The following is a 69,150-nucleotide window of genomic DNA, read 5'->3' as shown; positions in this document are numbered from 1 at the left end:
CCAACACTTTGTGGTGTGTACTGCACTGCAGAAATGCCCATTTCAGTCACTCTGTCTCGCATCCACACCTTCCAGTTTGTGCCATTTCAGCCTCAGCCTATCCAAGCATGTAGTTACCTGTGTGGGAAAAAATCCACTCCCTGCCAGAGTTCTGGTCGAGTGCATTGTTCCCAGCTCGTCTGTAATCTCAAACTCGGTCCTTATCCCATGGACAAAGATGAGTGACTGGGCTGTGTAACAGTCGTCCAGAGCCAAGGAGGAAAAAACTCTAAACAGTCCACTTTGTTTTTCAGATAAAGCTCCAGATGTCCTTGATCCGTGTTGTTACAGTTTATCTGGAGAGGAGCACATTTTCAAATGCTTTGAATGCTTTTTCCCCCTCATTCTATTAGTGTTGCTTGTTTAGTCCACCAATCACTCTTAAATAATGTCCCCATCAGAGTGTGGCCTTGTGTTTTTTGTGATTCTGCAGGAAATCACAAAGCTTGTGTTGACTTCTCCATCCCTGGATGCTTAAAGCTTGGTTAAAAAGACCTTGTTGCTTTTGCAGGTTTACTAGAGGTTTAGATGTCTATTCCTGGTCTGCATCAGTCATATTCTCGTATTTCTCTGCATGTTTAGTCTTGTAATGGTGAATCAAACTGTAATCTTTTAACTCAGCAGTCTGCTCTCAACAAAATAAGAACCAGTTACCTTCGACTTCATTAAATCAATACTTGGGCATCCATGTGTCGTTAAAAACTCGACATTCTTTATGAGCCTTTAATTTTTTTTTATGTGAGTTGAACTCTTTCAGGGATAGCAAACTCACATATCTCATAAACGTCCAATGTGCTTGCATACACAAACATATGTAAATTCTTTTTTATTTTGCCTTCAAAATAAAAGCACCAAGGCTGTGTTATAATTTCCCACAAAACTGTAAAAAAACAGTAAGGCATTCTCTGATGGAGAGTTGATCAAAGACTGTTTAATGTTTTAAATGGCACAAACTACATGATTATATAATTATTTAAAATTTGAATCCTAATTTCCCTTTGTTGGCACACGTGGCTGCTGGTCCATACGATGCCCAGATCTGATCTGGGAGCAGATCTCTACACTTGGCACTCATCTGAATCCCTCTGGGGATTTATTTGAACAGTTCTCTTGAAGAATTATATAAATTAACTTTAATTTCAAAGTAACCTGGATCTTTTTAAAAAAAAAAAAGCTTCTATAAAATCATTATTCAAACCTGATTTGAAAGAAACTGCTAAAAGTTTTTGGACTTTGACCCTGAAATGCATACTTCTCCCACCATCTTTGCTGTTACACAGTTCTCCTATAGTTTCAGATTCTTTAAGTAAAGCATTAAAGTGCTTTGATTGGTCAGTAAGACGAAAAGAGTTACATATTGACATCAGTGTAAAATGTATCGATTATAACTGCGAGGTTAAAGTTCTGGATCTTTGTCTCTGGTTACCGTAGCGATGGGGCTTTTTGGACTGGGGGCTGGTTGGTTCCTGCTCCATACTTTTTTTTTTTTTTTAGATGTTTCTCACGTGACATCATGCATATAATGCTTGTGAGTGGTCCAACATGTTGGACTGGATACAAGCACTGATTTTTTTTTTAGTCCTTTATTTATTCAGGTAAAAATCTCATTGAGATTTAAAATCTCATTTCCAAGAGAGACCTGGCAGCATAGCAAAGGAAAAATGTGAATTCCTGGACTGGTTGGCGAGTGATTCCTGGGCTTTGAGTAGTCAGTAAGATTAGAAAATACTTTATAAATACAGGTATATATGAAAGAAAGGCATAATGGGTCACCTTTAACAAGGGATTCAAATTGATGGTGAACTGCTAACTCGTCCTGATTGTTAAAGATTGGCGAGAGATGTTCATTATTGCTGTACTAATGATGCTGTTTACTCTGCATATGTTCTCTGAGCAGAAGATGCTTCGGGTCAAGGATGAGGAGATGAGTCGCAGCGGGGCCAGGGGGCGGAGCCTGTCGAGAAAAGGGCCAGGGCATCACACTGAGGAGGAGGAAGATGACGAGGAGGAGGGTTTCAGTGAGAGCGAGCTGGAGCTGTACGAGCAATACAAAGCTGCCGGATACAGAGACCTGGTCAGTGTGTGCAGGTGTTTCCAACCAATCAGCTGCCAGACAGGCACTTCCTGTGTGCGTGACACATCTTCGTGTTGCAGGTGTGGCACAGTGAAGAGGATGATGCTCAGTCCGACTCTCTGAGGAAGAAGGCGGTGAAGGTGAAACATGTGAAGAGACACGAGAAGAAACCGGAGAAGAAGGTGAGGGCGGTTAGATCACCTGACCACAGATGTCACTGATGATGTCACTAACATAGCTGTCCACCTGCAGAAGTCCGTGTCTGTTCCGAAAGAGGAGGTGAAGCCTCGACGGCACAAAGTGAAGCAGCGTCACAGAGAGCGTGTGCGGCACAGTGAGCGAGCAGGAGAGGGAGGAGTCAAAGAAGTAAGCGGAGGTTTGAGGCAGTGTCTGGGTCCAGGATGCATCGAGCCGGCGAGGGCCAACTCCAAATACTGCTCTGAGGAGTGCGGCATGAAGCTCGCCGCCAAGTGAGTCTGAGATCATCTAAATGTTCATGTGAACACAACACGGGCTGACACGGCGACCCCGCCAGAGAATTTTAGAACTGCTGAATTTAGAAAGTTTGTATCAAGATTCCTTTTAGACACAAGTTATAACGGCGAAGTCACTTACCGTATCTAATTGGACCGTTGAGTCCATTAACCCTTTTTACACGTGAAAAAAGAAGTGCATACTGTTTGTTCCAAACACAATGTGGCAGGTTATTTCTGAAATACAAAACTCCTTTGGTCATCTTTCCAGAGGTGAAACACGTTCATTGCTGTCATTGATTGTTTTTTTTTCTGTTCAGTCACGTTGCTGTGCAGCAGCTCTGAGAAGGTGAGAGGACTTGCCTAATGTGAATTTGACTGGCTTCCCATTCTTCTCACACAATTCCAAACAGCATCCAGCTCAGCTGCTTAGCATAGATCGGACTATTTAAGAGCATGTTTTGCTCACCGCTTTGGTTTTGGTGGTGATATCATCACATATACCGCTGCAGTAAACGATAGGTGTTGCCACTCAGAGAAAACCTCTGCATCATCACTGATGACGAGGAGAAGTTGAACCAAAAGGGAAGAAACTGCCAAGATTCTTTTCTCCAAGGTTTTCTCCAGAGTCTCATGAAGCTGTTGCAGCATCTCCTCGCTGTATAATCTGATACTCTGTGCTTCTGCACTGAGGTAAAAAAGATTGGCGGTAAAAACCACCAAAATTGTGCATGACCGCCCGAGATGATAGCAAAATATGATTTGTGCCAGCACTTCTAGTGCCATGAATTAGGTGCCGTGTACACCCTATTACTGTGTACTCTGGGGTTTCACCCAGGACCTCAAACTTATCCAGAAAGCAAACATCAAATTCTCTGTTAACTTGGTGTACATTGGTTTCTCAAAAACAGTACATGTTTCTGAAATCTGTTGGTTCTTTGACGCCTCGTCTCTGTCTCTCAGTCGCATCTATGAGATCCTGCCTCAGAGGATCCAGCAGTGGCAGCAGAGTCCCTGCATTGCCGAGGAGATTGGACGCAGACAGCTGGAGCGGATCAGGAAAGAGCAGCAGGCGGCGAGGATGCGTCTCACGCTGATGGAGAAACGCTTCCATGAGCTAGAAGGCATCATCGCCAACGCCAAACTTCAGCAAGTCCAACAGCACGAGGAGGTCTGTGGCAACCGCAGCCACCCAGTGCACTCCGCTGTTAGTGTGATCAGCTGTTAGTTGGTCTCATCTGCGTCTCTCTGTTTGTCTCTGCAGGTGACTGAGGGTGACGGTGACGACACAGACTTTCAGATCTTCTGTGTTTCCTGCAGTCACCCCGTCAATCCAAAGGTGGCTCTGCGTCATATGGAGCGATGCTACGCTAAGGTTAGCTTAAAGAAACAGGAAGTGTGTCCACCTGGGGTCTGAATTGGTTATGAATTACAACTGCCTTAATGAGGTGATCAAACAGGAAGGTACTAACAGCAATGTGGCAACAAAGGCCACAATAAGCCAGTGAAATGACCTTTAGCAAATTCACCCAATGCTGCTGTTCAAATCTTCTGTTTAAAAGAGCTACTCTTCTGGAGTTTAATAATAAATGAGGATAATAAGTTCTCCCTAAAAGATTATTGATGTAACCTAGCACCCCTGAGGTCCTCCTGATTTAACAACATTGGTCTGAGTCTGCACATTAAGTCAGAATATTAGCAGGCATATGGTGGTTATGGCACAACAGCTAGTTTTACATCCCCTAACATGACAGTCAGCTGTTCTGAGGTAAAATGTGGGTAATGTAGTCATCAACTTGATTTAAAAGGAAGACTGTTTAATCTGATCTTTCTGTTTCTTTGTCCGACAGTATGAGAGTCAAACATCGTTTGGTTCCATGTATCCAACACGCATAGAGGGGTAAGACCGTGCATCTGTCCGTCCCTCCTGTCTTTACCCGTCTCTCTGTTTGTGTCTCATCTCTCTCTCTGTGTCTCTCAGAGCCACCAGGTTATTCTGCGATGTCTACAATCCTCAAAGTAAGACGTACTGTAAGCGGCTGCAGGTTTTATGTCCCGAACACTCCAGAGATCCAAAGGTTTGTTTATGTCTACAAAAAACAACTTATGACTCGATCAAGGCTTTAATTCGCTGCTTTTTTCCTCGCTTGCTTAAACTCAATGGAGAACTTTTTATTTTTATTTTAGCAAATGTCTGTCGGGCTCTAAAATATTATGTTGGTGTGCTCTTACAAAACTTATCAGCTGTGGATATTTAAAAAATGTTTCTGTTCACGTTAACTTACTGTCTCAAGTCTTTAAAGGACTTAACATCAGAATTTGGATGATACATAAGTTTTAATGTGGCATGTGGTCCTGAGTCTGGACTCAGAGTCCGGAGAAGAGTACAAAGTCAGGACTAGCTGGTCCTGGACTCTGGTCCTGACTTTGGGCTCAGAGACTCAGAGTCAGGCAGTCAGGCCTGACTGTTTCCAGACTCTGGAGTCTTTGGTCCTGACTCTGGACTAGCTGGTGCTGACTAGGCTAGTTAGTCCTGACTCTGGTCCTGGCTCTGGACTCAAAGTCAGGCAGACATTTTCCTGACTCTTTGTTATTGACTCCCTGTTGCAGGTCCCAGCAGACGAGGTGTGCGGATGTCCTCTGGTCAAAGACGTGTTTGAGCCCACCGGCGAGTTCTGTCGGGTGTCTAAGAGGAAGTGCAACAAGCATTACTGCTGGGAGAAACTTCGCCGCGCCGAAGTCGACCTGGAGAGAGTCCGAGTGGTATCTCTATTCATACAAACTTAATTTAGTGCCTCGTCATTAACATTAAGACACACCTGGATGTTTCTAACTCTCTCTTTGTCTCTGTCAGTGGTATAAACTGGACGAGCTGTTCGAGCAGGAGAGGAATCTGAGGACCGCCATGACCAACCGAGCCGGTTTATTGGCTCTGATGTTGCACCAGACCATCCAGCATGACCCAATCACCACCGACCTGCGCTCTGCCAAGGACAGGTAGACAGGTGACGTCAGGCAGACGTTTTCCTGGATGAGTTTAATGCTCGTTTGCAATTTTATTGTGGAAATTTGTGGGAAGGTGAGTCAGAGCAACGTTTCATTCACCAGTGAACAAAAAACAAGAGAGATTTGATTCTGACTCCAGCCTCATTCAAACTCAGACCTCATCTGATTTTAGGAAGTCAAACCGTTTTTATATTTCATATTCACACTACTAATGTAGGAAACCTGAGCTCTTACAATCCATGGATGAACACTCAAATAAACCTTCTGCTTAGGTAACACTCCAATATCTGCTGGATCTCAGCTTAGCTTTGTGGGCAGTTGTATCCTCACTATTAGTTTTAATAAGTTGGGGATGACTGGACACACAAATATGATCACATTTGATCCTGAATGAGCCATGATGTCTAAAGAGGTGCTCATGTGTCCTCCTACTGGAAAGCTGCTCTCGTTCAGTTTAACCTACAAGTATTACACTACCCACATCCGACCAATCTGAAATGTGACTGTGCTTTGGAAATGTCTTAAGGTTGATGATGAAACACTACATGTTCACTAAAGATGCACACATTTTATAAATCTCTAAGTCATCTTGTTACAAGTCATTCCTCCTTGTTTCTTTTTACAATGTGAGCCTGTTGCAGTTTAAATAAAAATTGTGTAAATATCAGTTTAAACTTTCCCCCATGGGATCATCAAAAATAAGTAAGCATAGAAGAAAAAAAAATGCTAGCCATAAAAAGATGGATTCTGTGACTTGATTGACTCTTACTTCAGTCTAAGTGAATAAACAGCCAATGGGGTAAGCATAGGGAAATTACTTTTAAGCACAAAGAGCTGAAGTCAAGTGAAATTAATTAATTAAATAAATAAAATGAAATGTCCTGATAAAGAACTCTTGTTTGTATATTGATGAAAGTCAAACTTTTCTGTGTGACATTAATTTCCCTCTGAGAGGAAACCCTTCATTTCGATCTCAGTGTCTCCTTTTTTATATCTGTTTTTATCCTCAGTGTTATCAGTATGTTGTTATTTGTTAAAAATGTTTCAATAAAGTTTGATATCTCATTATTTGTGCTGATTCTGAGCTTTTCTGTTCTTCGAGTGAATGCCAGTGCTGCACCAATTTACTTTAAACTGCACCACAACAATAAACTGGCTACCCAACATGTTTTTTTTAATAGACCAGTAAAATTTCATACATGCAACATAAAGCAGAGAATTCATGAGAAAGATATGAAATCTAGAATTGATTGTAATTAAATTCAGTTTTATTTTATGTTATTAGGCAGAAGAAGAAAAAACTATACATCATTGTCATTTTTAGTGTGAATAAACAGCCATAGTATAATATTAGGAAAGACATAATAGTATTATTATTAAAATTAAACAGCAAAAAGGAAATTTTTTTTTGTAAAACAACAGAACAAAAACCCAACCATAATAATACAACCTACATTTTGAAGACGCTATTTGTCTTAAGCACATATGAATCTATAGAGATTAAGAGAAAAGCTCGCGACATCGATCTCTAACGGTTTTTAGTTTTAAATTATTAAAAAAGTCCCGGCGCGCGCCACACCCCTGGCTACGCTGCTCGGTGACGTCAAACGCCTCCGACGGTAGCGGTGTACGGTTGGCGCTCAGTGGCTCGGAAACAAACAGTACACTTCCTGGTCGTCCCGGTTCCGGAGGCTGCAGCGGGTCTTCAGACGGATTTTGACCTGGTTTCAGGGTGTGGATGTTTTCGGCTGACTGTGAGTCCCAGTTTATCCGCTCAGTCTGGGTGTTTCATACTAAGAACAAGCTAGCAGGAGGCTAACAGTCTCTGCTGCTTCACTATTTACACCGAGAGAGGATGACCCCGGTCCCGGTCCCGGTCCTGGCCACGATCATGATCTTAGAAAAAGCATTTATGCATCAACGTGAAACTGAGCTGAAGGTGTGACAGATATATTAAAATATATTAAATAATTAAAATAATTAAATAATAATTAAATAATTCTAAAGAAATATGAAAAACAAGAAACATAGTTCAGTTCAACTATATATGCATCCATAACTTACAGTAGTAGTCATTTTTTTAAGGTCAACAATAATAACAGAGAGAAACCAATGAATGAATTGATCAGGACTTGGCGACAGTAGGAAGAAGAAAAGCTACTCTGAAATCAGAAGATACCACTGCGCAGGCTGAAGGGATGAGAAGAGCTTAGAGAGACAAAAACCTGCATAAACAGAAGCAGACTGGTATCTTTTTCAAAGAATGTCTAGGAAGACATTCTTTGAAAATAACACAATCACTCCTGGAGAAGGAGATGATGCTTGAGGAATGGAGAAGAAGTGTACTGGTACAGATTTTCTAGAGCAAGGGTGATGTGCAGAGCTGAGTAACTACAGATAGATAAAGTTGATGAGTGTGAGAATAAAGATATGGGAAAGAGCTGTTGAAGTTAGGTTAAGGAGCAGCAGTATGGATCATGCTGAGAAAGAGCTTGGCAGATGTGATGTTTGCTTTGAGAGTGTTGATAGAGAAGTATAGAGAAAATCAGAAGGAGCTTCACTGTGTCTTCGTGGATCTAGAGAAAGTTTATTACATGGTACCCAGAGAGGAAGTCAGGAGTAGTGGGGAAGCATGTGAGGGTGGCGTGACAGTGATGGGTTCAAGGTGAGAGTGGGATTACATCAGGGATCAGCTCTGAGCCCCTTCTTGTTTGCAATTATGGTGAAAACAGTTTTAAGTAATCAGAAAAGTGGCCGGCTTATAAAGCTGGTCTCCTGAGTTCCCAGATGTTTACAGAGTGTAGTTTAAAAAAAAAAAAAAAAGGTGACGAAACTCTTCAGTCTCAAATTCAAAGTGAGCAGAGAGATTTAAGTAAACAAAAAGTCTTCTCAGTTTCAGCATACTTGGTTCTGTGCTATTTGAGGTTAATTAAAGGATTTAATTAGTTTGGATTCTCATTCACACATTACACAGTCGTGACTCCTCTGTAACGAGGCTTGTTCTGGCTCGCAGGTGTGAAGGTTCTTCTTCATGTGTCTTTGTTATTTTTGATTCAGGTCGATCTGCGTGGATCAGTGATGCAGTCGGGGTCAGATCCTCCAGGACATGGACCGAAGCCAGTTAGAAGATCTCCTCGTCTGTCCCCTCAGGTCAGTCATCCGACACAGTGATACACCTGGTTTTAACCTTCACCTCCTTTTAAACCTTTTTGCCGCTCAGCCATAAAAGGCTGACGGGGTGTTGTCATCACCCTGCCAGGTGGACGCACAATGTGGATACTCAAGTTTGTGAATGCGATAACTCGAGAATGAAGGAGCTTCAAATTGATGCCATGTGTATATCTACAAAAAATCTCAGACAAGTTTGAATCTTTGTGACCTCGACCACATGGTCAAGGTCAGAGGTCAAGTTTACTCAAAATCCTATGGACGCGATAACTTGAAAACAAGGTGACATACAGTAGGATTTTGTAATTGATGCCGTAGGTGCATCTACTAGGAGGCTGAGAGGTAGCATTGGTTGCTACCATTATTCATTTTCAATATTAGATTAGTCATTTACTCTGCAGTCACTCTTTGCGGATTCCTAGTTAGCAAAAAGTGATCAACATGCTGTATGCCGCATGTCTGAGAGCGGCCAGCCTGGGTTCAAATCCAACCTGCCCTTTGCAGCACGTCTCCCCCTCTCTTTTTCCCTCTGCTTTCCTGTTAGTCTTCACTGTATCTGCCCAATAAAGCCAGAAAAAGGTAGAAAAATATATATTAAAACAAAAAAAAGTAATCTACAACAAAGTAAACAAACTTTATAGTTTGATCAGTATGGCCTTTAGTATGTAGATCGGGGGTCGTATTAAAAGTGTGAAGGTTTGTTAGTTGCAGCTTTAACTTGACTGGGTTATTTTAGTGACTTAAATGAGTGAGTTTGGATCTATTCATGTCTAACACCTATACTGTTTTCTCTGTCTGTGGCAGATATTATAAAATGTTCTCATGTCAGTGACTGATTTTCAGTCATTTTAATGCAGAAAGGATTTTAAAAAATGTATGAACAAAATTGCATTTATTGAGACAATCCTCATCTGTCACTCCTCATAAAACACATTTTATTTGTTTCAATAATGCTAAAATGAAGAGAAAGAATAATATTGTAACAGTTACAGTCAGTAGATTAGACAGGCGACCCTCCTTTCTCCATACGGAGCTAGAAATGAGTAGTATAGTTCCTCTTTAGGATTAAAGTGATAAGCTCGATTTAACTCGTTTTTGTCAGTGTTACTATTTATAATGTGTTAAAGTTTACAGGTTGGCTTTAGCTGAGTTCGAATTATTGACGAGTAAAAGTGGGCGAGGCAATCATTCATTTATCTGAGGTGAACTTTTATCTCAGATTGTCGTGCCTCTCCTTCGATTCTGCACTCAGTTTCATGTGAACACCTGAGTGTTTGGATCTGTTGTCAGTCTGCTTTCGTAACACCAGACAGAAACAGCCGACCCTTTTATTTTCTTCTTCTTCAGCTTTTCCTCTTTTAGTTATTTGAACTCTTCTTCTTCTGTTTCTTTGCGTCACGTTGGAGCGCTTGTGATTTAACCCTACAGCGTATCAATTTGCTTCAGTCGCAGCAGAGAGGTGGGCTTCAGCTGCTCCTGTTTATGTTTGCAGGTCGGCAGCAGTGAGGGAACACAGGAGAGCAAAGGAGGAAACAGCCTGCAGGAGCTGAAGAGGAGAGGAAGGATGGAGAGGACCAGAGAGGAGCAAGAAGAGGAGCTGAGTGGCAAATTGAAGACACTGGTGAGATTTGCACTCTGTTTAATATTTGAAAAGGTTAGCATGCACCTTGGATCTGCAGTGTTTGGAACAGAGGTGAGATGTCTGTGCTGGATCCTCAGGCCATCTCTGACCTTTCCACCAGTGTCAGTTACACCTGTGAAGGTGTTTTAAGGTTTTAAACCAAACCCTAAAGATGGACATAATAAAGTAGAGATAAGTAATGAAATAATATAAGCCTCCAGAAGCTCTTATGAGGAGACACAACGGTGTTCCCAGCCCAGCTGAGAGACTTCATGTCATGTCCTGGGTCTGCTCTGGTTCCATCAGAAACTGTGAGAGACAAAGTGTTTGTTTGGTGTGACCTGCTGTGAGACTGTCAGGTGGTAATAGGTGGGGGTGAATAGGACTGTCTCTGCAAGTCATAAGCTAGATGTATACCTGACACGGGCACTTTTGCATCCTGGAACAGCACATTATCATATTTTATCAAAAATGAAGTTTTATTTGTTTATTTTTTCTGTGTGTGTGTGTGTGTGTGTGTGTGTGTGTGTGTGTGTGTGTGTAGGATCTGTCCAGCAGATCGGCAGCCAGTGGAACGGGTCTCGTTTACTCTGAGATCTTCACCCACCATAAGAATGAGTGGGACCCGAGGTACCCAACACCTCAGACGGGGGCTGTGCAGTTAAATCAGATTTTAATTACAGTTACATTTTTGAATGACATTGATCAGTAAAAGACAATAATTGAGTTTAAATGATTATTGTTTTATATTTTGTTTCGGTTCCTTTCAAAATTCAGTCCACACCAGGCTTCAGCATGTTCAGTTCAATTTTTGTTGTTTTTGATTTGTTTTGTTTTTTTTCCAGTGAAATATTCGTTCATGTTTACAGATACATTGTTGAAACTGAAGCTGTCAATAAGTGACTTAAGTTTAATAAGTAATAATTGTGATTTCTGCTGTAGTCTGACCTCATCAGAAAGTTAATCAGCATCTTTGCTCATAACTGATTACCTGAGCTTCCTCTTCTTTGCCCTGTGTCCCAGTTTCACTGACTTGTGTCTCTGTTTGGCAGCCTCAGGAACTCATGTTTTCTAAACAGCGAGTTGATTAATGGAGTGAATAATGCAGAGACTAATCCATGATGAATATTTAAGAGCTGGATGTTTTTTCAGATTCACAGACTGTCTCCATCATTCAGCAGCTCAGCGATTTCCTTCAGGGCAAAATTTATCATTTAAATTAAATATGAGCCTGTTTGTTAGTTTCATTTTTTTTGCTTCCTGCTTCTCATCTAAAGACTGTAATTAACTTTTGATTCATGCAAAGCAGGCTCCTGTTCTGCTTATTTGCAATTTTTTAATCAAATTTGCATCATAGAAGAAGGAGATCAGCTGTTACAGCTCCTCTGTTGTAGTTCATATGTAGCTAACGCTACAGGGGAGTCTGTCTGTATGATGTTATTCTTGGACCTGGGAGGTCCAAGAATAACATCTTTGCATTTCTAGGAGTTTTGGCTTTTGTGTACATCATTTTTCTTATTTATTCTTCTATTTCTGTAGTTTTATTAATATATCAGATATAATATATATAATTATTAATATCATTCACTTTTCTTTTTGCGCTACTGTAACAGGTGAATTTCCCCAGTGTGGGATTAATAAAGTCTTTGTTGATCTATCTTTGAAATACTTTGTTTTCAGTCATCTAGAGAGTCCGGACAGAGTGACAGCCGTCATGAAGGAGCTGGAGAGACAAGATCTGCTGCCTCTCTGTATCAGAGTTGAGGTTAGGCTGAAGAAGAGCTCTTCAGAGATGAATATTAATAAAAGTCTTACCCTTACATCCTCATCGAGTTTTTAGATAACTAATCCTGATGTGTGTTTTTGTGTTTTAGCCCAGAGAAGCTACAGAGGAAGAGCTGCTGCTGGCTCACATGTGAGTCTGCTGATCGCTGTTAAAGCGTCTTCGGTTTATGTTTTAATGTTTTCACGCTGTAAAATCTGCCATGTGTTTGTGCTGCTGCAGGAAACACTATGTGGACCTGATAAAGTCGACTCAGACGATGACTCTGGCTGAACTCCAAACTCTGTCCAACAAATATGATTCCATTTATCTCCATCCAGTAAGAACACGCACACACATCTTGTTAATTCTTAATAAGCTCATTTTGTTCTTTATGATCGATAACTGGACAGGATGATGTTGTTAGCTGTATTTTGCACTAAATATCTTTTGTGTTTCAGGATTCCTTCAAGGTGTCTGTGACAGCTGTGGGTGCAGTGCTTCAGCTGGTCGATCGGGTCATGACCTCTGAACTCAAGAATGGATTTGCCATCATCAGGTAAGAGAAGCAAATCGTTCACGCTCAAGGCAGCGCCGTGTTTTCCTTTGAACACCTGAACACAGCACTGAAATAACAGATCGATATCGTGTCTCTCACTTCTTTCAGACCTCCAGGTCATCACGCTCAGGCCAACGAGTGCAACGGTTACTCTATCTTCAACAACGTGGCGATCGCAGCTCGATACGCTCAGACCAGGCACGCCATCAGCAGGTGTGTAGCACACACTCGTCTTCCTTCATTGTGTGTACGTGTGATAATCTGGGGAGCTAGTATGTAGCTTTGTGTCTTAACATCTCAGGTCTTTTGGAGTTTTGGTGTAGCAAAGACTTTCTTTAAAAGTGCAGATCAATTATAAAAAGCTAAACCATCATCAGATGGTGGAGCTCCTCTTTCCGAGGTCCCCGTAGGTCATTGAAAGTCTGAAATCAAACAAAATAAGGACTTAAAAGGTCTTGTTGTTCCTATGGGTTTGATGCAGATGTTAAATTTTCTTACATCATGTTTAAGAGTTGTAGGAAAACAAGCTAAATAATGAAATTCATGTTGTAAATCAGTGATTAAATTTGTTTCACTGATGACGTTGGCCCTTATTGTCATGCAGATTAATTTATTTCAGGATGTGATTACATATTGTTGTCTTTGGTCTATTATTACCCGGTTTTCAGGACCATAAAGTAGATCTGTGGCCTGTTTGAGGAAGCTGGAATACATCCATTGTATATGGGCAAATGTGTTAACACAGGTACAGACAATTGTATTTAGTATTTAGTTTTACTGGAAAATTGTTTACGTCAATAATTAATGAGCGTTGACTTCTTATTTAACTGCAGTGGTCTGATGAATAAGCTGACTTTAGGGCGAGTTACACAATAATTGATCATATATTTGTTTTACATAATGTAATTAATTTATATCTGCACTATTAGAAATGACCATATTGAGTTTTATTGATTACAAAAAAGCTTTTGATTTGGTTGAAAGAAGCCTATTATAGCAAAACCTAATTGCTGCAGTTATAAATCGAAGAATTTTTTACAGTTGTGCATAATTTATACCAAAATGCTGAATCACGGTTGATGGCTCAAAATCTGTATTCTAAATTGTTTGATTGTAATATAGGGGATTGACAGGGTGAACATTTGCGCTTTGCAGTCTTTTTAAATTATTTTGAGTATACAAAGATATTATAATGGACTGTCATTTCTGTTGAGGTCTGTTTAAGACTTTTTGTCCTTCTGGAATATTGTCAGAATCAGAAACAGAGCTAAAATAGGAATTTTTCCAAGAGGTGAAGGAAGAAAGTTACGTGACTTCTAATTTGGAAATTCTGTATTATGAAGAGTGAACGATTATGTTTATCGTGGTCTAACACTTTAAAAAAGTCCAAGTGAAGGATTTACTTACCTGGATGATTGATTGTGCATCAAAACACTTGACAAAAGCTATTAAAAAACAAGAGCGGCAGGCTTGGAAAGCTCTCTGTAGTTTGTTAACTAAAGCTAGAGATCTAGGATTATCTGTTGAAACTCAGTTACAGTTGTTTGAACAGTTGGTCTCACCTGTATTGCTCTGTGGGTCAGAGGTGTGGGGTGTTACATGTTAAATTTTTAAAGCAGCTTTTTAAGTTGAATAAAAATGCAGCAAATTGTGTTTTATATGGAGATTTGGGTGGATTTAAATTGATAAAGATTGAATGTAGGATGTTTGGCTTCTGGTGTAGATTATTGATTGGAAATAGGAATAAATTATAATTTCTCGTGTTTAGTTTTTTGAAAGATCTATATGAGAAAGGCCTTTCTCAAGTCGCGGTGGATATTGAAGTTAAAGCAAATATTTGATTATAGAGGATTTTCTTATTTATGGGAACATAAAATATTGAATGACAGGTATAAAAAAGCAGTAACTGAAATGAGGATATCTGATATTGTGAGACAAAATTGAAATTGAGAAATGTTTAACAATAGACTTGAGTGAGTGAGAATTCCAACTGGAAAATTAGTTTTGTTGTTTAGATTATTCTGTTTGGTGCTATTTAGTAAGGTTTAGATGTGGTGTTAGTCGTACCAGCTCAGAGATTAGTATAATTATTTATTTGAATGTCGTCGTTTTTAGTTGCAAAGACAAAAACATCCACCTGTGTATTTTAGGTTGAGCCCAAATGACTATAAGATGGCAAAGTTGTTTATTACTAAGGATATTGTTATTATTCTGCGTAAACTTACAAAATTTGGTAAAGAAATCGTATCTGTATTTGGACATGGGTGATTTGTTGATGGATATTTTATTTATGTATTTTTATTTTTTATTATAATGATTATGTGTATTAAAAAACACTCTGCATTGTTGGTTTGTTTGTATAATTTCTCTTTACCCCAGGAGGGGGTTTAATGAGAATGAAATAAACCTAGCTTCAAGCTTTACTCTGAAAATCCCAGCGTTCACATTTTGTTTCTGTGTGTGTGTGTGTGTGTGTGTGTGTGTGTGTGTGTGTGTGTGTGTGTGTGTGTGTGTGTGTGTGTGTCAGGGTGTTGATAGTGGACTGGGATGTTCACCACGGGCAGGGCATCCAGTACCGGTTCCAGGAGGATCCCAGGTAAACTGCTCCTTCTCCTCTGATCCAGGGTCAGATCTTATTAACGTGTGAATCTGCTGACAGGCAGACAGAGCAGGCAGCGATGTGAACAAAAGCAGCTTTTAAAGATCCATCTGAAGGTTTAGTTTTACCCTTCATCTTTCCAGCCTGTAAGGTTGCGCTTCTTCTTTACTGTTGGTTGCCTAATAAAAAAAGTCTATGAAGTCAGGGATTTAAAAAGTCTAGGATTTATAAAAGAGGATCATTAGTCTGCATAGCTTTATAAAAACAGTGCACACTCATGGACTCAAAGAAGTGCAGCATATCTGCATGTTTTTGCTCAGCTGTGCATAATCTCTCCAATATTTGAGCTTCCAGGAGAATCTGATTTAGATGTTGAACCTCCTCAGCTGCTTCTGCTCAGAGCTTCATCCATCACACACATCCATGTGTGTGTGTGTGTGTGTGTGTGTGTGTGTGTGTGTGTGTGTGTGTGTGTGTGTGTGTGTGTTGTAGTGTTCTGTACTTCAGTGTCCACAGGTATGAGCAGGGCTCTTTCTGGCCTCACCTGCCAGAGTCTGACAGCCATTTTGTTGGCAGCGGACCAGCCGAAGGAAGAAACATCAACCTGCCCTGGAACCAGGTGAGTTCTTCCAAATCCTCCAGCTGACAGCCTCTGTCCCAGAGCAGGCAACAGTAAAGCAGAACAAACAGTTCAAACCCTGAAAAACATGCAAAAATACACCAAAACTCACCTTAGCTGTGAAGCAAGGTGGGGTGGATGGTTTAAAGCTGCTTTGCTGCCTCTGGACCTGCACAGCTTTTATTCCCTGAAGAACTCTGCATGGCCTCCTTCACTACATCCATGAATCTTCTCAGTGACCTGCCTGACAGCTGCATCTTCAACATCATTTGTCCAATACATCCACTTCTCTGCACATGTCCAAACCACCTCAGCCTCGAGTCTCTAATGTTATCTGTCCTGTGATGTGCTCATTTCTAATCCTGACCATTCTGGTTGCTCCCGGTGAAAATCTCAACACCTCCTGCCCTGCCTGTGTCATGGTCTCCAAACCACCCCGATTGTTTGATTTTACAGTACCGTCTGTATTGATGTGCGTTTTGTGACCTAGTCAGGTTTTAGTGTTATTGAACAAGTCTTACCTGTGTTCTGATGTGTTTGTCAGACGGGGATGACCGACGCTGATTACATCGCTGCTTTTCAACAAGTGCTGCTGCCCGTCGCCTACGAGGTAACACACACACTCATACACACATTTAGAACATTTGATATTGATGACGTCATGTATCAATCGGTGTGTGTGTTTTCAGTTTCAGCCTCAGCTGGTTCTGGTCTCTGCTGGATTCGATGCCGCAATTGGAGATCTGAAGGTAAAACGCCCACAGACCCGAGATCAGTTTTATGTGATCGAATGTGTGAGTTGTTTCACTCTAACTGTGTGTGTGTGTGTGTGTGTGTGTGTGTGTGTGTGTGTGTGTGTGTGTGTGTGTGTGTGTGTGTGTGTGTTCAGGGTGAGATGTGTGTGAGTCCTCAGTGTTTCCAGGTTCTGACTCACATGTTGATGAGTTTGGCAGAAGGTCGACTTGTTCTCGCTCTCGAGGTAAAACATCATCCTACACGCTGACATCTGATTCATCCTGACCCTGAAATCACTTTACACTCATGTTAAACAGACGTGTGTGTGTGTGTGTCAACTACCCTCTTTCTCCAAGTAGAGATGCAATGAAATTATGTTCCAGGATATCAGAGTTTAAACAAGTTTGGCTTCTACCTGTTTGTTTATTTTGTTTTTGTTCTGTCTGTAGGGAGGTTATAACTATGAGTCGTCAGCTGAGAGTGCTGCAGCCTGCATTCGAGCTCTGCTGGGTGGAGCATGTCCTCCTTTAACTCCACCCACTGCTCCGTCTGACAGGTAACACCTCACCTGACATCCAGCAGATTACAAAGGCTCTCAGCTGTTGTGTTTTTCCTTTTATTCTGCGTCATCTGCATGCGGAGGACTCCCAGCCTGTTTAATTCAGACCCTGTGTGTCTTTCAGTGCTCTGCAGTCCATCTCTCAGACCATCTCAGCTCTGTATCCACACTGGGCCTCTCTGCAAGTGTTGGGTAACCCTCAACAACACCAACACACACGCTCTGTTATCATAATGTTAGGACAGGTAGCTCCACATCAACAAACACAAGCTCTTAAAAGTAACATTAGCATGAAGCGCCTTGAGGCGGCTGTTGTTGTTGATTTGGCACTATATAAATAAAATTCAATTGATCTGAAATTCTAAAACCGCAGTCAGATTAACCTCCATCGATTTCTGAGTTAAAGGCCAAATTAGCAGAATGGAACCAGTCATCATTGTGGTGATTCATAGCATTATTAGGTGGATATATTTTCTTCTTTGGCATCTAAAACAACAATAAAAATAGTTTACAGATGAGATTTATAGATTGCATGAGTGAGAAAACTTTTTTCCCCTTGCCACCATATTAAACACAGCTTTGACCTATAAGGACCTTTGATGAGTGTAATTCTTAAGCTCGAACTAACACAGGTTTAGTTCGAGCTTAAGACGGATGTGCAGAGGGAACCTGCAGGAACTAGAATCCCCTTTTCACTTCTCTTCATCAAACTTCCCTCTTCCTCCTTTCCGTGCAGAAGGCAGCCCGTCGGCTGAGGGACGTGCCATCAGCACATCGACCAACCAGAACAATACAATGAACCCCAACCTCGCCCCCTCTGTTGCCACGACAACAGGTCTGGTTTATGATGAGAGGATGATGGAGCATTCGAACCTGTGGGACAGGTGAGCTACCTCGACTCTGTTCGACCTGAATACAGGAAGCTGCGATTCTGTAATAATCCCGCTGATGTAACTCCACTGCAGACATCACCCGGAGCAGCCTCAGCGAATCTTTAAGATCTTCTCCAAACATCAGCAACTGGGATTGCTTGATCGCTGCCAGCGGATACCAGTTCGCTTGGCGACAGAGGAGGAGCTGTCCTTGTGTCACAGGTATGAAACTGCAGAGTGCTGTGTGTGAGCAGCTTTACCTCACCTCCTGGTCCTCAGCATAAATGTGTGTGTCCAGCATGCAGCACATCGAGCAGATGAAAGCCACGGCGGTGATGAAGCCCAGAGAACTGCACAAACTGGGCGACGAGTTCGTCTCCATTTACCTCAACCAGCAGAGCTTCCAGTGTGCAAGGCTGGCGGCTGGAAGCTGCCTCAACGCCTTGGACCAGATCCTGTGTGGGCAGGTACGACGTGAGTGGCTCTGCTCTGTCACAAAGCTTCTTAGCACCTTACTAATAACTGACATCTGCAAACGTAGCAACAAAAACATGAGTTACAATCTCTTAAATGGGAATAACTGACCAGTTTAAAGTCTTCCAGCTCTTTGGTGCACTATTTTTGAACGTTTAGCTGCTGACAATCCATCCTTAAAAATGTCCTCTGTTCACAACACTAACTAAATGTGATGTGTGTATAATACATATAATATACTACTGACAGGCTAAGGTCAGCTGATTGGTCTGTTTCCTCTGCAGGTGACTAACGCTGTGGCCATCGTCCGTCCTCCTGGTCATCACGCTGAGAGAGACTATCCCTGTGGCTTCTGTTTATTCAACACGGCAGCTCTCGCTGCTCGCTATGCCAAGAAAGCCTCCCATGATCCCTTGATGCGAATCCTCATCTTAGACTGGGATGTTCACCACGGCAACGGGACGCAGCACATGTTCGAGGACGATGACAGGTGAGGAGGAGGAGGAGCTTAATAACAGTTTTTACCTGCAGTGAAGAAAACGAGCTAAAGTGGACTTTGTGTCTGCAGTGTCCTCTACATCTCCCTCCACCGCTACGACAATGGCGCATTCTTTCCATCTTCAGAGGACGCTGCCCCTGACAAGGTGGGCGTGGCCAAGGGGGCGGGTTTTAATGTCAATGTGGCATGGAGCGGAGGAAGGATGGGTGACTCGGACTATCTTGCAGCTTTTCACCGTGTCGTCATGCCTATCGCCACTGAGGTAATATTTATGGCACACACTGAGCAGCAGAAATTGATCAGTTAATCAGGAGAAGAGTGATCATAATCTGATTGATAATCAATCACTTTTCAAGCAAACATGTCAACATTTTCTGGTTTGATATGGATTCTCTGCTGGTAAGTTTGTCCTTAACGAGTCCTCTGATTGGTTGGTTAGATGTGACTGAGTCCTCTGGTTGGGTGTTTAGACTTGAACTGTGCTCTGATTGGTTGATTAGCCTTTAAGTCTTCCACAAATTTGTCTTCGCTCTGCAGTTTAACCCCAGTCTGGTTCTGGTGTCGGCCGGGTTCGACGCAGCCCGGGGGGATCCGCTGGGCGGCTACAATGTGACTCCAGAAGGATACGCCCACCTCACACACATGCTGATGTCACTGGCTGGGGGGCGGGTCCTGGTCATACTGGAGGTGAGCTGGGATGGTGAAGTGAAAGTGAACATGGATTAAGTGAAGAACACTTGAGTGAACTGATGCGTCTCTTTCTCCTCAGGGAGGTTACAATTTGTCATCCATTTCTGACTCCATGGCGATGTGCACCAGCGTGTTGCTAGGAGACCCCCCTCCTGCCTTGGTGACGCCTCTCCCTCCTCCTCACCACAGTGCCGTGGCAACAATAAACGAGGTCATCCGATACCACGTCCCCTACTGGAGGTCCCTGAGGATTCACAGTGAGTCCAGAATCTCATTCATCAGATTTAAACAGAACTTGTTCTGCTCATCTCCAGCTCCGGGTTCTATTGTTGACTCTACTAAAGCAGCTCTGCATGATTTGCAGTTAGAAATAATCTTTATTTATCGTTTACTGGCCTCTCAGTTTATCCTCTGTCAGAAATCTGGCTTTCTCACTTTAAGCCAGTTTTGTTTTAATTGGCTTTTCTCACAGCCATGAGAGGAAGCAAGTCAGAAAAAACCTGGCTGGATGGAGAAGGAATGAATTAAAACAACTGTCATTAAAGAGATTAGTTTTATTTTTACTGGACAGGAGTGTGTGTAGAGACCAGATCCAAGACCAAAACCTCGACCTGGTTCTGTGTTCATGGACTCTGTTCATGTACCAATTTATACCCATTTAATTTCATTTGAATGTCTCTTCCTGTCGTTCAGTTCCAGAGTCTGTCCGGGCAGCCCTGCCCTCCCTGAAGCATCGTGGGAAACGTAGTTCTAAAGGAAAAGGCAGGAAGTCAGAGCAGAGCAGCAACGACAAACCGCCAATGCCCCCTGCAAGACCGGCGGACTCTACGGTAACGCACCGATAAACTGAGATGAGACTCGTGATAAAGAAGGACAAATTTTAACTGAGGATGCTCCTCATTTTGTTTGCCCAATCAGACGGTGAGCAGTCTAGAGCAGCTCACTCAGGGACTGGCCAGTTTGGACATCGGTCAGACCTCTGCCAATCAGAACCCTGCATCCTCTCCAGTGGGAGGAGCTAGGCCAAAGGTCACCCTGAGCTCAGAGAAGCTAACCTGTGAAATAGTGAAGAAGGAGTCAGATGACAGTACACCTGTGTGCAGCGAATCAGCAGACAGTATGCCATGTCAGGTGAGTCAGCAACATTTTTTTTTATGTCCCACCCCCTAAGTGACCATGACAACTTCCTCACTTTTATCTCTCATAGCCTGTTGGCGTGGCAACACCAGAGTCGGTCACAGGTGTAGATAAGGCTGGAGCCGGGGCCGGGGCGGAGCCAGAGCCCGAGGGAGCGTGTGGTTGGTCAAAGCCTCAGACATCCCTGGAACTGATGTGTGGCGCCGACGCAGATGGAGTCAGACATCATTTAATTGTGATCATTAATAAAGTTAAAAATCCAGACGAGTGTGTCTGACTGTCCATCTCTCTGTCTCTCTCTGCAGTCAACTCTGTATGTGGTGGACCCTCTCTCCTGGTGTCCTCACCTGGATGCCGTTAAGCCCCTCCCCTCCTCGGGTATAGACGTCTTCCGGCCGTGTCAGGACTGCGGCTCCGAGGCTGAGAACTGGATCTGTCTCACTTGCTACCAGGTCACTTGTCATACCTGTGCATCACATGCATCCAAGACGTGTCTCACCTGCTGACCCGACTCTGCCATCTGTGTATTTCAGGTGTTCTGTGGTCGCTATGTGAACGAACACATGGTGAATCACGGAGTCGTGTCTGAACATCCCCTGGTTCTCAGTTTCTGCGATCTCTCTGCGTGGTGCTACCTGTGTGAGGCCTACGTACACAACCAGGTGATGCCACTACCCGCCTGCTTCACAGCCGGCAGCTCCATTACAAATGAAATATAAACCAGGGAATTAGAATCACATCAAGTATTGGATACACAGTTAATTTAACTGAACACCTGAGGGGACACATAAACCCCTCAAACAGTAAACAAAGTTATCATGGTTTGTAACGTTTACTCAGAGATATTAATGTCATGCTACAACAGTAATTCACAGTGGCATAAAGCCGACTCTGAGCAGTCTGTTTCACAAGCCTGGTTTTAACAGGTTTTAATTAAACCAAATATATCTGATGTAAAAACTAATAATAGATCTTGAATTTGCACATATAAGTCTTACCAAGGCTGTTTCACAGGCCTGAACATGACCAGGAAATAATAATTAAATTAAGGCTGATTGTGGTTCACAGCAGACACATAGCTAAGCTTTGTGTCATGAAACTAGACGCACATAAAAGTGAAACTTCACGGCTCCATCGCTGAGATTTAGTGTGAGGATACAGTAGTGTAGTCTTCTCATGTTTCAAGCTCAGTAAAGGCATTTCTCTGCTCTGTTCCTTCAGCATTAGTTTTCCTTTGTTTCCATTCTGTGCTTAGTTACTTTGTTACTGTGCAGGTAAAAGTGTGGCCAGCTGTTTCGTTTGGTGTCACTTTATAAACACAAGCCAAAATTTAAAAGAACCTGAAAAGATATGTGGACTGGATTAAAACTTTTAAAGTATGGAAAGCCATTTGTTTCAAAAATTTCCAGGCTTTCACAGCCGGTGTTTATATGCACTGACAGTGATTATCACGTTTCTTCTTCTGTTGTTCAGATTCTGTTTGAACCTAAAAACGCTGCTCACTGCGCCAAGTTTGGAGAAGAGATCCCCCCCTGGAGCTGAGCGTAAAACCTCACGTCTGCAGCTGTTTCTCGCTTTTCTTCTCGCTGTCTTCCCTCACTGTGATTGGACGGTTGAGTGCATTGCTATGGATACCAGCAGCAGTGGTCCTTCCTGGGGAAACGCTGTTAAATTCACCAGCTTTGTACGGCGTCCCACAACTGCCAAAACACAAAAACTCACATGCAAAGCAAAAGATGTTTTTATTTTTATTTTTTTTACTTCAGACACACAGTGATCTTCATTGTCATCAGCAAGTTGTCAGTTCTATTCCCTAAAAATGTGATCAAACACCAGCATGCTGTCGACACTTTTATTTTGAAAATCATGAGCGGAAGAAGTTGATGAAGCAAAAAGAAGAAGACAGCCGTTTTCAGAAAAACAGGAAGAATTTTGACTTCATTCTCAAGTCATAGTGGTGATGATGTCACCTAGAGGCCACGCCCCCTCAAGAGAGTGTTGCCAAAATGTGACTGACGGTGTGATGACCGTCCATCAGACCAAAACAATCAACATAAGAGTTAAAAAAAAGTCTGAAAACAGGAACTGTTATTTTTTAGAGGAAAAAAAGGAATTTTAGTTAAAATCAACCTTTTTTCTTTCCAGCTGAAATGTTGCAGCAATAAATCCATGAGCATGATCAATAACTGAGTTCAATGATTTGTTTGGTTCCATAATATAACAAAAGAAAAAAATCATTTTTCTGAAGGAAAGCAGCTGAAGAGAAAACAGATCAATAGACTTTAAAAAAAACAGCTGATTGCTTTTGTTGTGGGTGAGATTGGAGGAGCTCTGTGTGCTGTGCAATAACACCCGGTTTGTCTGCCTGTTCGTAAACTCGTTATTTCTGTTAAACTGTTTGTTTGCACCAAATCAGACTGGATCAATATTCACGATCAATATTCAGTGTCTGAGTTTCCGCAGTACAAAATAAAAAAAACTTCTCATTTTCTGTCGACTGTATTGACTGGTTCATGTTTTCATGTGTCTCCTGCTCGAGTGCGGGGCGTTCATATTAATGTGTCAGAAATGAGGTCAGACCCCAGACTGCTCTGAATCTGTTTTGGTTTATTTTCTACTCGGCTCTGTATTATGTCAATATCAGGTTAGCAGGTTGCTCCCCGAAAAGCCTTCAGTTAATCCAGATCTGCAGCGAGCGTACTGAGAATCTTTTTCCTATATTGGCTTCTCATTGGCTCTTTGTTAAATCCAGAATTTAGTTTGAAATCCTTTCCCTCAATGTCTTGAATATTCAGGTGCTGTTATATCATAAAGATCTTTTAGTATCATAGCCGAGGACTTTGCTCTCAGACTGCAGGCTTACTTGTGGAGTATTTAAAGTAGAATGGGAGGCAGAGCCTTCAGTTCTCAGGCTCTTCTGTGGAACCAGCTCCCAGTTTTCCAGCTTCTCTCTACTTTTAAGATTAGGCTTAAAACGTTTCTTTCTACAAAACTCATAGTTAGAGAGGAGCTACACTGCTACGAGCTGTTTATACCCTATTACTATTACTATTACAACATGTCCTCTCTCCTGTAGTTTGTCGTTTGTCCTCTCTCTTCTCGTTCCTCTCACCTCCAACCCATCTCAGCCGATGCCTGCCCCTCCCAGAGCCTGGTTCGGATGGAGGTTCTCTGACTGTTCAAAATTAGTTCTTCCATCTCACAACCTCTTGTTCACATGATCGACTGATCATTGGGGTTCGCCCTCTGATGTTGCCCTGCACTACAAAGCACACTGAGGTTACTAATACAGTCACTTTATTTATGCCAGCCATCATCTCTGCTAAATGAAGTCAGTGATTTAGACCTCTCCTCCCTGTTTGAAGCAACTGAATTACGAATTATCTGCCAAATGACATGTTTTGCTGTGAGGCAGAGACCATCCAAGAAGTCTATATGAGTGAGATGACCTCCCTGTATTTTATTTCAGATTAGCAGACGTGACAGACGCATTCATGGGAAATTGCTAAACGCACCCTCTCCTCCCTCTCATTCAGATATGGTCACTTCCGGCTCTTTAACACGACCAGACTCAAGTCGGGGATGTTATTGCTGTTGCGTACTTCTTTTAAGTACAGTGTATGAACATGCTCAGTGGTAAACAGTCAGAGGAATGACCTTTGCATTAAGTCATGCACCTTTACAGAATATAATGCATTGGTGCAAATAAACAGGCGCATAAAGAAGGTAAAATGAGCCATTTGCTGCTCACATATTTCCCCCTTCTTGTTGTAAATCGGTGCGAGATGAATCAAAGTGACGTTCAGTCCTCTTGCAGCTCTTCAGTCCTCCTGTAGGAGGCGCAGCTCATTACAAACGACCGAGCCTGGAGTGTCGAGGCTCGTCTGTTGTTCGTGTTTCTCCGTCCGCTTATTGATCAGCAGATTACTGTTTACAGCGGAAGCTCCACATCCGGGGATGTAGAGGAGCCCGCCCCCTCCCTGCTGCAGCAGCATCCTCTCATCCGGCAGACAGACAAGTGGAGCTCCTCCCGCAGACAGACAGGTGCACGGACAGACAGGTGGAGCTCCTCACGCTGCAGGTTGGTTGATGCCGTTTTTCTCTTTTTACCGGATGAATGCGGCTGCGGCTCGTGCCGTTTCTGTGCTCGGTAAATCACGGGGTGATGATGTGACGTTGGTCTGTAGGTGATCTGATGTTTATCGGCCGCTGATTGGCTGTCGGTTGCTCTGATTCTGCAGCTTTTCGTGTTCTCGGTATCAACTCCGGTTTTTCCCCACTCGGTCCTTGCAGAATTTCTCTGCAGGCTGTCCTGAGCGTCGGTGTCTGTGCTCATTGTTGCAGAGAGATGATGCAGAGCCTGCCTGAGACTCCTCCTGTGCCTCTGTGATTCATTGATGCTCCGTCTGTGCATCTAGGGCTTCACGATTAATCGAATTTGAAATCTCGAACATGATTTTGGCTTCCCATAAATGCACGCGCTCCCGTAATCAGCACCTGACCACGTGCCTACATGTGCCAATGACAGCTGTTCCCTGAGCCTGCACAGCTGAAAATCTCAGGTAGAGCTCCTGCCTCTACACCTGTCTCCACCTCTCATTCACGTTGTGCAGGTACAGTGGCGGGAGTGGAGGACTTTATGTTAAGACTTCCTCCCTGCTGCCTCCTTTAGCAGATAATACACTGGACCATCGTTTATGAAAGGATGCAGGTTTTTTTAATAGAGCGTTTTCCATTTCATGCCAATCTGCTGATATGTTTGGAACCTATGGTGAAGGAAACAGTGGCGAGTACGATGGTGTAATAAAATCTGATTATGAGCCTTTTAAAGTAATCGAAGGTCTAACGTAGTTCAGTTTGTATTAGTTTTGTCTTCACATTGGTTTCTGCTTGATTGTCAGTCTTTAGGATCTATTGTAGGGTCTTTACCTCACAATATAAATAAAATTCTAAATAAAAGTCCTTTCACGCTGTCACAATCTAACATCACACAGACTTTGTACTTTTTACCGTGCAACCATCCTGGCACGGTAAAGATTCCTGGTTTTAGGGTAGCAGAGCTGACACGAAGCTCCGTCTATGGAAGGTTTAGGACAGTAAAAGAATCTGCAGGTTGTTTAAGAAAGTTTACAGACATTTTTCTCTTTATGGTTAAACGTGTCTCTTTCTCAGTGATGTCGGTGTCTCCCGGCCTTGCCGACCTCTCCCGCCTGTACCAGACTGAGTTTGTGCGGAGCGCCCGGGCCGTTGGCGTCCTCTGGGCCGTCTGCACTCTTTGCTTTGCCATCATCCAGGTGGTTATCCTGGTGCAGCCGTCCTGGATCTGCACCACAGACGTTCACCCGCAGCAGGCGGGACCAGAGCCACCCAGCGGCACACTGGGACTGTTTGAGGTGAGAAACGGTGCCTGTCCAATCCACAGCTGGATCTTTTAGGAGTTTCTGTATTTGTATGTACACATGTTGAACTGCACACAGATGGATTAACAGAAAGCTAACCTGATCACTTTAATGAACACGTGTATGACATGTGTGTTCGTGTATCCCTGTGTGTTGTCAGGTGTGCATGGAGTCAGACTGGCCGGTCCCAGACTGTCACGGTGGTCTGTCCACTCTGTCTCCACTGCCGTCCTTGCAGTCGGTGGCGGTGTTGGTGGGGGTGTCTCTGTTGGCGGTGTGGACCAGCGTCCTCTGTCTCTGTCTCTTCAGGTTCTGCAGCGCCGCAACGGTTTACAAGATCTGCGCCTGGCTGCAGCTGACTGCAGGTTAGTCATGTTGATGGGTCATTGAATCCCAAACATTTACATTTTGGCCACTGCAGTGATGGTTTTTCTGCAGTTAGAAGAGAGCAGAACTGCAGCTCGTGGCTATTTTTACATTTGGCTTGATTTACCAGGCTGGAGGTTGCTGCTTGGTAAGACACTAGTTTTATTTTAGAGGACAGTGTTTCTGTAGTTCTTCTCTCTGCCTGTAGAGGTCAGCTTTTCAGTATTTACTTGTCTCTGCAGGTTTTTGTCTGGCGTTGGCGTGTCTTCTGTTTCCTGACTCATGGGAGAGTCAGGAGATGAAAGCTCTGTGCGGAGACTCGGTGAGGATTCTGACTGATCGTTTTGCTTCTGGGTGTTTTATCACACTGATGTCCTTAATCGTGAATCTGTTTCCAGGTGGGCAGCTTCTCTCCAGGTAACTGCTCAGTTCACTGGGCCTACATTCTGGCCATCCTGGGAGTTCTTGATTATGCCATCTTGGCCACACTGGCCTTTGTCCTCGCCAACAGACAGGACGCCCTACTTCCACCAGACACCCAGGAAGGTGAGTGTGGGGGTAAGGCGGTAAACTCATCTGACGAATTAAGTTCACAGTTTCATGCTGAGACTCTGTTTTCATTGCTGCAGTGACCACAGGTCTGCTGATGACGGCATGAATCAGCAGGTGAGTCTCTTCTTTATCTTTTACTAGTCTTCTGTCTTCAAAGCCTCAGATATTTATTTCTTTTTACTCTCTCTTAGGGATGTCCGGTCTTCATTTCTTCAACTCTGCCCGATCTCTTCATCCTCCATCATCATCATCATCTGTTTCTGCATTTCATGGCACGACTGTCTCCTTCAGCTGCAATCGTTCATTGCTGCATGATGTTTCCAGGAGGAGTTGTTTAGTGTTGAACAGAGGAATGTAACAACAGGAGGAAAGAGGCGCTGCGGTGGTGAGTTCGGTGTTCGGGACATTCGGTCGCTGTTCAGTCGAAGAAAAATGGTGAGAAAACGAGCGGGATGGAGTAAATCAAAGGAGAACTAAGCCCCTTTTAGACCTGCAGTTTTTATCTTCACTCTCACATTAGTGTTACCGTCGTAACACCTGTGTCAGCAGGCTGGACGCACCTCGAACAGATGCCGTCAGCACAGGTCATTTGAGTCACAGGTGATTTTTTTTAAGTAACCACTGGGAGCAAAATGAAGTGTTGGTACTCGATGAGCACAGTTAATAGATTGCTACATAGTAACATTTCTATCTACAGTGTGGCAACCATCAGGACAACTTTAAAACAGAAACAAAGTCATCCCACACATTAAATTAAAATATATTTGGGATATTTTGTAGAAAAAATAAAGTCAGCAAATTTCTCTCCCAACTTCCTGTTCTGTCAAGCCATCCTTTTAGCTTAGTATGAGCATTATCTTATGGTCCATTAAGCCTTATGTTTTAAAATTAAATACGAAAGTTGTCGAAAATCTGCTTTGTAGTTAAAAGTTAAAAATCCAGTTAGCAGCCTAGTGGCCTGGTGTTGAATATTCATGTTAAACATGATGTTGTAAAGGTAATGTAAAGGTAATCCCTGTGACTTCCCCGCAAATTTCAAGATGAACATGTGGCCCAGCAGTGAGAAGCACAATTGTTAGACAGTATTATTGTACCCTTAAATTTAGAGGAAGTGGTCTTGCTTGGCAGTTAACTGTCGCTGTTTTGTTCTCTGAAGAAAGAAGTCCTTTGCAAATCAGTGCCACAAATCTGTGTCCATGAGCCAAGAGTATTCTCTGTACTATTTAGAGTACTCATTTTCTCTTAGCTCTGTGGAGTACCGTTTGAAAATATGGAGTTGGGAATGAGCTAAATAGACCCACTTGAATGTAAAAGTGATGGCATGTCACTTTGATGGATTTAGGTCTGAAAAGGGCTTAAAAAGGTTAAAGAATAAAAGAAGAGGGCTGCTGTTACAATATGTTGGGTCTGAAGATCAGTGGTCCCATGTTGTATAAAATCATCTTATGTCATTTTTCAGCATTTATTAAGTAAAGCATTGTTTTAATCAAAGTGGTTAACCTAGCTTAGCACAAGCACTAGAAGCAAGGGAGACCGTTGTCTAGCATAGCCAGATTTATGTTAAATGTGTCCTAGGTAGCAGTAGCTTCTACCAGTAATGTATTCAGCATGAATAAATGTCTTATTTACATTGTATATCATATTATCTAGCAGTTAGTCATCAGGAGTCGGAATGAAGTTAGCATTAGCTTTATGATATACTCCTATGCTTCCAGCCTGATGTTTAGCTAGGTTAGCTTGCTTTGAGTTAGCTACAAGTTCATTTAGATTTGTGTTAGCTTAAGGTGTTTAAATGAATAAATTGCTCCTATAGGATAAATAGTACTAGATGGATTGTTAGTATACATTAGCCTTTATGTCTAGCTAGCTTCTTTAGTCAACCAAACCTCTTTGATTCCCTTTCTAGCTAACACGCTTAAGCGCTGCATCTGAAATAATCTATTTATTAGGATAAAATCTAAAGTATTTACTAACCAAACAACTTGTGGAACAACCCTTCAGTCTCAGTGTAAATGGGCAGTCGAGGCCAGAAGTTTATATACACTCATCTGTAATGATTTCTTTGAAATGTTCTTTTCATCAAATGATCATACAGCATACATCTTTAATGACTGTTAAAGCAGAAGTTTGAATTTATTTATTGTTTTTCCCTAAGAGTCATACAGGCTCACAGTTGACCAATCTTCTTGACACTAATGACAGAGTTCATTTATATTGGTTAGGACCTTAGTCTGCTTTATCCATCCCAAAGCCAGTTTTGTTGTGTGTTTGGAATCATATTTCTTCTAGAATGTCCAGTTGTGTCCAAGTCAATCATGTGGAAATGGTCATTCTTCATTATTCTACACGGTGGGCCATTTATATGGATACACCGTAATAAAATGGGAATGGTTGGTGATATTAAAGTCCTGTTTGTGGCACATTAGTATATGTGAGGGGGCAAACTCCTCAAGATGGGTGGTGACCATGGTGGCCTTTTAGAAGTCGGCCATCTTGGATACAACTTTCGTTTTTTCAATAGGAAAAGGGCCATGTGACACATCAAACTTATTGGTAATGTCACAAGAAAAACAATGGTGTGCTTGGTTTCAACGTAACTTTATTCTTTCATGAGTTATTTACAAGTTTCTCTTTGTTCACAGCCATTGACATGTCGAAGAGGTTAACACGTGAGGAGCGGATCGAAATTGTGTTGATATCTGGTGAACGCAGTAACCGGGTCATTGCAGCAGATTTCAATGCAAGACACCCTACGAGACCACCCATCTCCCATGCTACAGTTAGCAAACTGCTTGATAAGTTTCATGAAACTGGTTCAGTGTTGGATTTGCCAAAATGTGGACGCAAGAAAACTGTCACTAATGAAGAAACATCAGTGGCTGTCCTAGCTTCATTCAGCAAGAGTCCACAGCGTAGCACTCGCCGCATGTCACTGGAGAGTGGCATTAGTCGAACATCCGCCGGCGGATATTAGCTACTCACAAATGGCACCCTTACAAACTCCAGCTACTGCAGCATCTCAACGAGGATGATCCAGATCGGCGCACAGAATTTGCAGAATGGGCAAAACAAAAATTGGAACAGGACCCTCAGTTCACGCAGAAGATTTTGTTCAGTGATGAGGCAAACTTTTATGTGAATGGTGAAGTTAACAAACAAAACCACCGCTATTGGTCTGACACTAACCCACATTGGATGGATCCTCCAAGACTGTTGGAACAACCAAAGTGATGGTTTGGTGTGGTATATGGGTACAACGATAGTGGGTCCATTCTTCATCAATGGAAACCTCAAGGCCACTGGATATTTGAAATTGCTACATGATGATGTGTTTCCCTCTTTATGCACTGAAGCTGGCACGTTCCCTGAGTTTTTCCAGCAAGATGGTGCACCACCACATTATGGGTGCCAGGTCCGAGCATTCCTAGATGAACAATTTCCTGGAAAGTGGATTGGTCGTCGTGGGCCAGTTAAATGGCCCCAAGGTCTCCCGATCTGACCCCTTAGACTTTTATCTTTGGGGTCATCTGAAGGCAATTGTCTATGGTGTGAAGATACGAGATGTGCAGCACCTGAAACTACGGATACTGGATGCCTGTGCTGGCATTTCTCCTGCGGTGTTGCTATCAGTGTGTGAAGAGTGGGAGAAGTGGGTTGCATTGACAATCCAACACAATGGGCAGCACATTGAACACATATTATAAGTGGTCAGAAACTTGTAAAAAACTCATGAAAGAATAAAGTTACGTTGAAACCAAGCACACCATTGTTTTTCTTGTGACATTACCAATAAGTTTGATGTGTCACATGGCCCTTTTCCTATTGAAAAAACGAAAGTTGTATCCAAGATGGCCGACTTCTAAAAGGCCACCATGGTCACCACCCATCTTGAGGAGTTTGCCCCCTCACATTTACTAATGTGCCACAAACAGGACTTTAATATCACCAACCATTCCCATTTTATTACGGTGTATCCATATAAATGGTCCACCCTGTAGTACCACTGGCAGCAAAACAGCCCCAGAACACTGGTGGTACAGTGTTCTTAGGTTTGAAAGCCTCACTATTACTCCTCCAGACATATACCCCTTATCATTGTTGCCAGACAGCTCAATCTTTGTGTCATTGGACCATAACATTTGTCTGTTTGGGAGCAGCAACTTTCAGAGGAGCTTGAAGGTGTTGATTTTGGAGTGGGGGTTTCTTTCTTGGTAGGTAGCCTCTCAGACCATGGTAATGTAAAACTTACTCCACTGTGGACATTGATGTTGGTGTACCAGTTTCCAGTCCATGTGTCTGTGAAGGTTCTCAGTCATCCAGGTCATCGTAGTCTAAGGAGCTTGGAAAGAAAAGCGTCTGGACTTCTTTAGGTTGCTTGAAGACGTTTAACCTCTCATCCGAGAAGCTTCTTCAGTTCTAGGGTCAAATGGTGGAGAGTCCCAGATTTAAACCCCGTGGGAGTATCCCCCCAGAGAGAGACAAAAGGACCCCCTGATGATCCTCTACCTAATCACATGAGCCAAGGTGTGAAAACGAGTGTGGGTCACAATCAGCCAGGGTTTCGGGTGAGCTCATTGTGAAACCTAGCCCCACCCTATCATGTGATTTCCTGAGGTCAGATGGCCCAGGGTGTGAGTGGGCGTTAAGGCGTCTGGGAAGCTACATCCTTCGAGGATGCCAATGTTCACATTTTGGACAGAGAAGACAGATGGTTTGAAAGAGGAGTGAAAGAAGCCATTTATGTCCACTGTGAGCGACCATCTTTGAACAGAGGCGGTGGCTTACGACACTAACTGTCTGCCATCTATAATCCAGTTTTGAGATTCCTTCCCAGACGCCTTAATGCCCACTCACACCCTGGGCCATCTGACCTCAGGAAATCACATGATAGGGTGGGGCTAGGTTTCACAATGAGCTCACCCGAAACCCTGGCTGATTGTGACCCACACTCGTTTTCACACCTTGGCTCATGTGATTAGGTAGAGGATCATCAGGGGGTCCTTTTGTCTCTCTCTGGGGGGATACTCCCACGGGGTTTAAATCTGGGACTCTTTTCTTTCCAAGCTCCTTAGACTTTCCAGTCCATGGCAGGCTTGAACCTCTTGGGTTGTTCCTGAACATCCTAACATCCTTGACTAGGTCTTCTCAAGTTTCTTTTAGCAGGTTGCTGAAGATTATACAAAATCTTTTAAGTGATTGTTACTATTTGAGCCTGTATCTATACTTTTTGAATTAAGAGCTTTTTTTTTATTTTTAAAGATGTATGCTGAACAATCATTTCACCATGTAAAAAGAGCAGCTTAAAGAAGTCAAAAAAAGCCCCAAATTGCCATGACATTCATTCACATGAGTGTATATAAACCTGTAAGAGTTCACTTTGGTAGGCATAAACACACATGTGAATGACATACACACAGATACTGAGTGTGTGTACAGGAGTAGGTTAGGGTTGAGTATGGGATTTCAGATGCAGCGCGATTCTTTGTGCTAAGCTCAGCTAACCACACAAATAAAACTGATAGAGAGCATTAGTGTTTGCTGTCAGCATGACCTTTGACCTGTAAGGTACATGAATAAATGTGTTCCCTTTTGTGTTTTAAATGTTTTTGTTGTTAATGAGATTATGCTGTATCTTTATTAGATTCAGTTTAACTTATTTTTTTATTTTCATAGACCAGAGATTTATTAATTAGAAAACAGTTTTTCGGAATGATTCAAAAGTTTTTCTGTTTAAATGTTTGATTAAAATGTAACAAAGCTGTTAAGTGGAATGAGTTATTTCTGTACCCTGGATTTGACTTTTCCCAGAAATGGGAAGTTGAAAATGATGTGATTTTGACCTCCAAAGGTTTAATGAACAAAGTTGGGAAAGACTTAACCTAGCACCTAGTTAATTTACTTACCTGAAACAGAATAATCAAAAAGATGTGCTGTTTGTTTTTAATGATATTATAGCTAAACTGTTTTGTATATATTTTAAACAGTTAAGTCAGAATGACTGTTTCATATTTATTAACTTAAACATGGGGCACTTTGGGGTGTAAAGACTGTGACTGTGATCAATTATGGTTCACACCAATGTGACCCATAATTGATTAAATGAACAAGATATGTTATCAAATAAGATTTGAAACTGCCAGCTCAAACTATAAACTCACCAGACGAATGTATAGTGAGGTTAAAGTTTAATGAAGATGTAGGGTAATTTTCCCATAGACCTTTACACAACCGGGCTGTTTCTTGCAAGCAGATGAGTCTCCCCCTGCTGGCCAGTAGAAAAATTACAGGTCCTGCACTGTTCTCCCTTTCAACAACCACAGGATACGTTCGTCTTTAGTGGGGACACAAACAGACAGCAGGCGGCAGTGAAGGTCGACTTTACCGACTTTATTTCTGAGTGTGACATGAATCCAAATTTCACCACAGACAGACGAATCATCACAAGCTGAAGTACAGGAACACAACGAGAACGTATTGATCACACAGCTGATGAGCTTTTGCCAAGGTTATCACCACTTTCCACCATCTCTCCATCTTTTCTGACAGAAGGAAGCTCGATTTAATGGCGAACCTGTAACAATGTAGCCACATTACAGTAATGAAGAGTCTAACTACAAGCCCCAGAGACCATTGCAGTAGATTATCAGCCAATCAGAGAGCTTGAGAAAGAAGTTTCTTTTCACAAATTTGATTCAGGTGCATTTTTAGATTTTGGTTCATTGAATGTGCTGGAACAATGCCTGCTGAGGCTCATGGGAAATGTAGTGTTTTAGAGAGATGCACAAACAGAACCGTTTTATCCTTCTTCCATCTGTTTTCCATTTCTCCTCATTTTTACAACAAACAACCTGATAAATTTTCACGAAAGCAGCAGGAACAAATGAAAAAGATGCACAAATAAAAACCCGAATGACAACGTATACTCTCTTCTCTACTCCTCACTCCCTCATGTACTCCAGAATCTGATCAACCAATATTTGTGGGTCGTAGTTCAGAGCAGCTCTCCTCCGGCGCCTACGGCTCCCATGATTCAGTTCCTCTGCGTCGCCCGTTGACGTAGTGTCGATGCGTTTCATCCTCTGTAGCCCGACCACCTGGGGGTGCAGCTTCTCACCTTGCTCCTCTCCATCGTAATCCTCCAGCCTCTTCACCCTGAGGAGGGGAGGGTCGTTGCTAGGCGAAGGGGGAGCCAGGTCGTCAAGAGAACGGCGGGTTCTTCTGTGGGCGGAGCTAACAGGCTCAGGTGCTTTGGCTGACAGGTCCCTCTTCGCTCTGCGACCAGAGGAGGCGACCGAGACACCGTTAGGACCGATGCTGGAGAGTATCCCAGCAACCATCCGCCTAAGGAGGGGATACATGGCCATCTTGAATTTAATATTATTATTATTATTATTATTATTATTATTATTATTATTAATATTATTAAACAAAATAAGTAAGCAATTTACTAATAAATCATATTAAAAAACAACTAATAATTTACATCATAAAATAAAGAGTCGGCGGTTCAGCAGCTGTGGACACATCACATTGGATCAATAAGTTCAGTTTTACATTTTCTGATAAGTATAAAACTGAAACAAGTCAAATGAAGACACATAATTAATAATAACATTTCTGATATTGGTTCCCAAATCGTCTTCAGGGAAGTCAAAGTGTGCCTTTAGGTTTTTTTTTTTTTTGCTTTTTGCTTTTATGTGTCACAAAAAAGATTGTAAAACACTAAATACATCCTGTGGATTGTCTCAGTCAGACCCCTGACGTCCTAAAAATAAAAATAAACAATATCTACTAAATTTCATAGAGATTAACACAATTCAGCGCTACATGCATCATGTTTTAAGTTTGTTTTCAAAGTGTGTCTTTTAGCGAGCAATGCGGTTTAGGACCAATCAACCTACAGTAACCCCGCTAGCTACAAGTCTGTGGACTGGACACAAACTTAACTCTGATATCAAACCCTGTTTCCCTGTAAACCTTTGGATGTTCTCAGTAAAGTGTTCATATGTGAATAGAGGAGGACACAAGTATAGATGTCTCTTAAAAAATAATCAAAACATTTCAATATTTTAAGGTGGAAAACTTTTATTCAGAGAAAACTAATTCATTCTGTAATTAATCATACTGTTTTTAATATATTCTGATTATTTCTAATTTAATAATTAAACACCCAGATACAGTGTACAGATTTTTTTTAAAAAGAGCTCTGTAGAGCTGCAGGTGGAGCGAACTGATCCATTGTTTATCCATTAACAGACTAGTGAGCTCACCTCAGAGTGTCCTGGTCTCGGCTCAGTCCTGATGCGACTCGTCCAGCCTGCTGACGTCTCTCCTGTTTTGCTCTTTCCAGCAGCGTCTGAGCGAGCCGGGGATCCATCCTGAAAAATCATGCTTTATTATTATTGATTACTTTTTCTGTCTCCGACTGATTCTCAGCATGAAACTAAAATTTACCTGTCAAGCAGGGCCTGAGCAAGCTGGGGCTCCACGAGGCCCCACCAGGCGGCCCGGGGCCTCCCCATGCTCATCCCCCTTCCAGTCTCATCATAGTCTGCAGGAGCAGGGCCCTGGAAGTCCCCTGTGGGGCCCTGGTCATCCTCCTCATCCTCTTCCTCCTCGACCACTTCCACGTCACCCGGACCAACCAGTCCTGCGCTCTCTGCCTCGCTCAGTAGGCGGAGCAGAGCTGCCAGGTAGGCTGTGGACACATTTGATTGGTGCATTTAGAAGTCGGTTTTCATTTTTCCTTAGATAAGTATACTGATGATAAACCGATACGGAAAAACCTTTACATAGAAGTGATGTAAGGAAAAAAAAGACAAAATAATGTTTTTTACCAATAAATAACTTAATGAAAATTTCTAGAACAAAGTCAGAATGTTTGTTCATATGTAAAACACTAAAAACAAAGTAAACAAAGTTTTCCCTGAAAAATGAAAATCTCAAGAAAAACAAAAAAAAGGTTTAAAGGATTAAAGTTTCCTAACCTGCTCGCTGCTCCTCCTCCTGCTCCTTCCTCTGGTCTCTCTCCACCAATCGCTGCAGTGCCTGGTCCAAGCCCCTCCCCCTCCAGTCATCTGATTGGTAGTAAAGGTCATTGGCCCTGCCTCCTCCCTGCATGGCAGGATATGACATCATCTGGTCTTCATAAGGCAGCAGGTTAGGGAGGTCTCTGCGCTGGCGTCTGACTCCACCCACTGACACATCCAGGCCATGACCCCCAGCACGAGCTGCAGGTAGAGACTGAGCGAGACAGACCAGAAGTTACAGCTTAGATAAGCTTAAATTTTTGTTCTCAGGGATTAAAAATAAAATCCATCTCATGAAAGAACAGATGCATTCTGTCAGATTTAGCGACTAGCTAATTTCCCTTTGCAGTACCTGAGCAGGTAGATTAAATAAGCTATGAAATACAAATTCATCCGAAAATAGAAGAATTCCCTAAAATTAATCACCACCAACATAAATACTTAACTTTCACTTGAGCTAATTTGAAACTTTGTCCATTATATGTTGCAGATTAACAGCTAATTGCTCAGCTTCTTTCCTCCATATGTGAAAATGTCAACATCATCGGCATACAGCAGAGCACATGGAAGCTGAAAAACAGAGTGCCCGATATTGATCCCTGCAGCACTCCCACTAAGCAAACATGGTTGAAACATTAATGTTATGTCCCCTGCAAAACTGCACCGTAGACAGACAGATCTTGATGTTGTTTCCATGGTTACGGTCCTTTCAGATTGTGTCTTACAAAGCAAGAAATATTGATCAGATTATTGCAAACACAGCTTTTCCTTTGACGTAGCACCACTGTTATCAACTAGCTGTGATCAGAGAGCCACAAAACTTCCACGCCAGCAGGATTAAATATGCATATATACATGTAATCATGTGTTGTGAACTGACTTCTCTCCATGTGCCTGGATGTCAACATTATAAATCTTTGGTGCAGTCGCTTTAAAGTGTTAATCAGTTAGTTAACTCAATATTCATTAGTGCTAAAGGTCAGGAGTTCGATTTCCCTGTGGGTGATTTGCTTTTAATGAGATTCTTACTTAAGAGAGAATAATTACTTTTCATCTTGATTTAACCAATGAGAGGACGATAAAAAAAACTAACTTTCCCTCTCCACAAAGTGTTGAAATGTCCACAGAAGGAAGGAAAGGTGTGAAAACAGATGTGACGCAGCAGTTTCTGTTCCTGAGTGTGTGTGAGACCGAGGAGGACTGATACAGTGATGAAAGACAGCAGAGAGGGTTATCGATGAGCTGTCTGAGGCCTCAGGGTGATCAGATTTATATCAAACTCTCAGACCACGGTGATATTAATCAGTGAGCTGCACTTACGGTGACTCAGCAGCAGTGCTGGCTGTATGATTGCACTGAGAAATTATTGTTCTTCTATTTAGTATTCTCATCACAATTAATACTTGAGTTACCACTTAGATGTGCCACTGAGATGGATCTCACCACCACATGTTGCTGTGAAAAGCTCTTTGAGGTGCTTTCAACTAATTATGCTGAAGGCTTGGTGGTAATAATGGTGAACCTAACCTGCTGATTCACAGCTCCATATTTTTCTTCTCATACTCAATTACAGTAGCTTTGCCACCATAATCACCATTTATCTTATACTGGGGATTGGTGCAGTCATTTTAGCTCATTTCCCCTGTGCTTCTATCCAGTTTTCTTCTGATTGGCTGCCCATCCCAAACATCTGTGCTCATAGCACTATCTCTACTTTCAAGATTAGGCTTAAAACTTTCCTTTTTGCTAAAGCATATAGTTAGGGCTGGACCAGGTGACCCTGAATCCTCCCTTAGTTATGCTGCAATAGACGTAGGCTGCCGGGGATTCCCATGATGCATTGAGTTTTTCCCTCCCAGCCCCCTTTCTCACTCACTATGTGCTAATAGACCTCTCTGCATCGAATCATATCTGTTATTAATCTCTGTCTCTCTTCCACAGCATGTCTTTCATCCTGTTTTCCTTCTTTCACCCCAACCGGTCGCAGCAGATGGCCGCCCTCCCTGAGCCTGGTTCTGCCGGAGGTTTCTTCCTGTTAAAGGGAGTTTTCCTTCCCACTGTCGCCAAAGTGCTTGCTCATGGGGGTCATATGATTGTTGGGTTTTCTCTGTATTTATTATTGTGCTATCTACTGTACAATATAAAGCGCCTTGAGGCGACTTTTGTTGTGATTTGGCGCTATATAAATAAAATTGAATTGAATTGAATTGAATTGAATTGAATAGCCAGAGCTGTGTCTGAGACAGCTATTAGAGATATCCCATATCAGTGGCGTCATTTGGGGAAAAGGCAGAGCATTTAGAGCAGTCTGGAGTCTGAGCTTTTGGCCAGAGCCAGAACTTTTTTCATGCTCTGGCTTCATTATTTCAGAATTTTAACCATGCTTCATACAAACATCCACCATTTATTAAGAAATAAAACACTGTTTAAATCTACTATTTTTTAAAAACGAGAAAAAGATCTGTGCTACATCTCACACAGACATGCTTGTACTGAACACACCATCCAAATTTGGCGATATATTCTGCAGCACCACCTGGTGTTTCCACTCCTCCACCCCTGGCATCAACCTCTAGGCTCCAAGGGGATATTTACTTTTCACTTCCCAGTTCCTGTGCATCTCATATTTTCAGAGAATGATGAGCTAAACGATCACCTCTAATTATACTCTCCTGCTTAAATTTAGCAATTCTTTCTGTCATAAGTGTCTGAGTGAAATGTGTTAACGCTCTTCATTGGGACACAGATATGTTGGCAGATGTGACGTTTAATGCTTAAGTGACAGTTACACATCAGTGCATTTGCGCTGATATAGAGCGACTCATGGGTAAAGTACCTAAAACTGCTCCTCAGTATGAAGAGTCTGAATAGGCTGCGAGCAATCTTTGCTCACGATTAATGGAAGCATGAGAGAAAAATGCTTCAGCAGCTTCTTTCACATGAAAGAAAATGTCGCTTTGACTGTGAGATGATTAAATCTTCCATGCTAGGCGATTGCAGCAGACAGATCCGGGTTCATCCTGCTGCAACAGCTTTAATTTCCAGCTGAGATGTGTCAGAGTTCTGGAACTAACACTGATTTACGATGATAATATGTCTCCGCCTGCAGCAGAGCAGCTTATTCCGGAGAGGAGGAGGGTTGTATCTGTGGCTCTGTGCGATGGTGAGAAAGCGACGTGATGAAGAGATGAAGGAGAAAGAGGTAATGAGCCCTCTGAGGAGAATAACTCTCTGACTCACTGTGGGATCCAGTATTTTCTGCAAACGTTAGAGCAGCTCTGACACGGTGCTCTGGGAGATTAAAACATCAGCATAAAAACCTAAGAAAGAGCTTTACTTTGCTTTCTGTGAAGCACAGAGGGAGAATTTGGTCATTTTTAGCCAAAATGTCCACATTTTCACATCATATCATAATCTTTCACTGTTTTCCAGACTGAACTGTGCACCGTATGAAAAAACACAGGTCCAGCAGACTTGTTATGGATTCTGCTCAGATATTCCACTTTTCATAAGATGATAGCTCATAGGATAGTAACTTCCCAAAGACGAGGCAGGTGTCCAAATTACACCCTGCTTTATCCTCCCATTTGACACCAATAAGTAAGACTTAACTGAGATCATAAACGCACAAGGACAATGTTTACTGAGGTCACAGACCAAAGAAGCAAAGGTCCAATTTCACATATACTTAATACAACCAGTCTGGGGTTTGAGACCTGAAGAGTCTCCCCCTGCTGGCCACTGGAAAGAATGCAGGTTTAAGACACTTGCATCCATCTTTCAGATCCTGAATCCACAATCATCTGAAGTGCTTCCAAAGTTAAAGAGCAAAATAATTCCATGTTAGGTGGCTGCAGGGGCGCCAGGAGAGTCTACAGTTCAAATCCACAATCCGATGATCCAATGAAAATACACCGTCTCTGTGAGCCGACGGAGGTCACATTTTTATTTGCTGTTTATTTTTATTCTGACCTGCTGGTTTGTTAGGTTTACCTGGTTAGAATTACAAAGAAGACCATGGTTTGGGTTAAAATAGGATTAGACGTTTTTTCAGCGGTCAGGTTTCTCGGTTGCCTGGATACCTGATCACATGACCCTTAAAAAGAAAGTCATATTTCTAGTGAGATACATTTGTTTCAGACTTATTCTCTGTCTGTCTGTGGTACTCATCATGACTGTGAAAGTCACCTTGCTCCTCATGGAACAGCGAAGCAACCAAGAAACCTGAGCTCTGAAAAAATCATCATGTTTTTCATATTTCTGTGGCGCTACAGTGAGAAGGAAGGAGCTTTTAATGGGAGAGGAGCAAAAAGATCTTGTTTCAGACAGGATGAACTGATGGGCAGCATAAAGACCCGGTAAAAAGGATTAATTTGAACTGAATCATGCAGATGTGAGGGGTCTCAGCAGAAGTAAGGTTAAGCAGTACGTGTTGTTTTCAGTCGTTACCAAGTAGTAGTTACATAGTAGCTACGTATCTATAATGTTACTGATGTTGATCAACTTCCTGGTGGCTTTTTGGAGAGTGTGTCGCCAAAGCCTCTGTGCTGGTTGAATTTCCACAACCTGTGTAGCCAAACAGTATAAACGTACACCATAATGGGACCATAAGTCCCACAAAAGTTAACAGCGCATGACATTATGCACAGTTTGAACGCCATTGGGCTAGAGCAGTAAAGAGAATGGCAGCACTTTATCATAAGCATGAAAAGGTCAGATTGAAAAAGGGCACATAAAAGCAGAGAACTGACGGTTTGCTCAGGGTGATCTTTGTATACAACATTTGTTCTCTAAGCTAAAGGACTCCCTTGGAAAAGAGGTTTTTAATCTCAATGGGACATTCCTGGTTAAATGAAGGTTAAATAAAAAATAAATAAAATAAAGGAGCACCAAAAGCATGGACATGAACAAGAGCAGCCCACGTTGTAAGCTGTTCCGTACGTGTTTTACACTCCCCCCGTGTGACAGCACACAGCTGCTTATCACCTACAGACCGCCACACCAGGATCTGTCGGTGAGTCTTTAAAACATGTTTAAAAATTAAAGTCCAGGATGATGATGTCAGTGTCTAAACCTTGGTAACAAAGTGAGCACTGTGTGCAGTACAGGTGCAGTTGTATTGTTGTGCACGTACTGAATAAAGATTACATAACTTTATTGTCACAGCGCCGTGAGAGCAGATACAAATTTTCCCTCAGAGACAATAAAGCTCATCTCTATTATCGCTCAGTCATTTAGGTCTGTATGCTCAGGGAAGCGAACCCTGTCCTCACAAATAATGAACAGCAGTGCACACACGCACGCACGCAGCCCAGTCATTATGTGTCAGGAGACCTGCTGTATCCTGTGTAATCTACGGCCGTGTTGCTGTGGGTAACCGTCTCCTGTCGCTATGGTGACAGCAGCTGAAACGAAATGTTCCTCCCTACACAGCAGCTGCCCACACACACACATACACACACACACACACACACACACACACACACACACACACACACACACACACACACACACACACACACACACACACACACACACACACACACAAAAACAGACTCATGATTGTTCTGCTATCTTTGAGAGGACCCACAGTGAAATGATGCATCTGAAGGTCCAAACACAGACCCTGGACCTGGTTCTGACCTGGTTCTGGTTCTCTCTGAACATCTAAAACTCGGTTTGATCTTCACATAAATGCCGCAGCTTCACAACATCTCAGCTTCTCTGCACTGATTTCTCTCACCAGTTAATCAATACCTAATCAATGAAATCGAAAACAGAAGACAGGTACACATACAGATGTGTGTGTGTGTGTGTGCTGACAGGTAGAAGATAAACAGCAGTGACATCGTTTTGCATCAGTGTCAGGTTACCGTGATGATGCATCACCGTGGAGATGAATGGATGGATAAACACACATGCGACACATATGTAAACATGCTCTCTCTGTCTGTATGCGTGTGTGCTGTCGGTGGGACTCGTCCTTACCTGAGCGGTGTGGATCAGAGCAGTGCTGAGCAGCAGGAGGCCGAGAGACGCCATGCTACAGGCCAAGCACACACACAAACACACACTGAGGCAGGATGCAGACACTCCTCTGATAACAGGGAGGAGGGGGGGAGGGAACAGAGAGAGGGAGGAGCGATGACTCAGGAGAGAAGGCGAGAGGAGAAAGGAAAGAGAAGGAGGAGACAGGGAGGGATTTTGAGATGGAATAAGATAATAACAGAAGACAGAGGACAAAATAGGAGGTGATGAGAAATGGAGGAACTAAGAATTATGGGAGTGAATAAGGTGGAAGATACAGACATAAAAATAATTTAAGGACATAAGGAAGGAGTTAAGAAGACACAGAAAGCGATAAGTTCATAAAAGGGGATAAGTTTGGCTGTAAGGGCATAAGGAGGTAGATGTGGACACAAGGGAATAAAATAAGGGAATAAAATTTCAGAAATGAGACAAGGGAACAACGAAGGAGAAAACAAATGTAAAAAGTGGAAATAAATGAGGTAAGGAAGGTAATAAGAAATGGGACAAGTAAGAAGATCAGTACATAAGGGAATGCAAGAAATAGGATACAAGGAAAAAAGAGAGGATTTCAGGAATTTAAGGAATAGTGTGGAAGAAGTAGTTACAGAGATAAGGAATTAAATAAACAAGGAGTTAAGGAACAGGTAATATAAGAACCAAAGCAAAGAAGTATGTATTTCCATAACAAGGAGAGAAGGATATATGGAAGTTGCTAAGGATGAAGAGAAGGACACAACAGACTAAACAGAAGAACCAAAAGATGCACCGATGGAGACGAGAAGACTGACCACACACTGATTATGAGATGCTAAACGACACTTTTCAGTAAAACAACCCAAGAAGCAGAAAAAGAAGAGGAAGCATCACTTTTGTTTCCAGAAACATTTGATTGGCTGACAGAACAAATTAAAACAAATTAAAACAAATGTAATAGAAAAGCAGCAGCAACACTCCAAAACAGCTCGCTGACAGAAACATCCATCCGAAGATTTATAGCCAATAACTGAGATCCTGTCAAGGGGGCAGAAAGCCACGGAGGAAGCTTTTAACAGAAACACTTCCTGCTCCAGGTTTTTATGGCACAATCTTCATCCTTTTTACAGCTGCCCTCACGTCCTCCTCTAATAATCCTCTGAAATTCCAGATTCACTGACTTTCCGCCATTAGTTCTCCTCTCTCATTTTCTTCAATCTTCAGCTCATCATAGTATTCCTTACAACCTCTCAGCTCACTCTGTTCACTTCCATCTCTATCCTTAACCACTCTAACCTGGTGCACATCCTTTGCAGCTCAATCTCTACACCTCCATGACTTTCCTGTACTTCCTCATTTCACCACCAAGTCTTCCTGCCTTTTTGCATACACCAAGCACCTTCTTGGAAGTTTCTCTCACCACATCAGCTGTACTTTCTCAGTTATCTAGTAACTCGTCACTAACACTCAGTCTTTTCCCTGAACTGTTCCCAATTTCTTCCTTCTTCAGCGTTCATCATTTAACCCTTGTCTCTGCCTTCACTCTCCTTTTCTTCTTGATGATGACCTCATTACCTCTGTTCCTTTAACCCTTTCTCTACCACTTCATCCAGTTACTCCAGAATTCCTCTCTTTCAACATTACCCATTCGACTTCCAGCAACAACATGTAAAATCCCTGCTCTCACCTTTCTTTCTCTTTCACTGCCTCCTAACATGCCATCCCCCTCTCCTCTTTCCTTTGTCTCTGGCTAACAGCAGCACAGTTTTCATTGACACCCTGTAGGCCAACAGCGACAAAGGCATTTGTTGCCAGCCTGGGCCTGACCAATCTTGTATGCAAGTCTGATTTTTGAGGGTCAGCCTGTCCATGCCACTAAAAAAAACAAAGAACAAAAAATATTTCTCCTCTCCTCTGGGTGCTAAGACTTGTAGATGGCTTCAGTTTGTGATCCATTCTCCTCCACTTAAACCCAAACTGCATTAGTAGGAGTAAGCAAGATGATGACTCGTTTGACTTGGCAAAGACTTTTTGCCAGATGCTCTAGTGGGTGCGGCACTATGGCGTTTGGCCAGGTTTCAAACTACATTCTCTTCTCAAAATGATTTCTCTCATTTAATCATAATAGTTGACATTTGGCTTGGACATTTTCTACTGACAGCCACATCATTCCACATATGAACAAAACACATACAATATCCCAAATCCCTGTCACCGCTTTAAACAAAATCATCCATTCTTCTGAAAAACACTCGTTCTAAACACATGAACTGCACCACCCAGCGCTCTGAGGCGGATGCTCTGATCCCCTCTGGATCATCGACCTCTGGGCCACTCTCACTTCCTCCTTGTAGAGACCACCTTAAACTCAGATTCATTCTTTGAACTTTTGTTGAAAATAAGTTTAAAACTCAAAAATGACAACCAGAGAAGAGCAGAGTTCATAACAGATCAGTTTATTGAACTTCCACAAACAGCTGACTCAACAAAGAGAGCGTAAAAGCTCCTCCTGGTCTTTACCAAACCATTCCCGACTTTGTTTTTAACCGTGTCAAACTTTATTTTATGACACCATTAAAACTCATTCCTGACTTCTTGATTACATTATTTCTGGATCCATCCTTATACCGTTTAAAAACATATTTTAAACTGTGCACAAAACAAATGCAATGTGTTGGTTACAAAGCATAAATGCTCTTGCAAAAGTCTAGTATGATTGGCAGTGAGTTCATGTTCATATATGATTCTGTAACCATATAGACTGCAGATACATTCAGATAATAAGCAGGCAGAACACTTAAAGCCATTATCATATAGATATACACCATATAGCAGGTCATATAACAGTGGATAGGGCAGATTAGTACTAAATAAGAAGTAGTTCAGTATGTATTATATATTTGTTCAAAGTGATATCTATTCAATACAACTGATTAATGTGTATAAGTCCTATCAGCACTGTCACTGGTTACAGGTTACTATGTGTTATGGATGTCTTGGTGGTTAGCTTTTATTAATCATTTATACATCAGTTCGTTATAGTGAACATCTAAACCTCTTTTCCATCATCGATCTCCACGGAGTGTTGCATTGTGGGTAGATTGCAGGTGGCTCACTGTTGGCTTGTTATGACGCTTCCTGTGACAGAAACACAAACTGGAGACATTTTCTCATATAAGAGCTACTTCTCAAATTATCATGATCTAAAAACACAATTTAAAGTTTTAATGTTGTGTGTCAGGGAATAAAAAAAAAGCATCATTCTGCAAAAAAAGATTAAATATTTTACATCAGCATGATTTGAATGAATATATATTTATTCAAGAATACACACCCCACGAACACGATACTAGGCATATTTAACTGGAGTTGCACGTGTACAGTCTGTGGATGCAGGTTGCTAACCTACTCTGCTAGCTAGTTGATACCTTTGCACTCCACCTTTTAGTTCAAACATGAAAACTTCTGGTTCCAAACAGCAGACAGGATAAGACTAAAATCTTAAAATCAAGTTTTATTCTTTTAGTGCTACAGCGCCCCCTGCTGTGTGGATGCTCTAGTCCGTGTTTTTTTGTTTTTGTTTTTGTTTAACAAGAAACAAGTTACTGATTAATCAAGAAGAAATGAATTCAAAGTACTATACTCTATATAGTGCCACATATAAAATATACTAAACATACTTCACTGACTCACCTTCTTCCTCACAGCTCACATGTGATTGGAGAAGGAAGTCGGCGCCCCCTGCTGGTTGGAGCCCTGACTGTACTGCACGTCCTGGAGGAGACAAGAAAACAAAACAAAAACCAGGACATATTCAGCCTGTAACTAATCATTATTTTTATTAGTTCGGTTTATCTACTTAACTAAAGGCTGGAACAATTAAATGTTTGGATTTCGGGCAAGTCATCAGGAGCCAAAATAAAACATGCAGAGCGACCCCTTGTGGCAAGAAAGCAGTCAAAGGTAGCTAGGTAATCAATCTCTGATTCGCTAGCATCACATCATCTAGTCACCGACCTTCAGGTGTGTGGCTACCTGCTGCAGCATGTTGTTTCCTGAGCATTAACTCACAAATGTCTTCTCACCTGGGTATATCCCTCCTGGCTGCAGTCAGGTGGGTAGCCTGCCTGTTTGCTGGTGTATGGTTCTTGTTCGCTGGCCCCCTGCTTGACGTGGGCATCAGGTGCAGCAGGTTTCTCCTGAGGAGGCGGAGCCAACACGGAGTCAGCGATGATGCCCGTCTCCCTATAGATGAACCAGAGGTTTCCCGCCCACAGGACCAGGTTAATGAAACCAAATGCCTGAGACGGGAGACAGTGAAGGTCAACCCTGGAGTCTCTGTTTAGATGTAGATTCAAAACTTTATCAACACAGAATAGAAGAATAGAATAGAAAAACCTTTTATTGTCATTGTACAAGCACAATGAAATTGTGGGACATTGTGAAACATCTTAATGAAGAATGTTCCAAAGTTCTCAAATTCAAATTTAGGCAGATTTTTGTTCCTAGAGTTGCAGTTTCTCTAATGGCCAGTTGAAGCCCACTCCAGAAACTAGTCAATCCCAACAGACTTCCATGTTAAAACACCTTCGCTGTAGAAAATATCACGTTTACAAAAGGGTTTAGTCTCCATAGCCAGTTTCACCTTTTATAAATGTTACTGGGGAGGAGTTGAAGAGAAGTATAATTGTTTTAAGTTATATCATGGCTTCAAAGTATGAATGATCTGGACTGAGGCCACACTGAGTGACAGGTAGGAGCACCTGTTCTTCAGTGTGTGGTCGCATTAAAAGACAAATTGTGTGCTCGAATCAAATGCGGTGAATACAGACACTCAAATGTTTTTGGATGCACAGATATTTGTGCCCCAAAGCTCCTTTCTTTATTACAAACACTAGCTGAAATAAGTAAATGTGACATATTTTCAGAGATTAGTCTTATTATGTCACAGTCATCGTTACCAGCTACTCTGCTGTGATGTAGCGCAGGTTTTGCCATGTCAGCATATTTTCTTGCTATGCACCCTGGACATGGAGTAATTTACAGGTCTGTCTACCTGACACCAAGCCATCTCACTTTTTCTGTCTCTTTATAATAGTGAAGCAGAATCGTACACAAATGTCAGCAATAAGCTTGTCCTTCATTTGTGATTGTCGGTGGCGTCAGGAGAATGTAAGGAGGGTGTGTCAGAGGATCTCTGCTGATCAGTTTACATCGGTTTTGGCAGTGTGTGCAGGGAAAGCTTGATCCTCATTTTTCAACCATTACTGTGATAGTTATGATATTTTCAGTTCAATAATCGCAGTTTAGTTAATGAATTACGTTTGAAAGTTGTGGCTTCTTTGTTTTGGATGTTTCTCAGTAATATTCTGTGTTTTACTGGTCAGTACTAACTCTCCAGTGTTGGCACCAGTAAGTTCTGAGTTTCCCCGTGCTATGATGACGATCAGAGCTGTGCTCAGGCCCAGTGAAAATCTTACCACAGAGGTGTTCAATCCAGACATAACCGGGTCGTGGACTTCACGACATCTGTTCTCATCCTCTTTACAGGCGGGGATCATAGTGATGACTTCATCCGGGTTGGTCGCAGTCTTTACGTCGGACAGACCTCTGGCCCAGGCTGCCGAACTCACCAGCCACATGAAGGCAAAGACTCCGGTGACTCCCAGGTCCTGAAATGGCACAAAGACAGAGTTAGGCAGGTTTTTCAGAGGACAGCTGGGAAGTCAGGTGGCTGTACTTACGATCAGTGGGCCCTTGTTGTTCTCCATGTACTTGTCAAAGAAGAAGATATAAATACTGAGAGCTGCCGTAGAGTACAGGAAGGCGAAGACGCCGATGGTGACAAAGAATTCGGCTGAGGAGGAGTAGTCACCAACCAGGAAAATCGGTTCTTTATTCTCAGACTTACAGGTGGGGGCGTCAAAATACTCCTGGTGGAGTCTGACAGAGGAGTTTAAAGTTTCCCTGTTAGTGAAGGTGATCTTTCACCGAAGTGATAGCAAATAACTAACACGCAGATAATAACTTCAGAGCTTTGATGTTCAGAAATGCCCAAATGAGCCCAAAACACCTCAAAGCTTTAAGAACCACTAAAGAGACAAAAAAACACCCAGGAGGGTGAGTGATATCATTGAAATGAACCAGGATAGTGCTGCATCCTCTAAATTCTATTCGAAAAAAGTTTAAATAGGTCAAAGTTAGTTTCACAGAGTTTGTTTAGTTCTGACCTGAAGGGATACTCAAACTCCACCTCTATACTCAGGTCGCTCTGCACCCAGCTCTTGCACTCCACCGCAATCTTGAACATACCGGAATAACTGCCACAGGTGGAGAAGGCAAAGATGGCGAAGAACTGGAAGAAAGAGCAACAACACATCACAAGCTGTGGAAACAGCTGACAGTCAGATGTTGACCCTGAACTGCAGTAGGCCTCCGCATTTCATTTTTACTTTTGCACTAAAAGCAGGACTGGTGGCTTTATTTTAAACATGTTAAAATAATATAACAAAGAAAGAAAAAAACATAAGAAAAACAAAACAATCATGATAACATGTTCAAAAAGGAGGAGAAAGACACATAAGCTTAATCCCACTGCAAAACGTTCTGTGTTTTTATTGGAATACTTACTTTCCGATAATAATTAAAAATTAAAAATAATTATAATGACTACAACTAACTTTAACATTTTCAAACCATAAACGTATAAATAAAATGCACTCAAAACTACAATCACTGATGCACGGATTGTAGGCGTGCTCACTGAAGGAACAATCCCATTAAAGCCTCTTCATTTTAGCCTGTTGTTTTTTCCATTTTGTCTATTGTGTGTCTTCAGTTCATAATAACACGTTGGATCAGAGTGTCACCCAGGGCTTTTGTACTTTTGACAAATTAATTCAGCTCCTACAGTGTAAAAGAAAACCTCTGGCAACGCGACAAATTAAAATCTGAATGCCGAAGAATCTCTGACATTATTGTGACAATTGGCCTTTTAGCAGTTGGTTAAAAAATCCAAACTTTAGTTAGTCAAACTTTACTTTGGAATTTTCTTGTAGATTCAACTAAAGAAACTGGAACAAACTTGTTTTTTGGACAAGCTGCAAGCATCAAACTGCCTAAAGATACAATTTAAAATTAGCTCTTTACTAAGTTTTGTGCTACGTATAGATACAACACTGATTCATCCCTTGTGTTGAGTGCATTTGTATGCTTGAATGATTCATATGTATGTGTTAATTGGGGTGGCTGTAGCTTAGGTGGTAGAGCAGGTCACCTACTGATTGGAAGGTTGGTGGTCCCTAGTCTGCATGCCAAATATCTTTGAGCAAGATACTAACCCCAAATTGCTCTCCGATGCATCCATCGGAGTGTGAATGTTAGTTAGAAAGCACTAAGAAAATGTGCTTGTGTGAATGGGTGAATGCACAAGTTGTGTAAAGCACTTTGAGTGCTCAGAAGAGTACAAAAGCGCTATATAAGAACCAGTCCATTTACCATTTAATTAGTTTAAAACAAACAAAAACATCCCTCTGAAAATGATCAGGTAAGGGGAAACAATGCGATGTTCAAAGAAAAACGGGAGAGGCCGGGAGAACTACTTTGGCTCCAAGAAATGTGGGGTGGCCCAAGACTTTTGCACAGCAATGTACTTCTTTAATATGATGCAGCTTATAAAGGCTGTACTGTAGTTTGGATGTCTCCTTTTATCCTGTCTTCCTTCTCTCACACCAGCCGGTTGTGGCAGATGGCCCCGCCTCAGAGGTTTCTTCCTGTTAAAAGGGAGTTTTTCCTTCCCACTGTCGCCAAAGTGCTTTGTCATAGGGGGTCATATGATTGCTGGGATTTTCTCTGTATGTATTATTGTAGGGTCTACCTCTCAATATAAAGCGCCTTCAGGCGACTGTTGTTGTGATTTATATAAATAAAATTGAATTGAATCCTCCTTATTTGCAGTTTATAAAGAATTTAGACGAAAAAGAGTCCAATTAAAAAACACTGGTACCAGGAAGAACGACAGAGTCTGCAAAAAGACATCAGCGCACCATTTTAAGTTATTAAGTTAAATTATTTAAAATACTGTCAGGTTTTGACCCTTTTCTGAAATAACTTAAATTTATATAAAGTTATCTGAATCTGCAGTGAACCGGTGTCTTTTCCACAGAGGAAGAGTAAGAAAACGTTTAAAGCCACCACCCGCTCCCTACAGCGCCCCCTGCTGTGTGCTGGAATCTACAGTTTCTGTGTAACAAGCTCGCTCGCTCATTAAAACCTGTATCAAAAAAGCGGCGTTCAGAATTCCACAACAAACTAAAAATATATTGATATAAACCATAAAAGTGTCTTTCATGTGTGTGTCCAAAGTCCTGCGTTATGCAGATGTGCATAAACTCTTCATATGATGATACTCATGTTTTCCTGTATGGTGAATCATTAAACTCTGCCTATGATGTTTCCGAGCTCTAAACAGGAACATGAACTCAGTTACATAGTGCATCCGTGCTGTGGTTGCAGTTTTTGTGGTGCAGCTGTTGGTCTGATGGACTCACCCATTCTAGGACCTTAATGAAGCCCAGAGGAACCTTCAGCACCCCAAACCGACCTCGGGCCACCAGCTGCAGACAGACAGATAAAAAAAGACACGCAGCAGGTAAAATATTTTAATTTTAGCAGCATGGTGAAACACAGAAAGACTAATGACCCACTGTTCACATGCACTTTTATTCAGGGACATCAGATTATCAGAGTCAATAACAAAAATGACAAAAACAAAACACATTTTTCTGAACACTCTCAGTTAGTTCATTGAAACTCATTTGGTTTTCAAGACCCAGCATCTGTTTATATTACAGTTGTTGGTTTAAAATGATAAACTTGCTCCAGCTGGGCACCTCTAGACTCAGCTTTAGATCCAATTAAAAGAATAAAAAGGGATGGTAGTGGCCAGGTGATGAGTGGTGCCTGGTTTCCTCCAGACAGTTCATTCAAACAGTTCAATCTTTGGCAGACCACAGAGTTTTGTTTCTCATGGTCTGGGAGTCCTTCAGGTGCATTTTGACAAACTCCAGGTGGGCTGTCATGTGACTTTTATTGACGAGTGGCTTCCAGCTGCCCACTCGATCATACAGGGCTGATTGGTGGAGTGCTGCAGAAATTTTTGTCCTTCTGGAAGGTTCTCCTCTCTCCACAGAGCACTGCAGGAGCTCTGTTTGAGGGACCATCCCTCCCTGACTAATGTCCTTCTACCCTGATCACTAAAATTGGCCGGGCATTGATAAGAGACACCATAGGAGGGAGAGTCCTTCTTCTTATGGTTCCAGATTTCTTCTATATACAGATGATGTAGACTTCTGTGCTCTTTGGGACCTTCAATGCTGCAGAAAGAACCCTTAGCACAAATCATAGGGTTTGTGCACATACGCAAAGTATATAGTGTAAATATAGATTAAATATGGTGTAAATGAGGTGCAGGGCCACCAGACCTAAAATTTTGGGTTGAATATAATTGAGTATTAATTCCAGTCTAAATATCATTCAGTGCATATTTGTCATAAAAACCAAACACAGCGACAATGAACCCTATGAAGCAAAGGTGTAACTCAAAGAGCAGGTGGGGGTGGATGGGGTGGATGGCGGGAGCCACCAGCTTCTACATATATCACAACACACACATCACAGTATGAGTACCTAGTATTCTGACCCTGCTCTCTTTTCTCCTAACTTCTCTATAAGGCACAAAAACAAATTGTTGCACAGTTGACGTCAGCAGCTCATGGTCATTCTGCACAAATGACCGGGAGCGAGGTCAGAAAGTACTGGTAATGTGCCCCCCAGCATCCATCTAAACTGTTCAGAAAAGCCTCAATTTTAACCAGCGTAGTGTGAAATGACGAAGAACCACCTGCAGCTAAAATTCAGTTCATAAGGAAATTCATTCAGTTCATCTGTACTGCATAAATAATGTTAGGCTTTGGTCCCCAAGAGAAAACCATGACTTAAACACATAGTGGACTTCTTGTAAGGTGCCCACTTTACTACCACCTTAGGAATATGAACATCCAGTGTGACGCAGAGGATGCCCTCCATTAATAGTCACTGTGACTGTGCTGCTTGGACATTCGGCTTGGTTGGTTGGACGTAATGAGCAGTCACGTGAGTTTCTGTCGCCTTTCCATAAGCTTAAAGTGGCCTGGTCATTCTCCTCTGACCTTTGCCATCATCAAGGCTTTTTACCACAGTGAACCGCCTCTCACTGGATGTTTTCTCCCTTTTTTTGGACCGTTGTCTGTAAACCTTAGAAATGTCCGTGTGTCAAAGTCCCAGCAGATCAGCAATTTCTGAAATACCAACGTGGCTCACAACAACAACAACCATGCAACGCTCAAAGTCACTGAAATCACCTCTCTTAGAGTGGATTTTTTTAAACTTCAGCTTAGTTTTATTGTCTGAAAAAGTTTAATTTTAATTTAGTTTTTATTTGTTCCAATGTCAGTTTTAGTTTGTTTTTTTTAGATACATGATTTGGTTGTGCTGCAGGAAGTAATTGATTGTGTGCGGGAATGGGAGGGGGCTCTTGTTGTTGTTGTTCGGGAGCTGGAGAGTGAGTTGTACCGGAGGACAGTCCTCGGGATTAACGGCCCGTTTATCTGTACCTCCTCAATTAACCGTGGTGAGAACAAACCGTCTGGTGCTTGAGAGCTTGCGAACGTTACAAAATATATATATATATATATATAAAAAAGCACAGCATGAAAGATGGGAGCTTAATTGCGCATCACCGCGGTCAATGATCCGGCTTGCAATTGTTTACCTTGAAAGCTTCAGCAAAATCCTGAATGCATCATTAAATCACACCTTAAGCTTTTTCGCGTTTGCTGTACTTAATAATTTATGATGATCAATTTGGATAAAAGCTTTTGATTATTAGAAGAAACAAATATAACCGTGTTTTGTCTGTTCGTTTACACGAAGTCTCGAATCAGTGCCTTTGAAAGAAAATCAGGTTAAAAAAACAGAAAAAGGTCGTTATATCTTTCATCGTTTTATTTTCTTCCTGTCATGCCCAAGTGGGCACATTTCCGTCTTGAACGCAGCTCCTTTCTTCCGTCGTGTAGTTTTACCAGTAATCCAGTTTTTTGTTTCCATAAATGAGCACACTGACCGTATTCACTGCTTTCTCCAGATCCCTGGTGTCGGATAATGGGCTTTTCCATTGGTTTGGCTTCGGAGCGACTCCTTGGGTGTTGGTTTTCGGTGCAACCATGCTGTATCATTAGTCGGTGTAGTTCTCCAGTATGCGGGATGTAATGTGGGTGTGGCCGTCTTCGGGAATTGATGCTGGATCCAGTGCCCCCCCCCCAACAGTTCTGTGTTTTTGCAAGCGTTTATCAGAGTTTTCCTTTTTTTCAGATTTTTTTCTGTGATACAGTGATACTGCTCAGCAGGGGCGTTTCTAGGATCACACTTTTCAATCATATATGATTGAAAAGTGTGTCGCGCAGTTAACATTAATGGACGGTTCCGTTTTCAAACATATTCTGCCTTTTCTCACTAACCTCACATTACAGTGTTACTTTAAAAATCAGCTTAATTAGAGGGATTAACTATTGTAGTATCAAAAAAACATTAATATCGAATAATCAAAAATTCAGTATAACAGTGCTTTAGGCTCGACCTGTTCATCAATAAATAATAAAATATTCAGTGAGTGAACTTTATTCACATGATGAACTTGAGTGGCATCCCACTATTGATCCATAACTTTAAAATGATGTTGGCTCACCCTTTGCAGCTACAACAGTTTCAACTCTTCTGGGAAGCTTTTTCACAAGGTTTTGGAGTGTTTATGGGAATTTTTGACCATCATTCCAGAAAAACATTAGTGAGGTCAGACACTGATGCAGGACGAGCAGGCCTGGTTCCATCTCCGCTTCAACTGTTCTGGTGGGTTGAGGTCAGGACTCTGTGCAGGCCAGTCATATTCCTCCACACCAAACTCTCTCACCCATGTCTTTATGGACCTTGCTTTGTTCACTGGTGCGCAGATATGTTGGAACAGGACCGCCAGACTTGTCCATTGCTAGATGGAGAAAAGTGATTCATCACTCCAGAGAACATGTCTCCACTGCGCTAGAGTCCAGTGTGCTTTACTCACTGCATCATACCCACTGATGTAAGGCTTAGGTGCAGCTGCTCAGCCATAGAAACCCATTCCATACGGACGTTTCTTGAGCTAATCTGAGGGCAAATAGGAGTTTGGACGTCTGTAGTGACTGACTCTGCACCTAGTTGGTACCTGCTAACCCCGTTCTGTGATTTTACGTGGCCTACCACTTCATGGGTGGGTTGCTGTTGTTCAAAAATCGCTTTTACTTTGATATAATACCGCTATCAGCTGACTGGAGTATTTAGTAGAAACAAAATGTCATGACCAGACTTGTTTCACAGGTGGCATCCTATCACAGTACCACGTTGGAATTCACCGAGCTCAGAGCGAGCTGTTCTTTCACGAATGTTTGTCGAAGCAGTCTGCATGCCTGGGTGCTTGATTTTATACACCTCTGGTCCTCGAAGTGACTGGAACACATCAGAATCTGAGCAATGTTTCCTGCAACCCGATGAATTTATGCCACAAAGAATTAAGGTAGCACCAAAGACAAAAGGAGGTCCAAATAGAAAGCACTATATAGAAGTATTGGTATAAAAGTAGCTGTCCATTTACCAAGTATCTATTTAAGCGTCTAGCACAGGGGTGGGCACGAGGGCCGGTGTCCCTGCAGGTTTTAGATGTGTCCTCGAACCAACACAGCTGATTTAAATGGCTAAATTAGCTCCTCAACATGTCCTGAAGTTCTCCAGAGGCCTGGTAACAAACTAATCATGTGATTCAGGTGTGTTGACCCAAGGTGAGATCTAAAACCTGCAGGGACACTGGCCCTCGTGGACTGAGATTGCCCACCCCTGGTCTAGCACAGAGGTAGGCAACTCCAGGCCTCGAGTGCCGATGTCTTGCAGGTTTTAGATCTCACCCTGAATCAAATGATTAGTTCATTACCAGGGTTCTGGAGAACTTCAAGACATGTTGAGGAGAACATTTAGCAATTTGAGTCAGCTGTGTTGGTTCGAGGACACATCTAAAACCTGCAGGGACACCGGCGCTCGAGGCCTGGAGTTGCCTATCCCTGATCTAGCATGTGCATTTCCCATATAGTGTCCTTTTCTTCCCCGTTTCATTTCCCCTTCATTTGCTCACTCCTCTGTATAAAGACACAAAATCAGACTGACATGAGTTTGTCGTTTATTGAAACTTTCCATTGAATAAACACAGCAGGGGGAAATTGGGTTGGGGATGTCTCCATAGCAACAAGTCACACACATCATCACTGTCAACACCATCGCCATGGTTACTGATGCCGAGTAGAATATTGTGACACAAGAGGACACATCACAGAGGTGGAGAAGAGGATGATGAAGAATAAAGAGGGAGGGTAAAACAAAAACAAGGAAAGAAAAGTGAATGGAGGGGAAATAAAAGCATAAAAGATGAGAAAAAGGATAAAAAGAGCAAATGAAGTGGTATGGACAGGTAATGGTCTCACACACACAAACACACACGCGCACACACACAGGAAACAGGAAGTAGAATCACACTGATCTTCAGATACTGAACGACACGAGCAGTAAACACGTCACCATGCGGGAGGAAGATACCGACGCTAAAAACAGCTTCACTTTCAAGAAAAACAACCCAAGAAGAAGAAGAGGAAGAAGCATCACTTTTTTATAGACCCAGAACTTTCCAGAAAGACTCGATTGGCTGACAGAAGACAAATTAAAATAAATGTAAAAAACAATTGCAACACTCCAAAGTAGCTCGCTGACAGAAGCGTCCATCTGAAGATTTAAGCCAATAACTGAGATCTACATGCAAGTCATGGGGGAATCTTAACTGAATTTTGTGCTCTGAATTTTCATATCGCCACCATTTAGAATGGGAAAAGTGAGTTTCCAAGTGGGGAAATTTGCCCCCATCAAGGTGGAAAAACTCCAAGAAACCAGTCATCTAAAATTTTGGTCTGCCATTGAGTTGTTGATGCCACAAATGTAGACTCATAGCACAACAACTTGTATCAGGGTGTAATCATTAGCCGCTGTCCGCATAGAGACCATGTCCAGGTAAAGATATTTATCTTATACTGGAAACAGCTGTTGCTTAAAACCTCTGATCATCCTAAAAGCTTGTGAACAAAGCAAAGTCAGAAGCTTTGCATAAGTCAGTCCAAATAATTATCCCATATTTAGTCTTCCGTTCGTTTGTCTCTCTTTAGGCTCCCCGCCCCCACAAGCCCACCTTCACTTTCTAATTGGTTTAAATCTGGAAGCCCTTTGATGGGCAGTGAACTGTACTGCCTGCTCCTGGTGGGCGTTTCCACGGCATCCTAGCAGTACATCGAAATCATCAGAATGGTCTTAGCCGAGTTTAGACCCAAAGTAGAAGCCAGTAGAATCAGATCTGGCTTAGTTTTAGTGGTGGCGATCGTCCAGATGGATGTTTCTGCAGCTGGAATGTAACACACAGCAGATCGAAGCTCGGCTGAGCCCATGAAACACACAAACTGTGCAAACTGTAATGAGGAGGGGCCATTTTGGATCCAGTTTCCACCCGGCGTCACTGTGATGCTGTAGGCTGGACTGGGTTTTACTACGTGCCCAGATTGACATCACTTCCTGTTTGATATTTACATGCAGCGGGGAGGTGATGTTGGCAGACGCTCTGTTAGTTTGTTTAATGTGGTTCTCATTTTGGTTTAAATCTGGTTTTCATTGGATTTTTCTCAGTGTGGACCCAGTCTCAACAGCTTCACGATTGGCTGGTGTGAATCTGGTTTGCTGATGTAAGGAGGCGGGGCATAAAACTTTGGGCAGGGCAGATCAATAGGAAACAAGAAACATTTCAGTCTATATTATATATCTGTTCAAAGTGATATCTATACAACACAAACATACATTCTCTCCACAGATTAATTAATATGAATAACTCTTATCAACATCGTCACTGGTTTCAGGTTTCTATTCGTCACCGATGTCTTGGTGGATTCTTCAAGTTGTGGATTTATTATCTATAACTCTCTTTTTTAATCATTTACACATCAATTCATTGTAGTGAACATCTAACCCCACCTTTCCCCTCATCCCTCCCCCACCCCACCCGTTAACTTTGCAGCCAGGAGTGTCACATTGTGGGTTGGTTGCAGGCGACCCACTGTTGGTTCACTCCGACTCGTCCTGTGAAGGAAAGACAAAAAAAAAATTCCGATTAAATAAATAAAAAAAAAGCTGCTGGCTTTTTTCAAATGACCTTCATTCACCGACGAGTCTTTTTGAAAAAGCAACATTAACCTCGAGTTTAATGTTTTGTGTCAGTGACTAAAAACTAATCCTCATCCTGGAGAAACCAGAAACAAAAATATAATATTTAATCTTTTAAAATTTACAGTCAAATCCCTAAAAATAGCGAAAGAAAATTAAACGAGGATGACATCTTAGTCCCCCTATAGAGCCCCAAACATTTCACAACATTCCTACGCATGAATATGAAGCTTTACCTTCATGATTGTTTGATCAAATTCATTCAATAAATGCACAGCAGATGAGCACAGTATTAGCTCACATATTTAAAGATGTGAAAAAACATTCTGATAGAGGTCCTTGGGTTTGGTTAATTGGCAAAACTGCAGTTCCATTAATGGCCACTTGAGGCAGACTCCAAAAATCAACCAATCCCCAGAGACTGCTGTGTTAAAGTGTCCGGCTTCACAACAATAAAATAAAAATAAAGTAAAAATCATGTTTAGAGCCTGGTACAAAGCCTGAGCATTCATTAAATATATTTTTGGATATTGTGATAGAACAGTGGGGAGCAGACAGGAAATCTAGGAGAAAAATGAGGGGGAAGATGAACAGTAAGTGGCCTTTAGGTGGATTCCACTCTGGACCTTTGTATTAGCCTTATGGCGTATGGGTTACCTATTCAACCTGGTAAACTAAACTGGGACCCTCTTGTATTTTTAATTAAACTGAGAAATATGATGGCTCGATGTGAGGGATGTGCCATCAAGAGGTTTGCTCTTCAGTTTTGGTGAGTGAAATTCTAGTGTTTTATTAGCCTGTTAATAATTGGAAGATATCTGTGTGCATGCTTTGCACCTAGCTGGTATCGTGATACTCCAACCTCAGTTTTAAATATGGAAACTTCTGACTCCAAGAAACAGAGATTCTAGGGACCAACATACTAAAAGTGATGCTCCAAATTGAACTTTCAACTTAAATACAGCAAGGAGGCACTTGACAAAGCCTCCAAAATCTCACCTTCTTCCTGTCAGCTCACATCTGGTTGGAGAAGGAGGTGGGCGCCCCCTGCTGGCCATAGCCCTGACCATACTGCGCTTCCTGGATGACAAATAAATAAATAAATAAATAAATACATAGGATGAATTCAGCCTGCAATTCAGTTTTCTTGATTAATGATCACTTATAAAATGTCAGACTCAGAGACTAAAATTCAATCTACAATCATGGGCAGCAAATTGTTTCTGTTTTAAACAATTATCATATACATTAATTATCACATATAATGTAATTAACTGACCAATCATCTGAATAGCAGATGTTACAGATGTCTGCTCTGATCAAACAGGTCATCAGGAGATGAATTATGTTTCAACCAAAATCACATCACCGAGTCACAAAGCTTCAGCTAAGCTCTTCCCTTGAGGTTCCAGGTTTGACGTTACCAGCATCATCAGTGCGTCTGCTCACCTGGTTGTATCCCTGCTGGCTGTAGTCAGGTTGGTAGCCTCCCTGGTTGCTGGCATACGGGTCTTGCTCATAGGCTCCCTGCTGGGCGTAGGCATCAGGTGCGGCAGGCTTGGCCTGAGGAGGCGGAGCCCGCATGAAGGGAGCAATGATGCCCGTCTCCTTAAAGACGAACCAGAGGTTGCCAACCCACAGGACCAGGTTAATGAAACCAAATGCCTGCAAGAGGAGAGGGTGAGGGTTATCACGTCATTCTCTGTTACTAAATTCAGATTCTGATAGAAGTGCCAAGAGCCGCACTTCCTCCAGTGGCCACTTCTTCAAAACCTAGTCAATCCCAATAGACTCCCATGTTAAAATAGCTTATAACTTTGCAGTTGAATGCATCAATATTTTTTTTATATAGCACCGATTCACAACAGTCACCTCAAGGTGCTTCAAGGCAAAAACCCTACAATATTAGAAACCCCAAAAGACAGACGACCTACTGTGAGCAAGCACTTGGCCACTTGGCAACAGCAGGAAGGAAAAACTCCCTTTTGACAGGAAGAATCCTCTGGCAGAACGATAGAGGGCCACGACAGCTTGGGAGTGAGAAGAGGCATGCAGGACAAAAGACACAAATTCACCTGTTATAGGTGAATGGGGATAACTCCGCCATTTAAAGTGTATTATGGCTTTAAGTTTTGCATTATTGGGGTTGAGGCCTCACTGAGTGACTAAATACAGCAAATACAGTCTTCAGTGCTTTAAGAGGTTCTTTTAGCTCCAAGAACTTCCCAAATCCACCCTCATTTGATAAAGAACTGATTTTCTTTTCTTTTTTTTTAATGCCAGATGCCGTTCCTGTCATGGCCCTGTGCCTCCCCGGCTAGCCCGGTCTGGCTACAAGTGTTTTTGTCTCTTTTGTCCCTTCTCTCTTCCCTCTCGTGCTCTGCACACCACCGGGGCGGAGTTCTCTGTGAGCTCCCGCCCCTGGCTCCCGCACCTGCAAACAATCTCCACTCTGGCTCGGGACTTAAGGAGGTGGCTGGAGGCGCCTCGTCGCTGGATTATTGTGTAACACTTGTTAGTGTCATTACTAATCAAGCTTTCTCTGAGTTTCACTCGTGCCGCTGCTTACCTATTCTCCTTTCCTGTGTCAGACTTCTCGCCAGCCTGAGGATCGCCATTTGGTGAGCTTTAGCCGGAGTACGAGCTAGCCTGAGCGTCCGGGAGAGATTGTACATAGCCCGTGTGTTCCTTCCCTGTGCCTGTGTCCCTGGAGACCCACCTTCCCGTGACCTCCCCCCCCACTTGTATATATTCGCACCTGGTGTCAATTGTTAATAAATTGTGAACCTTTTGAGACGGTCTGCCTTTGAGTCTCTCCTGAGCCTGACAGTTCCTGACAGTCTTCTCAGGGATTCAGGCGAACGTGTTAACCGCTAAACCGTGGAGCCACATTTCAGATGCAGAAATAGTTGTGCCTAAAGGTTTCTACCATCCAAAGTACAAACAATAACTGAAAATGAACTGTCTTCATTAGCTTAAGTTAGCATCTCAGTTAATAAAAGTAAATCATGGAGGCACCTTAAAATTTTTGTATGTAATTTTTTTTATTTTTTAATCTTCACGTATTTAGGTTACAGTAACAGGGAGGAGGGTTGATGGTGAAGATGAAAAGAACAGGATCAAAATCAACATCCTGTCTCACGATCAATCGTCTAAAGCAACCAACAGTGCACAAGATAGGTGAAGAGGAGCCCAGGCAGGGTGGAGCAGGCGGAGACGAGTGTCAGGGGTGATTTGTGACAGAAGGGTAGCAGCAAGAGAGAAAGGGGAGGTTTACAAGATGGTAATCACACCTGGTATACTGTATGGTTTGGAGACAGTGGCACTGACAACAAGACAGGAGGTGGAGCTGGGTGTGACCAAGATTAGAAATGAGTCCATCAGAGGGACGGCTCAGGTCGAGCAGTTTGGAGACAAAGTCAGAGAGGCAAGCTGAGAGGGTTTGGGCATGCACACTGATCGACTGGACACAGGATTTTTAAGATGGAGCTGCTAGGTAGGAGGAAAAGAGGACGACCTCAGAGAAGATGTATGGTTCTAGTGAAAGAGGACATGCAGAGGGTTGATGTGACGGAGCAGGAGGAGGATGCTATGGATAGGGTGAGATGGAGGAAGATAATCCACTAAAGCGAAAGGTAGAAAGGAAGAGGAGGAAAAGAAGGAGCACAACAAAGTGTGAGTGCCCCGTCAGCAGTTACTTTATCAGTACAAAAACAGCCAAGTGTCAAATCTGTCTTTAAGACAGAATTAAACATTTATGTCTGTTTCATTTCTAGTGTGTATTGTTTGTTGTTTTGGCCGTGCCCACCCTGACGCTCATTACCTGTCGAGTTAATAACACGACTAGTCGTTGTAAAGCCGTGGCTGTGTGATTTACTTCTTTGCGTTCTTTTTTTGCTCTCCTTGTGTTGCACTCCGGCTCTAGGCCGGTGTGTAACAGGCGCCGTCACTTTGGAGATGGTCCCGAGAGTCTCTTACCTACTCTGTCATCAGGCGAGTCGTCAGGGTCACACCTTGGCTCATGTGAAAGAAGTCCAGTTTCTTTTTACTCGAGTGCTTAAGACTCTCATGCCCTGGATGACTGAGACCCTACAGACATTTCTCAGTAATATACTGTGCTTTAAAGGGGCCAGTACTGACATTCTAGTGTTGTAGTATCCATGAACTTCTCAGAGTTTCTCCGTCCTATGACAAGACAAGATGTGCCCAGGCCCAGTGAAAATCTTACCACAGAGGTGTTCAATCCAGACATAACCGGGTCGTGGACTTCACGGCAGCTGTTCTCATCCTCTTTACAGGCGGGGATCATAGTGATGACTTCATCCGGGTTGGTCGCAGTCTTTACGTCAGACAGACCTTTGGCCCAGGCTGCCGAACTCACCAGCCACATGAAGGCAAAGACTCCGGTGACTCCCAGGTCCTGAAACGGCACAAAGACAGAGTTAGGCAGGTTTTTCAGAGGTCAACTGGGAAGTTGGGTGGCTGTACTTACAATCAGTGGGCCCTTGTTGTTCTCCTTGTACTTGTCAAAGAAGAAGACGTAAATGCTGAGAGCCGCCGTAGAGTACAGGAAGGCGAAGACGCCGACGGTGACAAAGAATTCGGCCGAGGAGGAGTAGTCACCAACCAGGAAAATCGGTTCTTTATTCTCAGACTTACAGGTGGGGGCGTCAAAATACTCCTGGTGAAGTCTGACAGAGGAGTTTAAAGTTAGTGAAGGTGAAGATAAAGTGGAGTTGGCAAGAAATACAACATTTGGTTCAGACTTTGGTGACCAACAAGAACTAATACACAGTTAATAACTTTAGAGCTCCGACAGTCACACCATCTGGTCAAAACACCCCTCAAAGCTTTGGACCCAGGGGTCCTGCCTGAGGAGCATTTATAAATAAAATTGAGCTGAAAGAAGTTTAAATATTTAAATTTTTATTTAATATTTTTTAGCTTCAGAGTTTATGGCGTCTGTGCGTGTTCTGACCTGAAGGGATACTCAAACTCCACCTCTATTTTCAGGTCGCTCTGCGTCCGGTTCTTGCACTCCACCGCAATCTTGAACATCCCGGAATAACTGCCACAGGTGGAGAAGGCAAAGATGGCGAAGAACTGGGGGAGGAAGAAGGAGGAGCAACAACACATCACAAGCATTACTCGCACCAGTGGTATCCTCCTGTATGTGGCATAGCACAGCATTTTCATCTGACTCCTAAAGTTGTTCCAGGTTCTAATTTCCATTTCCTTTTATTCTGACCAAAATCCAAAACACTGATGTATTCATGGTTTTACACAGAGGTCACTCTTTTTGACTCAACAGACTAGAAAAAAAAAAAATCATGATTATATCACAAAGAGACTAAAGACTTATTTGCCTCCAATAGGAGAAGCTGTGTTTTTGTAGAGGAGGTTATTTAGGTTCATTAGGACAGCAAGACTTAATTAATTTTTTATTAATTAAACCAGCTGTGGCTCAGCTGGTAGAACAGATCAGCTACTGATCGGAAGGTTGGTGGTTCGATCCTTGGCTTCCCCAGTCTGCATGCCAAATATCCTTGGGCAAGATACTAACCCCAAGTTGCCCTCCGATGCGTTCATCGGAGTATTAACGTGTGTGAATGTAGTTTACGTTGCACTTGAGTTTAGAAGTGCTTGTATGAGTGGGTGTGAATGGGTGAATGAGGCATTTTGTATAGAGCGCTTTGAGTACTCCGGGAGAGTAGAAAAGCGCTATATAAGAATCAGTCCATTTACCATTTACCATTTAAATTCAGCACTTGCAGGCAGACTTCTACAATTGCTCAAATATTGCACTGAATTTAGCAACACTAAACTGTTACATGCATTCATAGACTTGCTTTAGGATGAAGAAACTGACATGATTGTGTCACCTGACCTTTGACCTGCAAACAGCATCCTCAGTAAAAACAATTTTCCATGGACGTGACCTTCCTGTGGCTAAAAATCGCTGCTATTTAAAAAATAAAAAAAATGTGTGTGTATATATATATCTATCTATCTATCTCTATATCTATCTCTATATCTATCAGCTGGATAGCGTAGTGGTTAGACTACACGCCTTTGGAGCAGAGGATCGCAAGTTCGACTATGCCCCTATGACCCCCTATGCTAAGCAAGCCTACCGCGGACATGAACGAGACAGATAAATATGAAGGCATGCCGGCTCGGACGTCGCCCGGATCAACAAGGTCCGCGTCAGGTCTTGAGGAACCAGGGCACCCTCACGACAAGTGGGTTACTGGAACAAGAAGGCATCGGTGGGCAAGAGACGAAAATAGGGCATTGTTGGAATGCTACTACGCAAGTAACCCTGGCGGAAGGGGTTACATGAATAGGATGAGGGACCTATCGATTCTTCGATACCCAACATCCACAATGACGGCGAAACAGCCACAACCCTCCATGGAGAAGGAGGCTAGAGGGCAAGATCAAAGTAGCACGAAGGGAGGTTAGCCAACTAACGGAGTTGCAGAAAATGCACGACAAAGAAGGTGCATAAGAAATACAGCAAGCTGTCCATACCTGAGGCCTTGGAAACTGCCAAGCAAAGACTCACAGCCTTGGCCAGCCGCTTGAGGAGGTACACCTTCGGCTGAGGAGGTGTACGGAAATTATACAGCAATGACATTGGAATGTCGTTCGGACTGGAGAAGTATAGTCGGATGGTAACAAAGAGAGGGAAGGTAGTCAGAACTGAGGGGATTGAACTACCAGAAGGCAGGAGAATAAACCAGCTGTTCTCCACAGAACCAGCAAAGGTGTACTCTCAGTGGCAAGGGAACAATAAGAGACCACCAAGGCTGGAGACGGAGCAATACTGGAAGAGCATATGGGAGAAGGACGCCACCCATAACGGCAATGCTCAGTGGCTAGTGGATCTGAGGGCAGACCATAGCGACCTCCCTGAACAGGGTCCAGTAACCATCACAGTGGCAGGGCCCGACATGGTTCACGCCTACTGGCTGAAGAAGCTGACTGCACTCCATGAGCGTCTGGCAGCACAAATGAACCAGCTGCTAGTTAACGAGAGACACCTGGAATGGTTAACCGAAGGTCGGACGGTCCTGATCCCCAAGGACCCCAAGAAGGGACTGGTCCCATCCAACTACCGACCAATAACCTGCCTCAGTACTACATGGAAGCTCCTGTCAGGCATCATATCGGCTAAGATGAACAGGCACATGGGTCAATACATGAGCGGATTGGCAAGAATACAAGAGGCGCAAAACACCAGCTACTGGTAGACAGAACAGTCAGCCGAGACTGCAAGACCAGGCTGACCAACCTGTGCACTGCCTGGATTGATTACAAGAATGGGGATGTGGCGTACAACACTAGAGGCCAACTCCCAAGCCCATAGCACAAGTCACCATCAAGTGCGGGATCTACCAAGGAGATGCTCTGTCCCCACTGCTGTTCTGCATAGGCCTGAACCCCCTCAGTGAGATCATTAACAAGACTGGCTACGGATACCGACTACGGAACGGAGCGGTTGTCAGCCACCTCCTGTACATGGATGACATCAAGCTGTATGCCAAGAGTGAACGAGACATCGATTCACTGATACACACTACCAGGCTATACAGCAATGACATTGGAATGTCATTCGGACTGGAGAAGTGTAGTCGGATGGTAACAAAGAGAGGGAAGGTACTCAGAACTGAGGGGATTGAACTACCAGAAGGCAACATTGCAGACATAGAGGACAGTTACAAGTACCTGGGGATCCCGCAGGCGAATGGGAACCATGAAGAGGCAGCTAGGAAAGCTGCAACCACCAAATACCTGCAGAGGGTCAGGCAAGTCCTGAGGAGTCAGCTGAACGGTAAGAACAAGATCCGGACCATCAACACCTACGCCCTGCCCGTGATCAGGTACCCAGCTGGGGTAATAGGCTGGCCAAAGGAGGAGATAGAAGCCACTGACATAAAGACAAGAAAGCTCCTTACCATACATGGAGGGTTTCACCCCAAGTCCAGCACCCTGAGGCTGCGCTAAGTGGAAGGAAGGGGCCGGGGACTGGTGAGTGTCAGCACCACAGTACAGGATGAGACAACGAACATCCAAGAATACATTGGGAAGATGGCCCCAACTGACCGAGTGCTCAGTGAATACCTCAGGCAGCAGAAACCCAAGAAAGAGGAGGAAGGCGAGGAACCATCATGGAAGGACAGGCCCCTGCACGGTATGTACCACCGGCAGATAGAGGAGGTGGCTGATATCCAGAAATCCTACCAGTGGCTGGACAAAGCTGGACTGAAAGACAGCACAGAGGGCACTAATCATGGCAGCACAAGAACAAGCTCTGAGTACAAGATCCATAGAGGCTGGGGTCTATCACACCAGGCAAGACCCCAGGTGCAGGCTGTGTAAAGATGCCCCAGAGACAATCCAGCACATAACAGCAGAGTGCAAGATGCTAGCAGGCAAGGCATACATGGAACACCATAACCAAGTGGCGGCATAGTGTACAGGAACATCTGTGCGAGTATAACCTGGAAGTCCCAAGGTCAAAATGGGAGATGCCCCAAGGGTGATGGAGAATGACCGAGCTAAGATCCTGTGGGATTTCCAGATACAGATGGACAAAATGGTGGTGGCTAACCAACCGGACATAGTGGTGGTAGACAAAGAGAAGAAGGCGGCCATAGTGATCGATGTAGCGGTTCGAATGACAGCAACATCAGGAAGAAGGAACACGAGAAGCTGGAGAAATACCAAGGGCTCAGAGAAGAGCTCGAGAGGATGTGGAGGGTGAAGGTAACGGTGGTCCCTGTGGTAATCGGAGCACTAGGTGCGGTGACTCCCAAGCTAGGCGAGTGGCTCCAGCAGATCCCGGGAACAACATCGAAGATTTCTGTCCAGAAGAGCACAGTCCTGGGAACAGCTAAGATACTGCGCAGGACCCTCAGGCTCCCAGGCCTCTGGTAGAGGACCCGAGCTTGAAGGATAAACCGCCCGCAGGGGCGAGCTGGGTGATTTTTTTTTTTATGCAGTTCTGCTGAAGCAGAGGAGGTGCTGGCTCCTGCAGGATGACTCATCATCACGTCTATGTTTAGTGACTCTGTGCGAAGCTTTGCATATCAGACAGGAACCGAACCAACAACCGCCTCGGCCTCACAGAGCTGTGCACACCGACTTCGGCGGCCTGATGAAAACAGGCTTCATGTCGAGTCAGCGGGAGGAACTTGGTGACGTTTTTATGTGTGATGTCACCGATTTCCCCACCTGCTTCATTAAGATGTTCGCAGCCTTGCGTGATTTACATGCAGGAAGATCCGGAAGACTTATTTTCATCGTCTTGTATCCAGGAGTCAAAGTTTAAAGTCCTGTATGTATAATATGATGTGGTTTGTAAGGAGGTCTGCAGTTTTTACTAGTTTTTATTTTTTTTAATTTCCAAACCCCTTATAGTCCCCTGACCCCCGACCTTCCAATCATGGGGTGACCACTCTACCTACTGAGCTATCCCTGCCCCTGTGACTGGGGGCAGGGATAGGGATTTAGTGATTGTTCTGCTTTTACCTGCTGATAACTAAAAACCTGACACTCAGCACACCTACTTTGAACCAGGGTAGATATGTTACTGTGCAAAAGAAAGTGCAAAAAACAAAAACAAGTGTGCACATCTAAGAAGAAACAAGCTTGATACCAGACCATTGTCGGAACAAATTGTTGCCAAAAAGGTCCCACTAGTGATCCCGCTTTGCCACTAGTGTCACAACTGGAGTCCCAAAAAGTGTCCCTGCTTTTCTACAGCTGTTGCCACATCTGTAGAGACCAGCTGTGATGCTCTTCTAGCCAACACTCAGACACATGTGTGAGGACCAGCAGTGAGGCTCAAACAGCCGAGTCTTTGATGAACCGCTGCTTCGACTGTCCCCATTTTCCCATAAATTTGCTATAAAACATCCACACAATTATGAAAATTCACACTTGGTCTTCGCAAGGAGGCTGCATGAGCCCACATTCCCACTGCCAAGCAGGGATTGGGCCGTCTGACTGTGACCATCTGCTCAGTCAGTGTGTGGGTGTGCGATATTTAATACCATACATACAGTACTGAGAGCTGAAGCTGTTACATCACTTCCCATCCAGCCTTCGGCATCTCAGTGGAATTTGTGAATAAGCCATTTCCTTGTTCTCTGAAGGTTAAGAAAACCTTTTATGTTTTCAGACTTGTTTTATAGAGTTGATCTGACCATGTAATGCGACATATATATGAAGTTAAGTCAACATTCGCCCTGTCAGTGTGTGAAGGTCAGCCTGGACTGAGATTTAGCAGGGTTTTTTGGGGGGGGGGACGTCCATCTAACTAAACGCTCACATTTAATCTGAGGTATTGAGTCACACTGGCTGAGACCTCCCATGTTTTGTTCCCCATTTCTCTTGGTGAAGCATACAGTGATCTCCACAGACAGCACTTTCAACAGGATCTGTAATCACTGATGAAGCTATCAGTGTCAGAGCTCTCCTACCTGCTAATTAAATCATTAAGACAACCTATCTCAGGGCACCGTGTCTATACTTGTTTTCAATCTTCGCAGATGTCTGTACCTGAGACCCTCTGTTATCAATGTGAGATGTCAAAACTGTTACATACAACACATGAACATCGCTGCTGCTAAAAATATGATCATATTATAAACAAAGAACCACGACCAGGGATTCTTTTGACGAGTCTGGTGTGAAAATTTAAATAAAAGGAGGCTAAGGAGCTTGGGAAGGAAAAGGGTCTGGACTTCTTTAGGTTGCTTGAAGACGTTTCACCTCTCATCCAAGAAGCTTCTTCAGTTCTAGGGTCAAATGGTGGAGAGTCCCAGATTTAAACCCCGTGGGAGTATGCCCCCCAAAGAGGGACAAAAGGACCACCATTTGACCCTAGAACTGAAGAAGCTTCTCGGATGAGAGGTGAAACGTCTTCAAGCAACCTAAAGAAGTCCAGACGCTTTTCTTTCCAAGCTCCTTAGACTACGATGACCTGGATGACTGAGAACCTTCACAGACATAAATAAAAGGAGACGTTTCATATGCTAAAGGTTGTTTTGAGCAGATACTTATATCAGATGATGAAATGACTCCTGAAATTTCACTGAAAATTCATTTTAAGTTTTTCCCCCCACAGTGAACAATCATAAATCAGATCAAACAACCAGGGCTTGTTTCTGCAACTGTAACATAGTTTAAACTATGATACATCCCATGATGCTGAAGCTCACTGAGTTTTTTGTAATGAAAACTTTAATACATCTGAAAATTTCATGTGTATATCTCCTGCACCTATGAAGTTATGAGGTCCCAAAAATGTTTGTAAAAACCCTCCAGACTGAGCTGATGTACGAGGTTTTATCCACAACGAAAAACCAAAAGAAGAGCGAGTTGAGCAGAGCCGTACACTCAACATTAAACAGTTTAACTATTGTTGTAATGAATGAAACCACCAAGTTAAATGTTTAGAAAACACCACATACACCGAAGCACAGGGGAAAAAAACCAAACATTTTAAACCACAACAATCTCCCTACAGCGCCCCC

The 69,150-nt window shown here is 42.8% G+C and overlaps 6 protein-coding genes across 7 annotated transcripts in view; 3 read left to right on the top strand and 3 right to left on the bottom strand.

Moving 5' to 3' along the window:
* Positions 1-6,660, top strand: part of LOC116335466 (CXXC-type zinc finger protein 1-like) — a 19,288-nt gene extending 12,628 nt beyond the window's left edge. Inside the window, exons 6-14 of the mRNA XM_031759165.2 lie at positions 1,937-2,113; positions 2,194-2,295; positions 2,366-2,583; positions 3,550-3,757; positions 3,851-3,961; positions 4,437-4,486; positions 4,568-4,664; positions 5,197-5,349; positions 5,441-6,660. Coding sequence (XP_031615025.2) covers positions 1,937-2,113; positions 2,194-2,295; positions 2,366-2,583; positions 3,550-3,757; positions 3,851-3,961; positions 4,437-4,486; positions 4,568-4,664; positions 5,197-5,349; positions 5,441-5,587 — 1,263 coding nt within the window. The 3' untranslated portion in view covers positions 5,588-6,660. The remainder of the gene's footprint in view (positions 1-1,936; positions 2,114-2,193; positions 2,296-2,365; positions 2,584-3,549; positions 3,758-3,850; positions 3,962-4,436; positions 4,487-4,567; positions 4,665-5,196; positions 5,350-5,440) is intronic.
* A 526-nt stretch (positions 6,661-7,186) lies between these two features.
* Positions 7,187-23,377, top strand: hdac6 (histone deacetylase 6). Its single transcript, XM_031759152.2, has 29 exons — positions 7,187-7,346; positions 8,650-8,742; positions 10,253-10,381; positions 10,926-11,011; positions 12,062-12,146; positions 12,256-12,296; positions 12,387-12,483; positions 12,605-12,702; positions 12,811-12,915; positions 15,230-15,298; positions 15,794-15,920; positions 16,465-16,530; positions 16,610-16,669; positions 16,810-16,899; positions 17,105-17,211; positions 17,339-17,406; positions 17,951-18,098; positions 18,180-18,308; positions 18,385-18,553; positions 18,845-19,050; positions 19,129-19,321; positions 19,597-19,746; positions 19,829-20,006; positions 20,443-20,579; positions 20,668-20,880; positions 20,957-21,103; positions 21,192-21,338; positions 21,420-21,548; positions 22,360-23,377. The coding sequence occupies exons 2-29, from the start codon at positions 8,671-8,673 to the stop codon at positions 22,426-22,428; spliced, it is 3,315 nt and encodes a 1,104-aa protein (XP_031615012.1). The 5' UTR covers positions 7,187-7,346; positions 8,650-8,670; the 3' UTR covers positions 22,429-23,377.
* A 1,513-nt stretch (positions 23,378-24,890) lies between these two features.
* On the top strand, positions 24,891-29,573 carry lhfpl4b (LHFPL tetraspan subfamily member 4b). The gene is made up of 7 exons (XM_031759192.2): positions 24,891-24,967; positions 26,059-26,279; positions 26,446-26,650; positions 26,894-26,973; positions 27,050-27,197; positions 27,281-27,317; positions 27,395-29,573. The coding sequence occupies exons 2-6, from the start codon at positions 26,061-26,063 to the stop codon at positions 27,307-27,309; spliced, it is 681 nt and encodes a 226-aa protein (XP_031615052.1). The 5' UTR covers positions 24,891-24,967; positions 26,059-26,060; the 3' UTR covers positions 27,310-27,317; positions 27,395-29,573.
* Positions 29,574-33,569: 3,996 nt separating this feature from the next.
* On the bottom strand, positions 33,570-42,319 carry pcsk1nl (proprotein convertase subtilisin/kexin type 1 inhibitor, like). The gene is made up of 5 exons (XM_031759161.2): positions 42,221-42,319; positions 36,191-36,446; positions 35,658-35,901; positions 35,474-35,581; positions 33,570-34,544 (listed from the first exon to the last, which is right to left on the bottom strand). Exons 1-5 carry the CDS (start codon positions 42,272-42,274, stop codon positions 34,142-34,144), a joined length of 1,065 nt encoding a protein of 354 aa, XP_031615021.1. The 5' UTR covers positions 42,275-42,319; the 3' UTR covers positions 33,570-34,141.
* Positions 42,320-44,675: 2,356 nt separating this feature from the next.
* Positions 44,676-53,646, bottom strand: LOC116335458 (synaptophysin-like). 2 transcript variants are annotated; one of them, XM_031759154.2, is made up of 8 exons: positions 53,397-53,646; positions 50,785-50,850; positions 48,466-48,590; positions 47,980-48,178; positions 47,716-47,907; positions 46,321-46,536; positions 45,929-46,009; positions 44,676-45,391 (listed from the first exon to the last, which is right to left on the bottom strand). In XM_031759154.2, exons 1-7 carry the CDS (start codon positions 53,496-53,498, stop codon positions 45,944-45,946), a joined length of 966 nt encoding a protein of 321 aa, XP_031615014.2. In that variant the 5' UTR covers positions 53,499-53,646; the 3' UTR covers positions 44,676-45,391; positions 45,929-45,943. The 2 variants fall into 2 exon arrangements, with proteins under 2 accessions (XP_031615014.2, XP_031615015.2); XM_031759155.2 differs by having other exon boundaries at positions 44,676-45,373.
* Positions 53,647-57,432: 3,786 nt separating this feature from the next.
* sypa (synaptophysin a) overlaps positions 57,433-69,150 on the bottom strand; it is a 17,792-nt gene continuing 6,074 nt past the window's right edge. Inside the window, exons 3-8 of the mRNA XM_031759169.2 lie at positions 62,583-62,707; positions 62,097-62,295; positions 61,833-62,024; positions 59,054-59,269; positions 58,604-58,684; positions 57,433-57,520 (exon numbers count right to left, since the gene is read on the bottom strand). Of these exons, the coding sequence (XP_031615029.1) occupies positions 58,619-58,684; positions 59,054-59,269; positions 61,833-62,024; positions 62,097-62,295; positions 62,583-62,707 (798 nt within the window). The 3' untranslated portion in view covers positions 57,433-57,520; positions 58,604-58,618. The remainder of the gene's footprint in view (positions 57,521-58,603; positions 58,685-59,053; positions 59,270-61,832; positions 62,025-62,096; positions 62,296-62,582; positions 62,708-69,150) is intronic.

The sequence above is a fragment of the Oreochromis aureus genome, linkage group 20 (genome assembly GCF_013358895.1).
Source record: "Oreochromis aureus strain Israel breed Guangdong linkage group 20, ZZ_aureus, whole genome shotgun sequence".
In the NCBI taxonomy this organism is placed as follows: Eukaryota; Metazoa; Chordata; class Actinopteri; order Cichliformes; family Cichlidae; genus Oreochromis; species Oreochromis aureus.
This window is presented reverse-complemented; position numbering and strand designations above follow the sequence as displayed.

Bases quoted from the DNA above. Each gene is read 5' to 3' on its own strand.
- pcsk1nl (XM_031759161.2), bottom strand. From the start codon at position 42,274: ATGGCGTCTCTCGGCCTCCTGCTGCTCAGCACTGCTCTGATCCACACC. The intron at 36,447-42,220 runs GTAAGGACGAGT...TGTCTCGCTCAG, and splicing joins CTCTGATCCACACCGCTCAG to TCTCTACCTGCAGCTCGTGC. The intron at 35,902-36,190 runs GTTAGGAAACTT...ATGTGTCCACAG, and splicing joins GGAGGAGGAGCAGCGAGCAG to CCTACCTGGCAGCTCTGCTC.
- LOC116335458 (XM_031759154.2), bottom strand. From the start codon at position 53,498: ATGGTTGCACCGAAAACCAACACCCAAGGAGTCGCTCCGAAGCCAAAC. The intron at 48,591-50,784 runs GTGAGTCCATCA...TCTTTCTTCCAG, and splicing joins TCATTAAGGTCCTAGAATGG to TTCTTCGCCATCTTTGCCTT. The intron at 47,908-47,979 runs GTAAGTACAGCC...GTGCCATTTCAG, and splicing joins ACAACAAGGGCCCACTGATC to GACCTGGGAGTCACCGGAGT.
- hdac6 (XM_031759152.2), top strand. From the start codon at position 8,671: ATGCAGTCGGGGTCAGATCCTCCAGGACATGGACCGAAGCCAGTTAGA. The intron at 10,382-10,925 runs GTGAGATTTGCA...GTGTGTGTGTAG, and splicing joins GTGGCAAATTGAAGACACTG to GATCTGTCCAGCAGATCGGC. The intron at 16,900-17,104 runs GTAAAACATCAT...TTCTGTCTGTAG, and splicing joins GACTTGTTCTCGCTCTCGAG to GGAGGTTATAACTATGAGTC.
- lhfpl4b (XM_031759192.2), top strand. From the start codon at position 26,061: ATGTCGGTGTCTCCCGGCCTTGCCGACCTCTCCCGCCTGTACCAGACT. The intron at 26,280-26,445 runs GTGAGAAACGGT...GTGTGTTGTCAG, and splicing joins GCACACTGGGACTGTTTGAG to GTGTGCATGGAGTCAGACTG. The intron at 26,651-26,893 runs GTTAGTCATGTT...TTGTCTCTGCAG, and splicing joins CTGGCTGCAGCTGACTGCAG to GTTTTTGTCTGGCGTTGGCG.